General features: G+C 36.3%; 3 protein-coding genes, 1 long non-coding RNA gene and 1 pseudogene across 6 annotated transcripts; 3 read left to right on the forward strand and 2 right to left on the reverse strand.

The window, feature by feature from the left end:
* The first annotated feature begins 16,973 nt into the window (after positions 1-16,973).
* Positions 16,974-21,166, forward strand: LOC126604183 (probable protein phosphatase 2C 10). The gene is made up of 7 exons (XM_050271332.1): positions 16,974-17,198; positions 17,292-17,382; positions 17,503-17,694; positions 18,346-18,582; positions 18,681-18,957; positions 20,327-20,481; positions 20,641-21,166. Exons 3-7 carry the CDS (start codon positions 17,656-17,658, stop codon positions 20,779-20,781), a joined length of 849 nt encoding a protein of 282 aa, XP_050127289.1. The 5' UTR covers positions 16,974-17,198; positions 17,292-17,382; positions 17,503-17,655; the 3' UTR covers positions 20,782-21,166.
* A 4,756-nt stretch (positions 21,167-25,922) lies between these two features.
* Positions 25,923-26,412, forward strand: LOC126604947 (40S ribosomal protein S17-3-like; annotated as a pseudogene).
* An 11,896-nt stretch (positions 26,413-38,308) lies between these two features.
* LOC126602069 (uncharacterized) lies at positions 38,309-41,250 on the forward strand. Its single transcript, XM_050268885.1, has 4 exons — positions 38,309-39,113; positions 40,262-40,354; positions 40,523-40,590; positions 40,835-41,250. Exons 1-4 carry the CDS (start codon positions 38,484-38,486, stop codon positions 40,944-40,946), a joined length of 903 nt encoding a protein of 300 aa, XP_050124842.1. The 5' UTR covers positions 38,309-38,483; the 3' UTR covers positions 40,947-41,250.
* LOC126602070 (14-3-3 protein 7-like) lies at positions 41,240-44,946 on the reverse strand. Of its 3 annotated transcripts, XR_007615968.1 has the most exons (8): positions 44,548-44,946; positions 43,506-43,812; positions 43,170-43,257; positions 42,460-42,569; positions 42,212-42,357; positions 41,767-41,810; positions 41,487-41,620; positions 41,240-41,387 (listed from the first exon to the last, which is right to left on the reverse strand). XR_007615968.1 is itself a non-coding variant. In XM_050268887.1 (7 exons), exons 1-7 carry the CDS (start codon positions 44,612-44,614, stop codon positions 41,615-41,617), a joined length of 759 nt encoding a protein of 252 aa, XP_050124844.1. In that variant the 5' UTR covers positions 44,615-44,946; the 3' UTR covers positions 41,407-41,614. The 3 variants fall into 3 exon arrangements, 2 of the variants coding, with proteins under 2 accessions (XP_050124844.1, XP_050124843.1); XM_050268887.1 differs by lacking the exon at positions 41,240-41,387 and having other exon boundaries at positions 41,407-41,620; positions 41,776-41,810; XM_050268886.1 differs by lacking the exon at positions 41,240-41,387 and having other exon boundaries at positions 41,407-41,620.
* Positions 44,947-57,306: 12,360 nt separating this feature from the next.
* Positions 57,307-58,775, reverse strand: LOC126602072 (uncharacterized). Its single transcript, XR_007615969.1, has 2 exons — positions 58,375-58,775; positions 57,307-57,554 (listed from the first exon to the last, which is right to left on the reverse strand). It is a non-coding gene; the product is annotated as an uncharacterized LOC126602072 (long non-coding RNA).
* Between the last annotated feature and the right edge of the window lie 6,307 nt (positions 58,776-65,082).

Below are 65,082 nucleotides of genomic sequence, written 5' to 3' on the forward strand. Positions count from 1 at the left end.
GCTTACAGGATCCACTCCCCTGGGCGATGTGGGATGTAACAATCCACCCCCCTTAGGTGCCCGACGTCCTCGTCGACACACTTCTGGGCAGGGATTGGCTATGATACCAAATTGTCACATCCTGACCCGGGCCCCCACCACATCTCGGGCTCGACTCTGCCGTAGCACGATATTGTTCGCTTTAGGCCCTGACCACGCTCTCACAGTTTTATTTCTGGGAACTCACACAAGAACTTCCCAGTGGGTCACCTATCATGGGATTGCTCTCGGGCGAACTCGCTAAACTTCGGAGTTCCGACGGAACCCGAAGCCAGTGAGCTTCCAAAAGGCCTCGTGCTAGGTAAAGATAAGAATATACATATAAGACTTACAGGATCCGCTTCTCTGAGCGATGTGGGATGTAACAGACCACTTACATATTTATTGTTTTTGTTATTGGTATTTTATTTTACATGTGTAATGCTCATATTGGTTGTTAACTTGGTAAAAGGTGTTAAATTTGAAGTTTGGTGGAACTATGAAGCTAGTGACTTTGAGTTATAACTATATTTGTTTAGACCATCTCCAACCCTGGGTTAAAACTCAAAAATTTTAACTTAGAAAATTTAGGTTTTAACTCATAAACAGTTTTTCTCCGCCAACCCATATGGTTAAATTTTTAGTTAGGACAATTTTTTTTCTTAAAGTAACTTTTCTAAAAGAAAAAAATTATGTAGACTATTCTAATTTAATTTAATGAACATTTTAACCCAAAAATATTTAGATTCCAATAAATATTGAAAAATCACTAAACAACCATGAAACTCGTAAAACACTATGAAAGAATATGAAACACATAAAATAATTTTCTTTTTTTAATTACTTTAGTCGTTGGATTTAAATTTTGACTGTTAGATTTATTTTTTTTTACCATTAAATTTGATCACATTAGATCTTAGCTGTTGAATTCAATGAATTTATAAATCTAAAAGAAAAAAAGTACACATACATGGTGGGCCAACCCCATTAACTTGGGGGGAATCTTGGGCTAGATTTGCCACAGAAATGAGTTTTGGATTAAAATTCATATTTGCCCCAAGGGTTGGAGCAAGTTGGGAAAAGTTTAGAACTTAAAATTTTGAGTTTTACTCCAAGGGTTGGAGTAGGTCTTAGAATAAAGTCAATTTCATTGGAATTGTATTTCCATTTTAGTTGATTATGTAATTTCATTGATACAACTATGAATGTAAATGCACCTACATTACATAATCAACTAAAATCAACTGTTCTAAAAATCCTCGCCTAGCGCCGCCTAGGCGGTTGGCTACCACCCTGAGTAATCCTTAGATGCTTGAAAATTAAGAAAGGGCGCCTAAACCTATTTAGGCACCTGCCTAGATCTAGTTAGGCTCCTGCCTAGACCGCCCAGACTTGCATAGGCACCTATCTAGGTCCCAACTCTCACTTATATACAAAAATATATATCTTTCATTTTGCATTATATTTTTTTTTCAATAAATTGTAAGAGACTTGTGGAATACTTAGATGAACATACGTTATATGCTTGTTCCCTATGTTTTCATTATGTCTAATACTTTATAATCTATATGTCATTTTATTTTGCAGTTTATGTATCCCAATGAAAGTATGTGCTTTCTAAGTATAAACAGACACTTATACAATATATAATAAATTTACTTAAATCCGCTTAGTCTGCCTAGGCGCTAGGCTTAGCCCAACGCCCAACTAGCGCCTAACGTCTTTTAGAACCTTGCTAAAATCCAAGTCCAACAGTTCAATTATGGTAAATGACCCTAAAATGAGGAAACTGTTGTAGGCCTATTTAATTGAGCGATCTAAGGTTTAGAGAGAGAGAGAGGGAGGACGGCCACTTTAGAGAGAAGAGAGATTGATTTAATTGTGATGTGTGTTTGATTCACCCCATTGTGCTTTTATTTATAGTAGTTGAAAGGGTAAATATCTTTCCCTTTATGATTACAACATTTAATAGGTAATCTAATCCTAATAGAAATATATAATACTTTCCCATATTCTCTAGGATTTACACAATTACATTTCCATTCTAAATAGAACTGCAACAGAAACGACTTATATAAGTGGGTTCACCGCCACTGTGATGCGGGCTGGCTTATAGAGTGTGCGAGGTGTGCGACCTCACAAGGCCACAATAAACCAAGGGTCTCCAGCTGTTGAAAATTGCAGAGAAAAGTGGGAGGCTAAAGAAGATGTATAGCTCGGTCACACTTTGTGCTTATTTTTATTTAAATATTAGTTTTGTATAAAAAAATAAAAAAAAATATATATAAAAAAACCCCTTTATAATTAGTATGAAAAAAGGATCTCTATGACTATAACCTAGACCGACCTTGCTGTGACATCCCGTTTCATGTATATTGCTCTCCTAAAATTTGAATTAAAAATTAAAGTGTTAAACAATACTAGTAAAAGGCACTAGCATGGGAGAGGATCCTCTCCAGACGCAAACCCTCTAGATCCTCCTTCTTTTTTTTCTTTCTTTGCATATTTGGTTATGCTTCTTGTTCTTCTTCAATTCTTCTTCTTCAATTATGCTTCTCCTTCTTCACTTCTTTTGTTTGTTTATCAGAAAACTTCTACAAGCCCAGTTTTTTAGAACCACGATCATCGACGTTTATTATGATGTTGTTGATAATCAGCTCCAAGGAGGCCACGACTCCGACTCCGGGGAAGCACGATGCCGACTTCAGGAAAGCCCACGACGCCGCCTTGGCCTTTAAAGAAGAAAGATATGGATGATCTTGAGGGTTTGGGTCCGGAGAGGATCCTCTCCCCACTAGCACTACGTTCAACAACTTAATTATGGTTGGACTATTATGTGGCTTAACTGAAATCTCTTCTCTCCCACTCCAAATATTGTTGTATCAAATTAAAAAAAATGGAAATCTGGTTTAGGTAGTCAATAAATAAATTACATATTTCGTTATAGGTCAATAAAAACTAATTTTTTTACCATAAGTCTATTAAAAATATTTTGATCTTGAACTAAGATCAAAACCACTGACCAAAGTTTTCTCTCCATTGGTCTCTTCCTAATATAAAAAATGAACGGAAATACTTGCATCTACCGCATCGGGTGCACCACTAACGTATTTTAGCATACAAATATCATAATTGATATTATTCATTTTCTTACTTTTTATCTAATCTCTATAAAATATCAATTAAATTGAATATTGTCTATTCATAATGGATATATATATATATGAATAAAAGATATCTAGCTCGAAATGAATTTTTGTAGAGATGATAATTAATCATTTATTCATGATAAACATATAGATTACCAAATGATTTCTTATTTGAAATGAATTTTTGTAGTGATTAAAGGGGAATACATTGGGAAAAAGAAAAAAAGAAGAAGAAGGAATGCACTTATCGAAAAGAACTAAACAGACTTTTTGGTCCTGTAGGACACATTTATGTTTTAATAGGAATCTTCTGATGACTGATGATCCCAAGATTGTTATTTGTACTTACCTTCGTGAGAGGTTGATGGCTAATGCACGCAAGGCTGATGAACCATGTAGAATTGAAGCCTTGTTTCGTTGGCAAGCTTCTGCAACATGTTATATTAAGAGTTGAATTAAGTAAAACATCAAAAATATATATGACAATATTTAAAAATTTCTTGTATATTCATTAATCTTCAAAATGAAATATATAAGAGTTACAATTAGTATTAGGAAAACTAATGAAAATGACTTGAAAACTTTAAATGTTAACAAAAAACCATGCACTAACTTTATTTAATGGTTAAGACAAAGTCCAACACTAAACTAGTCCAATTAAAATGGCCCAAACAATGAATTTCCGATTTTTCCCCTAAAGGCAAGTCTTTTGTCCGTCTAATCTTCCGTATCTCTCTGCTATGTTGTCGCCCCCCTCTCTCTATGACAGAATGACGACGATCTCCTCCCGAAGAAGATGAGGAGAGGAGAGGAGAGGAGAGATCGTTGTGTTTTTACGAACATTCGGGTACAGCCGCCACTGCTACCTCAGACCCACCTAACCCAAAATTTCGACTGACAAAAAGCTTAGGTCAACTGACCTCAATTCAATCTTCCAATATTTGGGTTCACTGCTACCATAGAGTTGCATCAGTGTATACAACAACGGCACTGGAGTTCCTGTTGAGATTCACCAGTAGAAGAGGGTTTATGTCTCGGAGTTGATCTTTGGACACCTCCTGACCAGTAGCAATTAGGATTTGGTCTTCTATTTAGGGGTTGGTGCATATAAATTTTTGTTTATTTTGGTTTGCGCCTTGGACTTGCAAAACTCTTTGAAATTAGTTATAGCCCCTTTGAACACTCTTCCATTTGCTGATGAGCCCTTCACCCTCTTTCCAACATTGTGATGATGATCATGACCAAAGGGAGTGAGGAAGAAGCTGGATTTTGAAGCTGCATTGTTTGATCTAATACAAGCCAAAACCAAGAGCAACAAAATTGCAATCTTAGCCAGTCTCATTAAAATCGAGACAGACCCATAAGAGAACAAGGAGGACCGAAATATATACAGGAAAATCCCACAAAAACACATATAAAAGGACCTTTGAGAGGGGGAGATAGAGAGGAAAAAGGAATTTGGGGATTTGATATTTTGGAGAGCAAAAACAAATACAAGGACTAAGAGCTGGATTTATATGGGGGTGCATTTTAGCAACAACTTGAAATGGAGAATTGGCCACGTCTCAGAGATAGAAAAACAAATATTTCATTTTCTAGTTTATATTGAGACATACCATTGCATATTGTTAAGAGTTTTATATATATACATACATACATACATACATACATATATATATATCACTGTAAAGTTGAGAAAAATTTGTATACATTCAGTTGTTGATTACATCCAATGCATATATTTGTATACACCTCTTGAGCTTGAAAGTGTACTTATGTAAGAGCATGCATGTGATGGAAACCTATTCTCTAGCAACAATGAAAATATTTTTAGTCTACCAATCCTTTAGCTCATAAAATATTTTAATCTGCCAATGCTTTAGCTCATAAATTTATTGGTTTAGTTTCATAAATAATGTGTACTTATTGGTTCAGTTTCATAAATAGTGTATAGGAATTAATACATTTTCATAAATAGTGCCTAGTTCTTGATCTAATTTCATAAACAGTGTACATTAATTGGTAGAGTTTCATAAATAGTATCTCTTTATTGGTCCAGTTCCATAAATATAGTATTCACCTATTTGTTCGGTTTTAGAAATAGTGCCTAATTTTTTGTTTGGTTTAATAAATAGTGTATACTTGTTGATCTAGTTTCATAAATAGTGTTTACCTATCGGTCCAGTTTCATAAATATTGCCTAATTCTTGGTTCAGTTTCATAAGTAATGCTTAGTTCTTGGTTCAGTTTCATAAATAGTGTTTCTTTCTTAGTCTAGTTTCATAAATAGTTTCCACCTATTGGTTTTGTTTTAGAAATAGTGTCCCATTTTTTTTTATGTGGTTTCATAAATATTGTCTACTTATTGGTCTAGTTTCATAATTAGTGTCTCCTTATTGGTCTAGTTTCATAAATAGTACCTAGTTCTTGGTCCACTTTCACAAATAGTGGCTTAATTCTTAGTCCAGTTTCATAAATAATGCCTAGTTCTTGGTCCACTTCATAAATAGTGGCTTAGTGCTTGGTCCAATTTCATAAATAGTGTATAGCAATTGGTATAGTTTCATAGATAATGTCTCTTTCTTGGTCTAGTTTCATAAGTAGTATCTCTTTCTTGGTCTAGTTTTATAAATAGTTTCCACTTATTGGTTTAGTTTTAGAAATAGTGTCATTCTTGATTTGGTTTCATAAATAGTTTCCACCTATTGGTTTAGTTTTAGAAATAGTGTCTCATTCTTGATTTGGTTTCATAAATAGTGTCTACTTATTGGTCTAGTTTCATAAATAGTGTCTTTTTATTTTAAGGAGGATTAGAATGACATACTCTGATAAAAACAATATACGATCAATAATAGTACCATTTGACAACTTGACAACATAAGCGACATCCTACTAGTATACATATTGCCCAGATTTTACTTAATTCATTCTTTTAAATATGGCTAAAATAACAAAGACTTGTAACTCAGTTGATTAAAAGCATTCACATTTACTCTCGGAATCTCGAGTTCGTCCCTCAATATCTATAGTAAAAAGATAAGGTAAAAGTTATAATTCATACATGATTGTGTTTACTATTTGCTATAATTATACAAGAGATTTATGTCTTTGTGATTGTAAGGTGCTGTCAGCTCTGGCTCTCAGGAGATTTTCCAAGGCAACAGATTCTTTAGATGACAGAAAACTTGAAGAGGTAACATGGACTCCATCCATGTTAATTTTCACAAACAGACCCTTTCTGTTGGTTTCGTTTACCATTAGGAGCTTTGTTTTGGACAACATTTTCAGAAGAGCTTTTGTTGCTTGCGAGATTCTTCCTAAATGATTGAATTTGAGGCCAACCCACATCTGGAGCAGGAGCACTTCTGTTTTTTTTTTTTTTTGGAATATCAAAAAGAGAAACAATTAGCACAAATTAAATTTTTCACAAATTAATTCATACATAATCATATACATAAATTCATACAAAACATGAGGAGAAAATATTGTAAATGTTTGCAAGGCACAAATAAGAATTAAATCATTACAAAAATATGAAAGAACTTGTAAATTTGTATATAACGAATTTTATAATTGCAATAAAAGACATCAAGAACTAAAGAATAATGTAATACTGTAAGAGATATATAATATCTATGCATTGTTGAAGTAGATTTGGTAATTAAGAAACAATGACAAAGAAACCAAAATCATGCATGAAAATGGAAGAACATATGGTATGCTTGGACAGACCAAATAAATCAAGGTATCATCAAATCTTGGCAGATTATATTCAATCTTTCCACTAGCCTCTACTGAAATTACGAATCAAACGTTGCCTACTGTCTTCCAAATCACAATGCATACAAAAAATACGAAATCATTAATCCAAAAGCCAACAATTAAAGATTTCAAATTTCAATCAATACTCATCTCAGAAAACAAAATACCCAATTCTCATAATTCAAAATTTCACTGATATATTCAATCAAATAAGCTTATAAACAACAAAAGAATTTTTTAAGAAAAAAATGGCACCTTTGTAAAAGGGGGCTTAGAGGAAACCATAGAACGGGTTAGGTTGTTTCTTATTGCAAAAGAATAATCTGATTAGGAATCACCTGAAACTTTTGTTCTCAGCTGCGTATTTGTTCAGAGACAACAATCTGATGATATCTCTCCACCTGTCCCTATTCCATGATGTCCCATACAGAGATGGTATCTGTATTCGGTGGTTTTGCGCGGGGCGATGAGAATGCTATCTACTCGGCAATGCCTCACTTGTTCTTGCAGAGTTTTGCACGTGGCTAGGTTTTCTTTCTGTTAGGGACATTTTTGGAAACTTATTTTTGTTCATGTTGGGCTTTGTAACCTAGCCTGTGTAGAATTTGGGAGCCTTATGGTTAATTTTGAGGTGCTTTTTGGTTAAAGAAAACTATAGGCTGGTTTTTGGTTAAAATACTCTTGGTCCAAGTCCTTTTCATTAAAACTCCCATTGGTATTACATATGCACTTCGTCAATGTGGGACAATAGACTATTATTTACACTTTAACTAATATGTAAATATATAACTTGCAACACTCCCCTTCAAGTTGAAGCAAAGATGTCGCACATGCCTAACTTGTCAATGGAGTTGGAAAACACACTATTAGACACAACCTTAGTAAGCACATCAGCAAGTTGATCTTAAGATCCCAAATAGGGAAAATTAATAATTCCAGCATCCAATTTTTCCTTTATGAAATGTCGATCAATCTCTACATGTTTTGTTCGATCATGTTGCACTGGATTATGAGTATTCTCAATAGCAGCCTTGTTATCACAATGGAGTTTCATAACACAATTGGGTTTAAATCTAAGATCCCTCAACAATTTTTTCAACCACAACAACTCACATACACCATGAGACATACCACGAAACTCAGCTTCAGCACTTGATCTAGCCACCACTTTTTGTTTCTTACTTCTCTAAGTAACTAGATTACCACCCACAAAAGTAAAGTATCCAGATGTAGATCGCTGGTCAGTGATAGAACCTGCCCACTCTGCATCTGTATACTCTTCTACATTCAAATGACCATTCTTGGAAAAAACCAAACATCTGCCAGGAGCCATCTTCATGTACCTCAAAATACAGATTATTGCATCCATATAAGCTTCACCAGGTGAGTGCCAAAAACCCAGGTGAGTGCCAAAAACAAACTTACCACACTAACTGCATAAGCAATGTTAGGGCGAGTGTGAGACAAATAAATTAATCTCCCCACAAGCCTTCGATAATGTTCCTTATGAGTAGGAACTTGATCTGGAAATAAGCTCAAACGATGATTCTGCTCAATTGGAGTATCAACAAGTTTGCAATCTAACATGCATGTTTCAGCTAATAAATTAAGAACATACTTTCGTTGAGACGTAAAAATAACATGCTTGGATCGTGCAACCTCGCTTCCAAGAAAATACTTCAATTCACCCAACTCTTTCATCTCAAATTCAGTAGCTGGGTACTTTTGAAGGCGTTGAACCTTCTCCTGATCATCACCGGTCACTATCATGTCATCAACATAAATAATCAGTGCAATTAGCTTACCATTTCGTCGCTTTAGAAACAAAGTATGATCTGAATAACTCTGAAAATACCCAAACTTCTTCATTGAACTTGTAAACCTCTCAAACCACACTCTAGGAGATTGTTTCAAACCATACAAAGCCTTTTGCAATCTACACAAAATACCTTTTTCAGGAAATATACTGATACCAGGTGGGAGATCCATATAAACTTTCTCCTTAAGATCACCATGAAGGAAAACATTCTTAACATCAAACTGTAATAGGGGCCAATCCTGGTTTGCTGCTAAGCACAGAAGAACACACACAATGTTAAGTTTGGCAACAAGAGCAAAAGTCTCCTGATAGTCCACACCATAAGTTTGAGTATAAACCTTAGCAACTAATCTTGCTTTGTACCGGTCAATAAAATCATATGCTTTATGCTTAATAGTGAACACTTATCTACATCCAACAGCTTTCTTCCCGTTTGACAATGGAACCAAATCCCAAGTGGAATTCTTTTCCAAAGTTTCCATTTCAACAATCATGGCATTAACCCACTTAGGGTCAAACAAAGCATCCTATAATTTTGTAGGAACCAATATTCTAGATAGCTGACATATGTAAGATGCATATAGTTTGGACAAATGATGAGTAGACACATAATTGTTGATAGAGTACTTGGTTTTGGCATGCATATCAGGCTCATATTGTATTTTAGATTTTCCACGATTAACTTGTGCAGGCAACTGATAAGTAGAATAATCATCAGAATTTACCTTATGTGTGTCACTATCTTGTACCAAACCATTAGAAGAATCATCACTGGATGAACCATCAACATGCAACTCATGGGGCACATCCAACGGGTCATCAATAAAAATAATCTCGGGAATGACAGTTGTCCGATAGCCATTTATAGTTGATTGGTCAGTATCACGCAACATAAACTTTTCCTATAACACATCATCCATACCATATTTTCGAATCTGCACTTCACTTCCTCTCTCCCTTTAATGTGGGGAGTCGGAAGAGGGTTCACAAAATACGGAATTTCCTCGTGGAAGGTGACATCCATGGTAATATAAGCTTTCTGAGTCAGAGGATGATAACGCTTATAGCTTTTCTGATTGTTAGCATATCCAATAAATACACATCAGCGAGCACATGCATCAAGTTTACTCCGATAATAAGAGTAGACATGAACATACGCCACACACCCAAACACATTTTGAGGAAGTTTGGATACAAAAATAGGAGAAACATGTTTTTGTAGCACATCAAATGGTGTTTGAAAATCAATAACCCTTCTTGGAACACGATTTATCAAGTACACAACAACCAATATAACATGACCCTACAAATGATTAGGAACATATTTATCCAACATCAAGGAGCGAGCAACCTCCATTATTGGATGATTTTTCCATTAGAACACACCATTTTGTTGGGGTGTAAACAGAGTAGTCATCTGGTGAATAATACCATACCACGAAAAAAGCATGCCAAAGTGTGATTCATATATTCTCCTCCGTTATCAGACTTGAAGACCTTAACTTTGGTTTGAAACTGAGTAGACACCATTGCACAAAATTCTTGAAGAAGTAAAGGGACATCACTCTTATTCTTTATCAAGAACACCAAAGTTAATCGAGTACAGTCATCAATAAAAGTAATAAACCAACGAAATCCATTAGAAGTAACCTTCACCAAACCCCACACATCAGAATGTATCAAATCAAATGGCAAAGTAGTTTTAGAGTCACTTATGGGAAAGGAAGCACGATGACTCTTTGCCATGACACATGTTTCACTCTTGAACTTTGAATCACTACAAGTGCGAAACAAAGAAGGAAGTAGATGCTTCGTATAGCTGAATAATGGATGTCCCAAACGTTGATGCTACAACCAAATTTGATGTTCGTCATCCACTTCAGCACTTAGAACTTGATGATTATTTGAATCTAAAACAACATTATCCTTCATAGTCAAGATGTACAAATCCCCAGTTCTTTTACCACGACCAATTATCTTCTGAGTTTGAATGTCTTGAAAATAACAATACGTGGGGTAGAAATGAGTGAAATAAGGTATCTAGTAGTTTTCCTACCAACAAAAGATTGCACTTAACTTCAGGAACAAGTAAAGCATGTACTAGTGATAAGGTCGGAGTGAGAGAGATAGTGCCTTCACCATTCACAGGGAAAGATGCTCCATTTGCACTAGTAATATATGGATCATGAACATAGTCACGTAACTCATCAAACACTCTAAGGTCACTAGTCACATGATTAGTGGCCCCAGTATCAATTATCCATATATTTGTTTCACCGAGATGCATAACAATGTTATGATTATATTGAGCCATTTAACTAAAATACGAACACAAAAGACACAAAAGATATGCAGCGGAATTAAGACAATTTACCATAACACTTTAGCAGAAACATTGTTCTGGCATTGCAGCAATGCACTGTTCACGACACTGTAACGATGTACTGTAGCACATCACTGTTCAGTTTTGTTTTGTTTTTTTTTTTTTGCACGGTACTAAGAAAAGTGTGCACAAAATTAAAGCATAGAGGTCACCAAGAGCGAACTGCTATGATGCCAAGTTGAATTAAACATGGTAAAATACGAAAAATATATATGACAATATTTGAGAATTTCTTGTATATTCATTAATATCCAAGGTGGAGTATATATAAGAGTTACAATTGGTATTACATATACACTTTATCAATGTGGGACAACAAATTACTATTTACACTTTAACTAATATATAAATATATAACTTGCAACATTAAGTTCAACGTTAATGGCTACAAAAAGAAAAATATCAAGGCTACTGGTGGTCTTTTAATAAATTTGATGGAAAATGAATTTTCTGGTTTTTGTGCCAATCTATGAAGCATAAATACATAGCGGACATGGTGATACATGACACAACGATACAAAATAAATTTAAAAAACTAAGATACTATACGTCATAAATATGATAGCTAAAAATACATAGTAATATATAATTTTGAACAGCTCACGTTCGTTTACGTTGCGCATTCTCGCTGAACTGGAAAAATGCCGGATAGCCTTACGAATGTCAAATGCAGACTTTGCACCTCATTAAGATTATATTGGCATACTTCCCAAAAAAATATATATAATTATGAAACATATTTAAATAACATAAGAATTCAAATTCATCATCCAAATTCAAGTTCATTTGATTTGTTGGACTAGAAAAGTTGGAAATCTATGGCCGGTTCGTTAACATTTTGCAAAACATTTTTCGTTTTGTTGATACAAAAATGGTCGAAAATGTGTTTGGCAAAACTGCTTTGTGAAAATAACCTTAGAAAATAAAAAATATTGAAAACAATATTTAACGTAAGTTTTGTAGAATATCAAATTGATGTTTCCTCTATTTTTCAAGAACACTTTTCAAAATAATAGAAATAAAAGATACATTATACAACATAGTTAGATGAGTAAATTGTAGCAATAGTTTCTCAACTTTAATCAAATTCGAGCAATGATTATTCAACTAAAAATTCATTACCATTGGTCCCTCAACTCATCGAAATGTGTAGCTATGGTACTTTTTGTCAACTTCGTTAGAATTTTGTTAAAATAAGTTATGTTGGAAGCACCATTGCTACAATTGGGATCCCTCAACTCATCAAAATATATAGATATGGTCATTTTCGTCAACTTTGTCAAAATTTAGTCAAAATAAGTTATGTTGAAAGGATCATTGCTATAACTGGGTTAAAGTTGAGGGACCATTGCTCTAATTGGGTTAAAGTTGATGGACCATTTCTCCAGTTTGATTAAAGTTGAGGGACCAATGGTAATGAATTTTTAGTTGAGGGACCATAGCTACACGTTTTGATGAGTTGATGGACCCATGGTAATAAATTTTTAGTTCAGGGACCATTGCAGCAATTGAGTTAAAGTTAAGAGACCATTGCTACAATTTACTCTAGTTAGAGTTTTACTTAAAAATAAAATTATGTATGACATCAATACGGTTACCATCGTTGCCACCACCTCCACAACATTCTCCACAGTCTCATCATCATTCATCACCACCGCCACCATCATTGACACCAACACCTCTCACCACCATTATCATTACCACCATATCCTCCACCACCATCACCCTCGCCACCATGACTACCACCACCTCCACCATCTTACCATTTTTACCATGACACCACTGCCACTGTCCCACCATGACCATCACCATCACCCTACCAACATGGCCATCACCATCTCCACCGTATGACTGTTATGGCCACCATGCACTACCGCTACCACCACCTCCCACCACCACTATCACCATATTATCCACCTCATTACCCTCACCATCGCCACCACCTCCACCATCTCCAGCCCCTTACCCTCACTACTACCACCACTCCAACCACCACTGCTACCAACATCACTCTCGTCTCAACCACCATCTCTACCACCACCGCCACCATTATTACCAAACATGAATTTGTGTATATATATATACACTTTTTGACATTTTAGTTATTGGTACTAGACTCATTTTTATTGTTTTCATTCTAAAAAATCATCCTCAAATTAATCTACCAGACACATTCTTAAATCTTAAAAATGAAAAATCCTATTTATCATTTTTGTTTTACAAAACAGTTCTTCAAAAATTATTTTGCAAATACGTTACCAGTTGGACCCTAATTCTCTTGATATATAGAAGAAAAGTGTGAGTCATATTTGTAGTTTCAATTAGAGACAAGCTCTTCATACTCATCAGATTTCAATTAAATTTTTATCTCCGATTAATTTTTTTCCCTTCAATTTCTTACCTCAAAGTGTAAAAGTATCTTAACAGTCAGATACAGTATCATAAATGTTGGATACACGTATCCATCAAGTCAAAGTCATATCTGTTGACCATGATATATATCTGACAGGTATCCAACAAGTATAAAAAAAAATACGCGATCAAAATGAAATTTTCATGCTTTATAGGTGCTAATGTTGAAAATTATTCATTGGGCTCACTTGTCGAGAGTTGTTTTCAAGATCATGGCAAGCGAGTTTCGACATATTTATAGAAATGTCTATACCTAATTTTATTGTTCCTTAATTCGTTTTCCTAGTCTCTAACAAATAGAGTACCTTCTTTAACTGCAGAAGCTCAACTGTGTGAATGGATGAAAGGTATATTATTTGGATGAATGTAATGCAAAACCTTTAACCGTTGACCTGCGTAGTTTGGTGGAATAGCTTTGTCTCTCAAACAAAAGTCTGTTGGAGAATATATTGGTCAAAAGGTCCTTTCTTCTGCCAAAAAGCATAACACTTTTGCATTCAATGTTAAAGAATATTTTTTGAATAAGAATATTAAGCAATATTTGCCCTAATTGGAGTATAACCATTAACCAATTCTCTCTATGCTCACCTAACATACCCATGCCACACCCTTTTGTTTGTTTGGTGAACATGCAATAACAATGGTTCACTTAAGAAGAAAAACGGTATTCGTCGATTTACTCTATGAACTTATAAAAAAATTGTTAATTTCTCTTTATATTCTTTTTAGCTAATTATCCCTACAGAACTTTTATAATTAGTTAAATCCTTTGCCGTTTGAACTTTTCATCCGACATTCCATCCATCCTTGTCACTTGTTATTCCTTTGAGAGACCTTTGAGAGTAAAAAAGTTATTTTGTCCATCACCAACACCCAACACTACATCGTTTGTTACTGGTGGTCTATGATTTCAAATTTTGTAGCCTTTGTTTATGCTCATGACATTTCGTTGTCTTTATTATCGTTTTCATTGATTGATTTGTCTTTGAGAGTCTTGGCATAGTCCCTCCGCTGGTATTTTTTTCGTTTACTTTCATTATTATCAATAAATTTGGTGGAGAGAGGATGGGGGAGGGGTTTCTGGGTGTAATGGTCCTCTTCCATTTAGGAGAAAGTAAGTGTCTTGCCCGCTACCATTTTCAAAAAGCTAATCTCGCTTAATCTTTTTCCATTTGAAAAAAAAAAAAAAAAACCCAACACCCATACCCGAACCAATTCTACTAATCTTTCCAACCGTCCGTTTAGAATTAATTATAAGTGAGACAAAATGAATTGTTTGCCCTCATAAGTTCCTCACGTGGACAACACTTGAAAAAATGGACGAAATGTTAGGTGAAAATTTTGAAAATCTAATGGTAGGATGAATTTGGCTAATTATAAAATTTTATGGGGAAATGAGCTAAATAGAGAAGGCTTCATGTCACATCGCGGTCCGGGCGGGACCACTTCCTAGGCTCAGCTCTACCGTAGCACGATATTGTCCGTTTTGGGCCCTGACCACACCCTCACGGTTTTGTTTCTGGGAACTCACACAAGAACTTCCTAGTGGATCACCCATCCTAGGATTGCCCTCGTGCGAACTCGCTTAACTTCGGAGTTCCGATGGAACTCAAAGCCAATGAGCTCCCAAATGGCCTCATGCTAGGTAGAGATGGGAATATACATATAAGGCTTAGAGGATCCATTCCCCTGGGCGATGTGGAATGTTACAATCCACCCCTCTTAAGGGCCTGACGTCCTTGTCGGCACACTTCCCACCAGGGATTGGCGCTCTAATACCAAATTGTCACATCCCGGCCCGGGCGGGACCACTTCCCTGGCTCGGCTCTACTGTAGCATGATATTGTCCGCTTTGGGCCCCGACCACACCCTCACGGTTTTGTTTTTGGGAACTCACACGAGAACTTCCCAGTGGGTCACCCATCCTGGGATTGCCCTCGTGCGAACTAGTTTAACTTCAGAATTTCGATGGAACCCGAAGTTAGTGAGCTCCCAAAAGATCTTATGCTAGGTAGAGATGAGAATATACATATAAGGCTTAGATGATCCACTCCCCTGGACAATGTGGGATGTTACACTTCAAGTACGTGTAAGTTCAATTTTAAGTCTCAATGATATCATTAAGAAGTGGGTGGAGCTATAAATTACAACGATGAGATCATCAAATACAAGCTTCCAAAAATTAATCATACTTTTTACTTATATTTTCCAATATATAATTTTTTCCTGTAAAAAATTCATACAAATTCAATGAATCAATACAAAACCCCCTAAAAATCAAATAAACACAAGATGAGAAAAATGCTGATATGATTGGGATTTCAACCAAGTGCGATGAATGGTGCCAGACCGAACTTGAGCATCAGAGAAGTTTTGAATTGTGAGACATGAAGTCTGGGTGGAGAAGGCGTTTTTGTGTTGATAAGTCTTCAATTTGTTTATGAATTAGCATGCTAAACTTCTTTTTAAGTGAAAAGAACACAAACGATTGGTTTCAATTTGAAGAATATTGATAAAAGGTCTGCTTATTCCATTTGTTTTAAGCTAGTATTGGGGTCAAACGAAATTTTAAGAGGGCATTTTATATGTTATTGGGTTCAGCAGCAACCAATGCTACCACATCGGCTCCGCCACCGTCATTAAGGGCATAAACTTCATCTTACAATCCTTTATAAGGGCTTGAAACCCATTGTGGTCTTCCACACTGACCTAAATTTAATTAATAAATAAACCCCATTGACCTAAACCAAAATCAAAACGGAATTTTGATAATTATTAATAAATGAAACGGATCTTCGATTTAGTACTATGGTAGTATTATTTCTTTTCATTTCTAAAAACTTAAATTCATATGATATTTTTATTTGTCTCTACGTCCATATTTGATCTAATGTAATTGTTGCTTAGGCTTCCACCCTCCACCTATATATAACATATTATTTTGGTCAAAATTTCCTATCTTGTAAGGCCTATTTAACTAGAGTTTTATTATAGAGGAATGGAGAGGTGCAACAACCATAGGGAAACATAGAATTGAGTGAATTGTGTGTTTTTTTTCACCATGCCTTATTTATATTATCCAATAAGATTATAACTCTAATATACGATAATATTTAAAGATAAAATAAGATTTATACAATCACATTCCTAAATCGTTAGAACTGCAATATTATTTAATATTTCATGCAGAAATATTTGGTACCAAAATACGAAATACAAAAGCGCGTGTCCTTACTAGAGAAAGAAGAAAGCGTGTCCTTACTAGAGAAAGAAGAAAACAAAAAGGAAAGTAGAAAACCGCGTGTGTAAAAAAGAGGAGGTAGAAACAGAAACAGAGTAGAGTGAAAGAAAGAGTATAAGGAAGCAGGCAAGGCAGGGAGCAAAAGTCAACAGGCAACAAGTCCTTTGTGGCAGCCTTTTCCCAGCTTCCTTTAACACCTTCCACAATATTTAATTAATTATATTAAAATACAAACACACAATTTAATTTGTTTTAATATCAATTCCCAGACTCCCACGACACGGCGGTTATAAATCATGAATCAAACACAAATCCTAAGCTCCCACAAAACTTCCCAAAGAAAAAAAAAAAAAGAAGAAGATGAAGAAATTGTATTTTTTTTAATTTAATTTATTTATTTATTTGGAAGAAAAGGTTGAAATGTTCTCTCTTTTATTTATTTTTTCTTTATAACTCGTCATCATCACCATTCTGTTTTAATTACTCAATTGCTTGTGTGTGCGGAAGTCATAGCGAAGAAAGAAGAAGGAGAAGAAGAAAAACAGCCGCGACCGCCAAATAAGAGACTGCCAAGCAATTTCGAGCTTGGATTCGATGGGTATGGCCAAAATCTCGGACACCCACTTCCCCGATTTTACTCGTTTTTTAGATTTTTTTTAATGGGTTTTAGGGATATTTATTTATTTGAAAAGGGTTTTTGGTTCCTTTTTGTATACAGATTGAATTCGAGGTCTGATCCTGCAGTTAAAGAATCTGGGAAATTTTTGTTTGTGATTTTGGAGGTGGGTTTGGTTTGGAATTTGGATTGGAGGTGATTACAAGTGGTGGATGCTGAAGATATAGCTCCAGTTTACTTCCTTTTTTGTGTTTTATGGATAGGTTATGCTGTTTTAGTTCTTCCCACTCCCAGGTAATCATTTTTCTGCACTTTTTATTTCTCTTTTTTGGTGTTTATTTGCTCAATCATAAGTCTTGTGAATCATGGGGTTCAATTATTTTCTGTGACTAGTTGTTGAATCCAGTTGACTTACTTTGTTTCATGTATTTTATTTTGTAGAATTGAAATTTTTGTTATGATGATTGATAGACTCCTTTGGGAATTTACAGGGACCATGATCCTTCATGCATATTTTTTTATTTGTTTGATTTCTCATGTTTTTGATCGGATGTTGTGTGATTTTTTTTTTTTGAGCTGCACTTATGAATTGCTATGGAATATTTGGTAAATTGAAGTGCTGTTCGGTATTCTAGTTGACTGGGATAATTTTTGTAGCTGCAGCTGAAGTTCTGAATAACTAAAACTTTAGGGCCAAAAAGACCGAAGCAACTTGTATTTGGTTGTTTGTTGGTTTGATGCAGTTAGTATAAGTGTGTTGTTAAAAGAAGCTTACGAAGAGAAAAGAAATTGTGAAAAAATAGATTCAAGCTCAATTTTCTTCTAAATGGATTGGGAACTGAAAGTGTTTCAGTTTTCTGAGTGAAAGAGTTGAAAATTCCTTTTGAACATTGCCATCTTTAATACAAAAGATTGAGGTTTCATTATGTTAATTTTTCTGTGCAGTATGGGGGCCGTTCATCATGTGGCTCTGGTAAGGGAAGAAACAATGATGGGTTAATAAAGTATGGCTTCAGCCTGGTAAAAGGAAAAGCAAATCATCCAATGGAGGATTATCATGTTGCTAAGTTTGTTCGGACCCAGGGACATGAGTTAGGATTGTTTGCTATTTATGATGGTCATTTGGGCGATAATGTGCCTGCATACCTACAGAAGCATTTATTTTCAAATATCCTTAAGGAGGTATTGCTACTAATTTCAGATAATTTCATCTACTGGTCTTGTCTAGGTGCATTTAAGTGGAATGATCCAATCTTACACTTCTCATGTAACTATTCTAGGAAGAGTTTTGGGTTGATCCTAACAGGTCTATCTCAAAAGCCTATGAGAGGACAGACCAAGCAATTCTCTCTCACAGTTCTGACTTGGGGCGTGGAGGGTCTACTGCTGTAACTGCAATATTGATAAACGGTCAGCGATTATGGGTGGCAAATGTTGGAGATTCACGGGCAGTTCTTTCAAGGGGGGGTCAGGCAGTACAGGTGTCTACAGACCATGAGCCCAATACTGAAAGAGGCAGCATTGAAAACAAGGGTGGCTTTGTCTCTAACATGCCAGGTATTTACAGCACTGATGTCTAGAAATTTCAGTCAATGTGTAAATACTTATGTAGATGTAAAAACTTGAATGGACATGACTGTTTTCATGAAGAAATGAGTTGTCAATCTTCGCTACTTTCATTTTAAATTGTTCTTTGTCTTTTAATATATTGTATGCATTCTAGTTTTATGCTGCAAGGTTCTTCCCTTAGTTGTAAACTCCAAGACTCTTGTCGCCCCCTTTTGCATAACAATTATAATTGTTGATGAGTACTTCTTCCACTAAATAGATAGAAGCAATATGATGGACTATTTTCTTTGGGAGAAAATATCGTCATTCAGATAGAAAAGAACTAGGTTCAGCTTACAGTTTCTTAGAATGTCACTTTGCTGATCCCCATGGATTAATTTTATTCTGCAGTTTGGTAGTTTGGTTTAAATTAGTGTTGTGCTTACTTTTGGAGAATTGCATTATTACTTGGTTTGTCATGTTTCCAACTAAAGGTTGGATGACACCATGCACAAGATAAAAATGAAGTCTCATAAAAAATAGGACCTCTCATTCTCAAAAGAGACACATGTCTACCTTCTGCTAACATCTTTGTAAATGTAGATACTTTGTTTCCCTTTGAATTGGTCTCAGCAATATGCATGCACATCTTGCTTGTCCGATGTTATTGTGCATCTGAGCTTTGAAGTAGCTAAAATGACTTTTCATATGCACCAACTCTTCCTATATATGGATAAATAAACTCTTCAACTAGCAAAAATCGGGATTTCTCTTTTCAATTTTAACTATCGAAACACAACCAGTGAAAGACATCTTGTACTGTTGATTGTTCAACTGTGATGTTTCGACATCTAGAAAAATTGTGATTGTGTCCTTTCAGTGTTTTATATGTTATAATCATCTCCTGCATTATTTTCTATCTTTATGGCACTTAGAGTTGCCTTACATGTTTTAATCATTTCCTGCAATATTTCTTTCTTTTCAATTGTAGTCTAATGCAATCCTTGCTTTCATTTTAGGTTAGAGAGTTAAAAAAAAAAAAATTGTTTGTTTTTTTTGTGTATAGACACTGTTATTAAGGTAATAGAACACTCGTAAGCCAGAAAGTTGCGACAACTCACAGGTCCCAATTAACCAAAAGAAAATAAAAGTTTTCTGACTTGATTCCATTGACCTTAATATTAGTTTACCATCTATACTAAAGAGATTAAGTCTTGAAATACTTGTCTGATGCAGTTAAGTTGCATCAGCCAGTTCTGGGCCTTTTATGTTAATGAATATTGAGCACATTGGCATTTATTGTTGTAACACGACGTTGCAATTGACTTATGTTAAGTCTCTCGTTGAACTGACATTTATTGAACCCTTTCCATTGCAGGAGATGTTCCTAGAGTCAATGGGCAGCTGGCAGTTTCTCGTGCTTTTGGAGACAAAAGCCTCAAGTCACATTTGCGATCGGATCCGGACATACAAGATATCTACGTAGACAATAGTACTGATGTTCTAGTCATTGCCAGTGATGGTCTTTGGAAGGTGAATCGTTTTACCTGATCCTTCTTCTCCTTGGTGCATTGTGCACTCTAGAAAAAGCAGGAAAAAATCACCTAACTGGTGCATGCCTTAGTGTCAAAGCAAAGTTTAAATTGAAAAGTCTCTTAGAAATTACTTTTCTTTTATGTTCTGATAATCCAGGTCATGGAAAATCAAGAGGCAGTTGATATGGCAAGAAAGACTAAAGACCCTCTGAAGGCGGCAAAGCAATTAACCGCAGAAGCGCTGAAAAGAGACAGTAAAGATGATATTTCCTGCGTTGTTGTTAGACTAAGGGGATGATACCAGTAAAAAACAGTATTGCTTTGCAGGTGCAGTATATAGAAATAATTGAAGTTTCTTCATATGCAAGGGTGATTTATGAATGGATTACACAACAACGAATATATACCTGCTACGGGGTGGGGTTACCGTAAAGCGAATTTCTGCAGAGCAGGGAAGTGGCCAAAGACAGAGGAAGAGGGAAATAGCCGAATGCTTCCCAGTGTAAATTTATGCTCCTTATTTTTATGTTCGGGTGTTTTGATATTATTTGAATTCTTTGAGAAGGTGAATTAGTCTGATGTGTATATGGCCTTCTACTTTACACAAATGACCAAAAGCGGCTGTGTGATGACGTGGACGTGCTTCTATTTGTGATTGGAGGAATGCATTTTGTTTTGGACCAGGTTTTCCCTTTTACCCTATGGAATTGATTGAAATTTACTTGCCATTGGACACACATCTTAGCTGGAAATGGAATACTAGGATTCTTTCTCTTTCCCCTTTCATGGTAATTTGCTTTTATACAACGACATTGGGGTGAGAGTTGGTTTTCGTGTAACTGTTATCTTAACGGATCGTGTCGTGTCACACCCGTTATCTTAACGGATCCTTAACAGGTCGGGTCATTTTACCCCGTTATGACCCGTTAAGAAATTTTTTATTTTTTATTTCTTAAATTTGCACATACCACATATTGCCACATAAATATTACTTCAAAACATTAAAACACATTTGTCGTTTAAGTACTATATCTACACTCGAAAATAAGAGCTTAATAAAAAAGCATCCATACACTACTAGTCTATTACAAAATATTAAATGTGCAAGGATATGCAAAATGAAATAGTTTTTGTTTCCAATGTTGTGAAGTCTTTCTCAAAAGTTTAAATCTTGTCAATGGAACTCAAAGCTTGCATGTTATTCTTTTTACAAAATCATCAATTTTCATCAATCATTATAAGGAAATTGTATTGAAACATTGACTTGGTCTATTGCCTTCAAGAGTTATGTTGATGATGTTTTCAGTAAGGTTTTCCATGTTAGAACTTTCTTCCGCATAAACTAAGTATAGAAAAACCAAACATTAAAAACCATTCAAATTATGAGAAGTTTACCAAAATAATTATGAAAAGAAATAAAACAATAGTACTATACCATATAAAAATATATTAGCCTCCAACCTAATGCACAATGGACGGTTGAGATTAAATCTCAGCCGATCCAATGATCACCAATTTTTTAAAGTTAATTTAATATATATATATATATATATATATATATATAATTATTATAGTTTATAGGGGTATAAGATTGTTAAATTAATATATATATATATATATATATATAATTATTATAGTATATTTTTAGAAAATTATTAAATTAATATTTTGCTTATCATGTATTGTGTTACCTACGTGTATACCCGAACCAACCAGTTATCTTAATAGGTGCTTATCGGGTTATCCGATAATGACCCGATTTGTTATCGTTTTGACCTGAACACCTGTTAATTTTGTGTTGCGTCGAGTTATTAGGTCGTGTCAAGAATTGCCAAGCCTAAATGAGCCAATAATAATTTGGTATCAAAACCGTCAGGAGATGAACTTCTGACTTCTAATTACAAGTAGAGATGGATACTTTGCGAAGTTTAAGTTTTTATTTATTTATTTTACTTTTGGCGACAAAAAGAAAAACGTACAAAGATGCTCCCCTCTGAAACTTTTCTTGTCCACTATAACACAAGTGGTACACCACTTGTTATTATATAAGTGGTAGGAAAATTTTACTTTTTATGTTGTTATTATATAAGTGGTAGGAAAATTTTATGTTGTTAATATTGTATCATCCTGTGTTCTGATCACATTAAAATGAGCTATATTGACCTATTAATGTACAATAATTCTTACTACACCTTGGGAAATTTACAAAATCAAATACAAAGATTAGCTAGAGTAAGTCCATAGTTTGCATGAGCATAAGCAGCAAAGTTTGTTTTTTAATAAATATGATGAATTTCTTAAACATCGAAAGGTCTCAAAAAGGGTGCAAACATTTGTCATGTGGAAATTCTTCACAAAGGATGATGACAACTTTCATACCCGTAATTTTAAATCGGGGGTTCCATCCCCACCCCCAATGGGAAATGGATTTGCCACCCCGTCTCTTTACAACTCAGACTCTTTACAACAAATTAAAAGGAAAATTCAACTAAAAATTAATATTTCAAGTCACAAATATAGGAAATGTAATATATTCCAACCCAAGAGGCCATCACAATTTCACCATTATATGGTCCTAAAATATTGAAGAGGACATGAATCAATATCACGATGATATAAAAAAGAATAATTACTCCAAAATCCAAATGGGGCAGATTCGGGTCACAGGTCAAATACCATTTTCTATCCTTCAAACCCGACCCAATAGGGGCGAAGCCTTGCTGCAAATGGCCAACTCGTAGAGAAAATTGTCATCCTCATCAACATGGGCCCGCGTGGAACTTACGAAGTCCCTATTTTGCGTGCGTCTTCGGCGGACAAGTAATGGGACACATACAACAGTATCTATAATCTTATGTATGTCCCTGCTTGGTTAAATAAGACATTTGAGGTCTTGTTTAGCAGCTCGGACTGTACTGATTATTTCAATCGGATATGATAAATAATCTTTAGATAGTATTGACTATATTAGTCGGACGTATAATGCAATATCGGGTTAACGATCATATTATTTATCGTGTATTTGATATTCTACCTGATAAGAGACTTCAAACTAGTTTTTATCCAATCGATTATATCCAAGTTCTCAAAATATGCGAATGCATAAGATAGCACACATCCAATTGAACATCAAATTTAGATAGCAGATCCAAAAGATATCCCAAACCTACGAACACACCATCAATCAAAATTGAAGCTTCAAGTGATCAAAACCTAGTAGCAGTTAAAGGTAGCAAAATGGAATTCGAGATCGAAAAATGGCAAAAACCCAAGAGCAATCAAATCATGCAAATCGAAAAAAATAGTCTGTTTCCTATTTGAAATTCTCTCAGTGAGGGGTCTGTTCCCCTGAACAAAAGAAACCCAGCAAAACCCAACTTCCAAATTCTCATCCTTTTTTTCCCCAATCCTTCTCTTTTTTTCAGCTACAAAATCAGCCTAGCAAAAGTAGAAGGGTTATGAAGGATATGACCCAAAGGAGGCAAATGGGTTCTTTAGCAATTGCAAAATTAGAGAGAAAAAGAATAACTAGATTCAATCAATTGAAAGAAAGTTGGAAGAAAAATAGGAGGAGGAGGGCATAACAGAGAGAGAAGAAGAAGAAAAAGAGCAAGAAAAATAGGAGGAGGGCGGAACAGAGAGAGAAAAAGAAGAAAAGAAGAAGAACAGGAGGAAGTAGAACCTCAGATTCAGAGGAGAGAACAAGCGCTTAGCGTGCGACGAGAGGGACGGAGAGAGTAAGAGACTACCGACTAATAATGAGGTTTTTTTTTTGGGTTAAACGATAGATTTTGTCAGATTAAATGTTAGATTAGCCATTAGCAGGGTTTGAACCCACACCGTTATGCAATAGCTCAACATCTTTCCACCATTGTGGTAAAAGGCCACTTGCATAATACAGAGGTTTTTGGTTGGATAATTTAGTAGGTCTACACGGTATAAAACGGGTGGGGGGCTAGTACAAATAAAACGGGTGGGGGGCTAGTACAATGAGTTTGGATACTATTTAGTACAAAAACTGCACCAAACACTTGGAACCGTATTAATTATCCTATCCGGCCTATTATACGGGCTGCCAAACAAGGCCTTGCAGGTTTTGAAAGATGAGCGCCACTTAAGTCTAGTTTGTCATTGCTTTGTTTTTTATTTTTTATTTTTTTAAACAAACTGTTATTACTATGCTTTAAGAATAATCAATTATAAAATAAAGTAGTTGAGTATTTGATAGACTGTATTTAAAAGTATTGTGAGTATACAAAGTAGTGTACAAGCGTTTGGTAAATTTCAATGTAAGTGATATAATTGAATATAATGACAAAAAATGACATGATAGTAAGGGTGGTGGCGACCAATGTATAAAATATCGATGATATCAGAAATATCGGTAGTCCAAAAACAAGGGAATATCGATAGAAATATCGGGATATTATCGATATCGATAAAAATAATATTGAAACCACGGAAATTGTAAGAAAAACTTGGAAATTTTTATTGAAACTTTGCATGATGTTTATTTAGTCAATTATCTATTAGTTTATCACAAAAAATTGGAAGGAAATGCATTGCATGATGGATTTAACTGATTTAAGTTGATTATATAGCGAGCTGGCAAACATTGTGAGTGTAGAAAATATGTAGTAATTAATGAAAGAAGTTTAAACACACCATAATCATTTATATATAATGACTTAGTACAATATTTTACACTTTATACATTGCATGGTAAGATACATGAGTTACACAAACAACGGGAAATTAATGAGAAAGCCTTTCCCAAAACGTCAGCACCCGCTTTTTTGACCACACTAATCCAACGGCTCAATACCATTGATAGCCTTAAAAAGAAAAAGAATTGTTTGGTCTTAAAAAGAAAAAGAAAAGAAAATATTATATTAAAAGAATATAATATAGTATTGTTTTAAAAGATAGATTGTTTAAGGGGTAAAAATAGAATGACAGTTTAATCTTTTGCTGGAAAAGACGTCGTGATCTAGTTGAGTAATCCAAATAGGAAGAGGATACAAGTCAGATCTAGAAATGTCAGTCACAATTACTTCATTTATTTACCAAAAAACCAAAAAAAAAAATTGTTTTAAAACAGAACAAATAATATAATGTTATCTTAATCATTTATATAATATATTTATTGGACCAAAGCAATAACAATAGGAAGAAGGATTCACAAGATCTTGTTCCTGCCTCTCTTTGTCCAACTTTGATAGTGGGTAATTATTTTTTGTTTTTTTTAATTATGTGGGTGGTAGACTTTCACACAAAACTAGGCCTTTTTTTCCACTTTCCCGATTTCCCTGCTACCTAATTTCTATCAATCATCTCAACTTCTCTGTTTAACCCTCTATCTTCTTCTTTTCTGATCCCTCCTTCTAACCCTCCATGTCTACTCCGCACATCTTCCTCTATCACTCCCTCTAAGCCACCATGGTAATTCTCCATTTTCAAGCACAACACATCTCACGAACACACACACTCACCCGCCGTTCGTCTCTTCCTAGCTCCGTCGCACAATTCCACCACCACCATGGGTCGCGTCCGCACAAAGACAGTGAAGAAATCCTCCCGCCAGGTGATCGAGCGCTACTACTCGCGCATAACCCTAGACTTCCACACCAACAAGAAGATCCTCGAGAAAGTCGCCATCATCCCCTCCAAGCGTCTCTGCAACAAGATTGCCGGATTCTCCACCTACCTCATGAAGCAGATCCAGAAGGGCTCGGTTCGTGGCATTTCCCTGAAGTTGCAGGAGGAGGAGCGCGAGCGCCGCATGGACTTTGTCCCCAAGGAGTCTGCCATCAAGATCGATGAGATCTCTGTCGACAAAGAGACCCTCGACATGCTCTCCGCTCTCGATATGGCTGACATGCCTGGTTCAAGCGGGTCGACCCGGAAGCTCAGACTCAAATTTGCATAATATCGCGATATTAGCGATATTATCGCGATATTATGACGATAATTAAAGGGATAAGTATAAAAATATTGCCATCTAAAAAAAAACGATATTATCGGCGAAATATCGCCGATAATATCGATATTTTGTTCCTTGGTGGCGACAATAATGATGGCAACGACAATGCTGGTGATGGAAGCAGCAGTGGTAAGGGTATGGTGGTAGTTCCAATGGTAGGTGTGGTGGTTAGAGTGTAGATTGTAGAGATAGCAGAGGTATCTGTGAAAATGGTGGCGATTGTGGTGGTGGCAATGGCGTTGTTGGCGGTGGTGGTGGCAACGATGATGGTGGTGATGTTAGTGACCATCGCAGGTGATGGCGATGACAGCGGTGACAATCGAGGTGGGGGTGGACACAGTAATTATGCAGGTAGGATGATGGTGCCAATAATTAGGTTTGGTGGTTAGGATACAGAGGTAATAATGGTAGTAAGGGTGACAGTGGTGATGGCAGTTATGGAAGTGGTGGCAGTTGTGGCTGTGGTGGTAGCAGTAGCAACAACAATGATAGTGGTGGAGGTTGTTGTGGCAGTTGTGGTGACAGAGGTGGTGTTTTGGTTGTGGTGACAGCAGTAATGTTTGTGGTTGTGGTGATAGTGGTGCCAATAGTGAGGTTTGGTGGTTGAGGTACAGAGGTAATAATGGTAGAAGAGGGAGGTGGTGGTGATGGCAGTTATGGAAATGGTGGCAGCTGTGGTTATGGTGGTGGCAGTCGCGACAACAATGACGGTGGTGGAGGTTGTTGTGGTGGTTATGGTGATAGCGGTGGCGTTTGTGGTTGTGGTGGTGCCAATAATAAGGTTTGGGGGTTTTGGTATAGAGGTAATAATGGTAGAAAGGGAGGTGGTGGTGATGACATTTATGGAAGTGGTGGCAGTTGTGGTTATGGTGGTGGCAGTAATGACAACAATGATGGTAGTTGAGGTGGTTGTGGTGACAGCGGTGTCGTTTGTGGTTGTGGTGGTGGTGGTGCCATTAGTGAGGTTTGGGGTTTTTGGCACAAAGGTTATAATGGTAGAAGGGGCGGCGATGGTGATGGCAGTTATAAAATAGGTGATAGTTGTGGTTGTGGTGCTGGCAGTAGTGACAACAATAACGGTGGTGGAGGTTGTTGTGGTGGTTGTGGTGACATCGATGGTGTTTGTGGTTGTGGTGACACCATGTTAAAGATATCTCTAATATGTGACAATGGAACTTCAGTACTCATGCCATGAAAAGAAAGCATCGTATTAAAGTGGATATTCTTCAATGCATAATTTCTTACAGCTGTAGGAAGAAATATGTTTAATGGTGATTCTAGAATGGTTGGACTATCAAGATCTCCCCTCGTTTCATTCTACACTAACGCCATCGTGTTCTCTTGTTGATTTTCTTTCTCACTGTCTTTCCTTTGTTCCTTGCAGATTTCACGAAGTCTTTTCCCGATTTCCAGTTCAAACTCAAGTAATACACAATCTGACGAACATGTACCATTCACCTTTAAGAAACAATGAAAAATAGTGAGAATGCACCAAGAAAAACTAAACAAAATTAAAAAACGAATATAAAAAAAAATAAAAAATCTCAAAGTAAATTCAATTAGATTCAATTCAAGGCAGCGGCACCAAAAACTTCTTGTTGTAATTGCAAGTGTACAATATCGCTCAAGTAATGTAGTGATAAGTAGATTGTCGTTCTAACAAGAATCAGATTAACAAAACTTGCTATTGTGATTAACTTCAAACTAATTTTAAATAAAACAAGACTTACATTGACAAATTAAAATATGCAAAGAAACGAAAGACAAATAAAAATAACAATTGATCAAACACGTAGTAAAAGAAAATGGAATAATTAATGCAAGAAAACACTAGGACATCAGGTTCCTCATTCTCAATCCCATTAAACCCCGTTATTCATATTAACATCAAATTATTTCCATGTTGCTAGCAATTATCCCTTGATTTGTCAATATTTCATGTCAGAATATACTAACTGTGTTCCTACATATCATCCACTATGTCTAGCCACAGATACAGATAATTGAAACCCTTTGCGCTCAATGGATAAATATACGATACTACACATATCATAACCAGTATGTCTACTCGATTATGAAATTCATGGTAATTGTTATGAGAAGCAATCTACTAAACTCCAGTTGTCAGTCACAATTTAGTTCTTTACACAAATAATGGTCAATTATTTGATAACAACAAAGCACAATAACAATCACTCAACATGGAAAATAATTGAGATTAATATAAAATAACGAGACTTATATGTACATGATAAGAGTACACCCTAGCCCTAGCGAAATGATTTAGTTCATGATGAACTAATGACATACATAGATGACTTCGATGACAAGGAAGAAACCCCAAAACTCACTAGGAAATCTCCAGCCTTCTCTCCTTGCGGTGCTGGGTAGTTAGCAAGATCTTTTCTCTGTGTCATTAGGGGTTGGCATAGGCCAGGCTGGGCCCAAATTTGGAATGCAACATTATTGGAAAATACTCAGTAGGATTGGGTGAGTAAACTAATGCAAGAACTTTTTTTGGTGCAAGATAGATAAGGTGGAATAGAGGAAGATGAATTTGGAATAGAGACCTTGTTTTATGATAGAGGAAAATGAGGGTTTTATACCAAATATAAACCCAGCATCACACCTAGCTTCTTTATATGACCAATCGTCTCAATCTTACCATTTTAGGCCACTAGCTCGAAAATTCCCCCACCAATCACCAACAGTACAAAACGAAGTAGAACCAAGTACCAAAGGATACTAAATCATCTAAGGCTACCAATCAACTGGAATTATGAAAAAAAAATTTCACTTACTCTTGGTTCAATTGCCACCTAATTTCGAGGAGTCTATAGCCTACTGGAGAAAAGGGTTAGAGATAGACAAAATGATATATGTGATGTTATCAAGGAAACCTCAAATTTGGATGAACATGCTCGCTACCAAGCGATTGATTTGCTCGATGCTAAAACAAAAAAGTGCACATTGCTGAAGATGTCACTTGAAGAGCACTCAAATTGGATAACTTATAATTCAAAATGAGATGCGATTTGACTCATGATACATTAGTTTTTATTTGTTGTTTGTTTTGTTTTGGATTGACTTAGCCACACTATTAATTATTAGCATTTATATTTCTTTGTGTCTTCGGTATTATATATGGTTCTTCGTTTATTTGTTAACTTGCTAATGATTGGTATTATATATATATATATAACTTGTTTATGCTTTTATTTATTTGGTTGGTAGTTTATATAATGTCTAGTTGGATTCAAAATCACGCACATTCACAGAATGGAAGCGTAATTTAGTCAGAATTGCCTGCGAACTCTTGCAATGAGAGAATGGGGTTGATTAGAATTGGGGGTGTGATTGAATCTAGATCATATTGAATCTAGATCAGACTTCCTACATATCTCCTAAGGTGGAAAATCAAAGCATTGATCTAGTTCTTAAAAAGTTTTGAAATAGAGGAAAAACACTCTTATGAGATGCAAGATTCATTCGCACAGAAGAAATGCTAGCAACATTTTTGCTCATTGTCGGCCACAATAATAGATAGTCTACTAGGTAATACACTTGGCTGATTACATTTGACTATCAGTAGAAATTTTAACAAAATTTTGAAGGCCTTGAACACAATAGCAAAGAAGATGATGTCCAAACATGGATTAGCACTGCCATCTAAAATAAGGGAAAGTACGAGGTTTTACCTTACTTGAGCTACATATAGTGTGCTGTTCTTTTTATTTTTTATTTTATATAATTTTAATTTATTCCAAAAGATAAACTTAAGAACACTCTATTGTGGCACACCATCCCAGCATCAGTGTCAGAATACTATGTAAGCAATTATTGTATTCGTAAGGGATATCACAAAATGTATTAGCCGCTTGTAACTTTAATTTGAATTTTATCAACCCTTAGAAGATGGGAAGGATCAACTCATAATGCAAGAGTACTATATAATGCTTTTACAAGGAGGACTATACTTAAAGTGCCACAAGTATCAAATTATCTTTTTTTTATTTATTATTATTTTATTATAATAAATTTCTCATTAAGTCATTGAGTTGCATATTAAAATATATATTATTAGGTAAACTTTCAGAGTAGATTGTGGATTTTCAAATAGACGCAAGTTCTTAGCTCCTTATTGAGGAATCCGATATCATCTCCAAGAGTATGGTGGTTTGGGTCGTGAGCCTAGAAACGAAAAAGAGTTGTTCAATTTTCATTATGCTTCCTTAGGAAATGTCATCAAGAGGATATTTGGTATTTTTAAATCATGATTTCTAATTTTTAGGACTGCACTTCCATTTCCATATGCAGCAAAAGCTAAGTAATATTATGTAGGAGTACACAATTTTGTTCGCAAAGAGTGTAGATCAAACAAATTTCATGTTGAAACGAGATGATGAATCTTCTTTGTCATCAAACAAATTTCATTTTGAAACGAGATGATGAATCTTCTTTGTCTCTACCTTTGTTAGTTTTGGAAGGGGATCCTGAACAAGATGTACAAACACAAGAACAACCACAAAATATTTTAAATGAATCTAATATAGCTTTGAACATATGGAGAGATGCCCAAATGATAACAATGTGAATGAAAGATATGAGTCCTGAATAATGCTAGTGTTGTGGCTGTTAGGAGCCCTATTTGAAAGACCGAGGGAGCAAAATGAGGGTTATAATCTTGTTTTCATTGAAATCATATCTATCCTTTTCTTAAAATTTGATTTATGTGATTTTATGTACTTGTATTATCTTTGACTTTAAGATATATTGTTGAATGATACAAAGTAGCTCTTGCAATCAAATCGTTAGTGAGTCAATGATCCTTGTTTTGGTTAGTTAAATGAGAAAAGGAAAGACATATTTGATTGGTTTGTATTTTCATATATATATATATATATATATATATATATATATATATATATATATGTTTATGTTCTTCTCCGATTATGTATTGGGAAAGAAATTTATTTTATGTTGTAGGAGTCAACTAAATTTTAAGAAATTCATGAAAGAAGTCCATACAAATCTATAGAAATCTATAGTAGAAATCCATATAAATCAGTCAAATAGAATTGTAAAGTCTATTAAAAGTTCCTAAAATCTGTCACTTAAAAAAGTCGATTAAAATACTATGAAATTCAAATTGACTACACCCTCCTTATTTTCTGTTAGTTTCATCATTTGCTCCTAAAATCTTGAAAGACATGACATGTGAGGGTGCATGTGAAGAGCGTGAAGTCCACATAATTTAATGGATTCCAAAAGAAAGTTTCTTTTTTACAAACCCAAATTTATTTCTTATTCATCAACATGAATATATTCATGCATTCAATCTTGCACAAATTCATGTCCTCTCATCTCATGGATGCATTGCCCGTTCCGGCGATGGAGTTCCATCCCGCTTTGACTGTTAACTTACTTTTGAGCCTACAATGCAAATGACACAAACAATAGTGGAGCATAAAATTAGCATTTGATTAGACTAGCTAGAATTTGATCTTGGTCAAGATCTTCAATTCATCCTCTTTACACTTAAAAAAAACAAAAAAGCTTAATCCATCTTTTCATTCATTTGAAATCTATAAAAACTACTAGCTAGTATCGGCGGATCTAAGAAAAAATCTTGGGAGGTCAGTGTGAAAATAGAGGTGTTCGCGGTCTAAAATTTTTGGACGGAAATGAGTAAATTTTTTAGTGTGGCATTAGGTTGAATAGTTGGTGGGCTGTCGAGAGCCAACAGCTTCCGAACGAGTTTGTCAACATATGTCAATAACGCCGAGAAAGTTTGTTTATAAGATGTTGACAACAATGCACATAAAGGTGCTGCCCAGTCTCACTTAGAATTTGTCGAACACTTTATGTACCTGAATAGGTTGCTACCCAGACGACCAAGAGGGCATCAAGGGCTCTCCCCAACAACTTTCCTGGCTGCCACGAGTTCAACTGTCCACGTTGACTCCCTAGTGGATATGCCAGTAGCCTAGTGACATTCGGATTTAACATAATTACATATTGGACTAATATTACAACAAAAATACATGTTTCCTCTAGCTAAGAGAAAATTTCTCCCATACTTCCTTCTTGTTTCTGTTTCAAACAACTTGCCATAATTTGTGACAGAAATTAGGCTTCCATGTACCAACAATAATTTGTTTAAGGAATTTGGACTCTCGGAAAGCTGTAGATTCATGTATCCTCCCATGGCCTGTAGTTCCAATGACTTCGGTGACCCTCCGAGGATCCTCTATCACTGTTAATATTGACATACTACCGGTTTCATGTAAGACCATCTTAGATCATGTAGGATTTATCTAATATGACAAATACCATAAGGTGAAGAGTCCACCGACATGAAGATATTAACTTCCTAATTAATTATGTAGTAATTAGATGAATGTCTAAAGCCATTTCAGCTTGGAATGTGAATGCCATTAATTCATTGTATCATCCTCTTCCTAAAGCTATATGAGGATGCTTAGGGGAAGAGAGAAACTAGTGTGAGAGAAACACACAGCTTTTCATAAAGTTCACATATTCTAGTTAGGACCCTAGGCTATCACTATTTGCCCTAGGTCTTGGGAGGCGAAAACCAAGGGACAACACGACATACCGTAGCCAACCCGACGACCTTCAAGGTTCTAGACTTGCACAGAAGAACAAAGTACTTGTTCGTGTTTGTAGGAGCGTGTCGAGATTCAAGCTTCCGCACAAAGGTAGGTACGTTCTTCCAACATATCCAAATAGAATGCGGGTGCATCCAATCTCACGTTTTCTCTGACTGCTTTAAAAAAATGTCATGCTCCCCACTCTGCACAAGTATAAATTCTCTCTTTGATCTCAACCAAGGACGCATAATTATGGTGTAATAATCTCGCGTCCACTCTTTCTTATAAAAAATTTCAACATCCACGCCTCAATGTTGATGTTCTCACCATGAGATGAAGTATCAACGACGGTTCTTGGAGAGAGAATATGTGCCAGTGTTGTCCTGAGAAACACGAACAATTTTGTAAGTGGTGGTTGTATTATCGATCGAATCTCATTCCATCCCATTTATCCAGTATCTCAAGAGTAGAATCTCTACCATACAAGTGACTGTTTGGGTGCGACTAATTAAAACTTGTGCACTAAGATAAGGATTGATTAACAACGTCCATGATCCATTCTAATGTTTCAAGCAAAACAACATTGAGATAAACAAACTGTATCTCGTAAAATATGTTCGAACCCATAATCTTGTGTGGACAAGGTGTCCAAAAAACTACGAACATGCACGTTGGTCTTAACTGAAGGCGCTTTTGCCATCATCGTGTTCGATTACTTTCAACACCATGCTTTCTAGAGGTTCAACAACTCTTGATCGAGCAGAAAGCATAAGTTGAGGTCCAGCATGACGATCTGTTGTACCGTTGGCTCGTGAGAGTTGGAGACACTGTGATCGAACAGAGTAATTTTGGGGGGAGTCTGAGAAAGATGTTTGGCGAGGATACTTGGTAGGTCCATCAACTTTGTTCCTACGTACTAAAGGAATTTCTTATCTTTAAATCATCTTTGATCCTACGTACTAAATCACATTTATACTTAAAAAAAGGGTATTCTCAATGTTGTTATGCTATAGTTGGCGAACTCGAACCAAATTATTTCGCCCACGTCAGTTTCAGCTTCGAAGTGGGAGGTTTAGACATTTCAATCTTGTGCCGTGTCTCCCAAGGTAAAAAATAGAGCTTAAGATCTAAACACAGATTCCTAATATATTGTAAGTAACAAAAATAAACAGTGCCAAAGAACAGTGGAAGTAAGAACTAGGATGTTAGACCAAATCAAGTTGCAAATAGGAAGGGACATAGGATTTGGTAATTCTTTCCTAACTGAAATTCTAAAAGAAAATAAAGAATTATACACAATCCAAAACCTAATTGGACAAGAAATAGGTTTCCTGATCCTAGTCTGATTTTAACTAAACATACTGGTAGACGCCCCCTATATATACTCCTCAAGGGCTTGGCTCGATACAGTTAAGATTAATGTTTCTGCGGTCGAAAAAATAAATCGACATGCCGCCTTCAATAGAAGCTCTTGCAATGGCTGGTGCTGATTACCTCAAATGTGGCATTACTTTGAAGGAGCTGGACAGAAACGACTCAGAATCACCACCAAGTCATTTACTGGTCGATGCATACCAGAGCGATATGGATTTCCTTAATTCCTTAAGCCAGTCTCCATCAAATTCCCCCAGTCAGAAAGGGTGCAATGTTGAATACTATAACGAAGAACGCAAGGATGGCGGGAACCAGTTGAAGAGATTTGAAGAAGTTAAGTCAAGCCATGAAAAAAGGGACGTGGATACGAGGAAAATCTCAGTGGTGTGAAAACTGACATAGTTAACATACGTAGTTTAACATGTTCAAACTTGTATTGTGGCCAGTTCAAACTTCAAAGGTTCCTCGCTGAAACGATTTTCTGTTGTATTTGAATGAACTTCGTTATAAATTTTTTTTTTTATATTTATTTGCAGAATATTGGATAGCTAAAAAACTTTTAACCCAACCACAACGGGGCGATCTAGTGATTGAGAATGAATTCTAGGCTCGGATTTCACACGGCATGTTCAATTCTTGACACTAGTGAATCACACGATGATAGGTAAAAGAAACTGAAATGCGTCTTCTCACCTTCTAGAATAGCGGACTGGTGTGAAAAACCATCAATTGGTCCTCTACTTAAAAAAGAAAAAAAGAAAGAAAAAAAAACCTATTAACCCTACCCTGCAAAAGATTCTTGATTCGCTTGTGACACATATGATACCTTTTTCGTTATTTTTAATTGGATTTGATTTGATTTAATTTAATTTAATTTTATGATACAATACAAATTCCTCATCTAGCTTTCGCTACTGAAAGAGGAAAAAGAATAATTACAGGATTGATGACGGAACACATATGCAAGAAACAAATATTTTTGAGAGTTGATCTACAATGATCTAATTTGAAAATTGCTAGAAAATTAGTGGATATTTCGAATGCTGGTACAAAGGTATCAAGCCAAGTAAAACCAAACTCATTCCGAAAGAAGTTCCCAATTTGAATCTCTCACGTCCTATTCAAATAACATGGGGCTAATGAAAAAAGAAAATTGGTCTAATAAGTAGTTGATGAGTACTATTTTTCTTAAATACTAAGAGAATTTTGTGTTCCTTTTATGGGCAAATGAACTACCAAGATGCTTACATAAGTGCACGAGAGAATATGTGCCTTCTTTAAAATGAGGTATAGGGCAATCAGGGTGAGATTTTTCAATATGACCGTCACACGGGGTAGTACATCACGTGTCATTATATAAATAGTGGGATATATGTGTTAAAAAATTAATAACTTAAAAAATAAAATTTAACACTACTTACATAAAAACACGTAGTGTATCATCCATGTTTCTGTCACAATAAAAACTTTCTCCCAACAAGGAGATTATTTATCTCTCTTTTTTTTTTCTTAAAAGAAAATGATAATGTCATTAACTTAGAAAAAGATTACAATGAGTCTTGAAGGAGGGCATCCGAGACCTCACTCCAAACCATATTACAACCAATAGATAAAGCACACTTTGCTAAATGATGAACAACCTCATTACAAGGCGTGAAACGTAAGTAATCCGCTCATCTTGTAACTAGGAAGCCCACTCCTTTGCAACATCAATAAACAACTCAAGGACGTGAAACAGAAGTAATTCTGACGTCTCATATTCATGTATTCTTATACAAATTCACTGCTTTTACGATTTTAAGTAAGTAAATATGTCATTACTTTTCCGATGACGTTTGTACAGTTTGCATCTGCAAACTACAAACATGTCTACATGATCCTCCAAATACAACATAATTATGACCTAAAAGTCTTTTCATCAGCTTCATTGTGCAGTGTGGTCTATAGTCCAGCGATGGTGTGATGGTCACAAAATGCCGACCTATAAATTTCCATCATCTACCATCCACGGGAGCATTTATTCTCCATATTCGATTGATAATATGCAGACCAGCTAATGGAAGTTTTTTTTTCTTAATTATGCTAAATCCACTTTTTATCTGAAAAATAAATGGTTTGTAATAATTTGGATTAGGTCAATGAAAACAACAATGGATAATGTTAGGAAAATTAAAATTTTAAATCATATTTGCAAACTAAATGATGTATTACTAATAAGAAATAAACATGTTAATCAACACTTAAGTAATAATTCAATAACATCCACATCATTTGGTTTTAAAATAGAAGAAATTAGAATTCAGTCCCTAGTTACCTATACGCTATGATTAAAACCTTGTTGAATTTCAGCTTCTGATGAAGATCCATGTACTTTTTACACATCAACATTTTCACATATTTCCATGTTAGCTTTTTCTTCTATTTATTAAAAATTTATAAATTATCCCTCATATCATTCATTAGCAGTCTCAAAATAATTAAAGAGCATTGTAATTGAAACTCCTAGATTTCAGTTGCCCAATTCAGGCTATTCCGTTTTTGGTTTTTACATTTGCATTCAAATTTCGCCAAAATTTGAGCCGTACTCATATGTTCTCCACAAGCATTCACAAACATAGATTTTTGCAGAACATTTAAAAATATTGCGTCCGTTTTTTCTTACATCGGAGAGACTTTGTTAAGATTTTTAAATGAGTAATCTTTGTACCATAGTTCTACCCAGTCGGAGGTATTTCAAGCGGGGAAGAACTACATTGCATTTGCATAGTAACTTGGAGATCCTCCGACCAGTTCAAGGGGTTTTTTTTTTTTTTTTTTTACAAGGTTTTTTTGTATCTTCAATTAACGACTTGTAAATATGTGAGCATTTCATTTTAGCTTGTATTTTTGTTTATGCAAATTTCTAGTATGCACAACAAGTGTTTGTAAAAATGTTTGAATAAGTTTTTTTTTTCTTTTCCTCTATGAGCCATAAAAGGCCAGGCGTGGGTACAATCTTATTGCATTGGGTACATTTTCTGTTAAGCATATATGGTGACTGCAAAATCAGTTTTTTAATCTAGGTACAAACTAGCTAATCAGGTAAACATAAATACAGTCAGAAGGCCATATGCGTGGGGTTACAATCTTATTGCATGGGGTACATTTTTTTGTCGGAGGTGGATTGTCTGCTCTTCCATTTTCATACTCTTCTCATCTTCCTATCTTTTTCTATTTGTATGGTCATGATTAAGACACGTCAGCATTTTATATTAATTTTTTTATAAAATAATAAAACAAAAAGTAATAAGAATATAAAATGTTGACGTAGCTTAACCGTGTACACAAAACAGGAAAGGATGAGAAAAATATGGAAATTGAAGGATAGACAATCCACCTCCTTTTCTGTTAGCATATATGGAGATTTCACATCAGCTTTTCAATGACAGACTTCATGAATAGCTTCAATTAGGGGACTTAAATTTGGGAATTTCAGTTACAATGCTCTCCCATTGTTTTGCCCTGATAATGAGTGATATGAAGTATAATTTATAAATTAAAAATTTTAATAAATAAAATAAAAAGTTGACATGGAAGTATGTGAATAATAAAATGCTGATGTGTACAAAGCCTAGGGATCTTGATTAAAAACTGAAATCAAATAATTATAAGGAAAACTAATAAAAAAAGCTTGAAAACTTTGAGTTTTAATGATAAGGACAAAATAAGAGGTAAAATGAATAGTACCAGGTTTAATTTTTTAGTGTAAAAATATGATTTTTCATTAAAATAAACAGTACCGGAACTTTTCGTTAAAACTCCCATAATTATATCAGCTATGAACTAGATACAAAGTGTCCCTTAAAAATATCTACTTTACGTATTTTTGCCCCTTGATGTTAGTTCCGTAGCATCTTTAGTTCGTGACGGAAATTCTTCAATTCGTGAATTTGATTTTCTTGCAACCCTATCCAACCCACCAATCGCCATCACCCGCCTCAAACCGACCCAAAATATATCACACAATCTCACCCGCCTCTAAACTAAACCAAAATGCCATGCTTCAGCATCACCCAGTCCAAAAATTCATGCCACCGGTTCACCTTCGCCCGAGCCGGCCTCCGGTCTGCAATCACCGACCTCAAAGACGGCGCCACCACCATGCACTGCTGGGTCCCGCAATCTCCGAACCCTTCCAAGCCCAACCTCCTCCTCATCCACGGCTTCGGCGTCAACGCAATGTGGCAGTTCGTTGACCTCCTCCGCCATGTCACCCCTCACTACAACGTCTACGTGCCGGATCTCGTCTTCTTCGGCGACTCCTACACGACCCGGCCCGACCGGTCCGAGTGGTTCCAGGCCGAGTGCGTGATGCAGGCGATGGAGGCGCACTCGGTGCGGAGGCTGAGCCTGGTGGGGCTGAGCTACGGCGGGTTTGTGGGCTACAGCTTGGCCGCTATGTACAAGGAGGCGGTGGAGAGGGTTGTGATATGCGGCGCCGCCGTGTGCCTGGAGGAGAAGGACCTCTGGGAAGGTGCGTTTCGGATCTCGGATTTGGATGAGGCGGCCGGGATTTTGACGCCGCAGACGCCTGAGAAGCTGAAGGAGTTGGTCAGGTACACGTTTTTCAAGCCACCTCCAGTTGGGTTGCTGCCCTCTTGCTTGCTCATGGATTTCATTCGGGTAAATTCAACTTACTGATATCTTGATTTCAGTTTAATTGTTGTAAGCTCGTTTGGTATGGAGAATTAGATTAAAATTATGGATTAACATAAACAATATTTACTCAATCAAATCCCTCAAATGATAGTTTAAGAGGAAGAAATTAGTAGTCTAATCCTTTGAACATGAAAATCATAGTCTCCATTAATTGTCCGATAAATGTAGGAGCAAATAAGAAAGTTAACTACCGTGACTAATTTCGCTTGTATTTAAAAAGGTAACTATATTATATGTAATAGGAACACTTGTCTTGTGATTTTTCTTTAGTGGTTTTATGTTTTTTTTTTTTTAAAAGTATATTTTTAGGATTTGGATAGAATATAGTAGGGTGTTCCAAATGCTGCGAAGAGTTTTCACCGTTAATTAAACGGAAAGGACATAACTTATTTTCTAGAAGTATCTAATCAACAGCTGGTTGACACGTCAAAATTTAGTCTATTAAAAAATAAATCATATCTTACGTTCTTGTCGGGGAATGATTAGTAATAGAAGGATCAGATCCTCTCCTAAGCTAAGGATGAGGATCTTTTTTATCAAGGAATGTGAACCGTTAGATGAAAATTTAGCGGTTACAAACAGAGAGTTCTTAAGAATTATAATAATTAAAACCGTTGAATTTTTATCTAATAGTTCACACTTCTTGATCAAGAAGATCTTCATCCTTAACTCAGGAGACAATTGACAAATCAACAGTCAACATGGTTTGGTTTGGTATTAAAACAATTACAAATTATTCATGCAAGGAATTGTTGCGATTACGTTTATACGAAAGAGTAGTACTGCATTTATCATTTATATACATTTTTCATATCACATTTAGAGGTAGGGGTCATTAATACATATAAATCTCTTCTCTATTAAAAAGATGGTACACATGTAGTATGAAAAATGTGATAAGTAGCATTTTTGTATTTATATACCGACAGATAAAAGCAAAAATTCCATAATACTTTGGAGTACAAGATACTCCGAGCTTCTTAACAATTAAATTTTGGTTTTTGTATTTTGGGACAAAGATTTAATGATTAAAATACTCCAGAAAATTGTAGAAAATCCCTAGAAAAAGTTCTCAGCTTTAAGTAGGACTAAAATTTTTGTGAAATGAGCAGGCAATGTACTCCGAATTTGTGCAAGAGAAGAGAGAGTTGATCCAGGCCATCCCCAAAAACCGAAAACTTTCAGACCTCCCCAAGATTCCTCAGGTTCAATCTTCTTAATTAAGAAATGTACAAGTCAGTTCCTCAAACGCATCGGTGATTTTCAATTGTTAATGCATGCAACGCCAACGGTTGAAAATCTCCCAGGCGCGTGAGCATGATTATTTTTAGCGAATCCTTTATTAATAATACATTTCAAATTTCGTTTCGCAGCCAACCCTTATAGTTTGGGGAGAACATGATCAAGTATTTCCGGTTGAATTTGCTCACAAATTAAAAAGGTCAGTTTTCTGATGCTCGAGTACTGACCAAATGCATTTGTTTAAGCGCAGTTTTTAGTTTCTAGTTTTCAGTTTGGTTTGGTAACTACAACAAAAAACTGAAAATCAAATTTTGGAAGCTGAAAAAAAATAGTTTTTAGTTTTCGTTTTTCGTTGTTATTTTTTGAAAGGTGAAAACTGAAAACGAAATGATTATCAAACTCACCGACTCATTCGGAATTTTGAATTCTTTGAAAAAACATAGGCACTTGGGAGAAAATGCTCAGCTTGTAGTAATCAAGGATGCAGGGCATGCATTGAACGCAGAAAAGACCAAGGAGTACCACAAGCACATCAAGTCCTTCTTACTCCGATAAGTTCATCTGCTAAACATCAAAACCAGTCACTGACTAATTAATCATTGTAGAGAAAAGTCGCGCGGGTGGACGACTCTCAACTGTTGACTCTCTCATGCATCAGCAGCCTGGAGTTGCCCACTCACGCGTGGCTGATTGACGCAAGCACATTGCCGGCATGTGCTTCATCCAAGCACAAGCTTGTGTTCTACCGAAGATGGAAAAGGAGATTCATTTGACGGATGAATGTAACTTTCAGAGCCTAAGGGGCAAATAATATGCCTACCCTGTAAACTAATTTATTCAATGTCAGATTTGTATCAAATAGATAGATTACATGTTATACTTATCAAACAAGCCAAAGTAGCCAAGGGTTCGATTCCTTCCAATGCACGTATACAACAAGGAACATAATGGCCGAAAATCAATAGGCATGTCTCGTTCACGAAGAAAGAAACAAATCTGGTAGGGAGAGCATACGTAAGTGTTCAACATTTTGGCATACAAATTCCATCAGGATCACAAATTTAGAGTATGATTCTGTAAATAGACAATACATACACTGATACAAGCCAATAGCAGCACTCACTTTCCTTGCACTACAAACTTAGTAATCTGTTGAGTCACACGCCTTATGTTGCTCCGTCGCCGAAAGCCAGTCCCAAATATTTAGTCTCTCTAATCCCCATTTAGTTCTGCACATTGATTACTACTTAGGGATTGAAGGCAGCAAGGCAATGTAACAGACAAACCAGAAAACGTATGTCCGAAAATAAACGGCTGACGGTGGAAATGAACTTTTGCGAAAACAAAATGCAGTTTTTTTCTGTCATAGTATTACCTCCCTTACCTCTGGATGGGGTTCTTCAACTTTAAATTGCTCACCTGACAATTCAATGAAAAAAATCAGTAATTATGAATTAAGTGCGTAAACTCAGAACAACTTACTTGATTTACTTTTCATTAATTACACAAGCACCAACAACAAAAGATTATTAAGACGGAGAACATGATCAGACGGGGAAGTATTTCTTGACGCAAACAACGAAAAAGAACGTAAAAGCAAACATTTTCATTTAGCAAAAGATAACTAGCCACTACGCTATCGAAAGAATGAGAAAGAATAATGAATTTATGAAGATCTTGCCCTGTAACCCAACGACTCCAATTAAGAGGGATTATCAGGACTTGTAGAAATCATAGTGACATGACTTGAAGATAATTTAGAAAGTTGGACAAAAGATTCAAAACAATGCAGAAAGAAAAAAAATGACTCATAAAATTACCTCCCTCTGGCAGATCCGAGGTCCACAATGTGAGATTATCTTTGAGAAGCTGCATAATGAGGGAACTGTCTTTGTAGGATTCTTCGTCGAGGCTGTCAAGTTCGGCAATAGCCTCATCGAATGCCTTCTTAGCTACATGACACGCCCTGCATGGTGCAATTTGCAAATGGAACACAAAAGTAAACACTACGTAAAATAACCGGAAGGAGGCAGCCAAGGGGGAAGAGAGAAAGGAAGATTAGGGAAACCTCTCAGGGGAGTTTTGAATTTCGTAGTAGAAAACAGAAAAGTTTAGAGCCAGGCCAAGCCTGATTGGGTGTGTTGGGGGAAACTCAGAGGCAGCAGTATCAATGGCACTCTGCAGCACATATGTAAATTTCGTTAGGATCTAGTTATGGGTACGTGAATATAACAAGTCGGAGAACAGAAAGTGAAAACGTGACAGGGAAGAGGACATCCAGCAAGGAAGCAGATCAAAGCTTAACTCTTTGGTGGGGTTGAAGCGGTAACTCACGCTTGGTCTTGAGGTTGATTTTATTTATGGATTGAATGTGACTCGTCAATGGATGTTCACTTTTCTTTAATTTCATTGCGGCCATGGTGTCTTAGGGTTCGTTGGTTAGACTGTTTGGCTCTCTTAACTAAAATGCGTTCTCGTTTTTGTCCTATTTTAGAGGGCAATCAGGTTGCTAACTCCTTAGCTAATTATGGGGTTGATCACGTTGGCTCTCACTGGTGGGATCCTGTCCCTTCTTTTGCGATTGCAGCTTCTAGGGATTTTTTTCAGGATTCCCTAGCTATCGTTTTTCTTGACTTTGTTGGCATGGTTTCTTTTGCGGGGTTTGGTTCTTTGTCCCTCCCGTCTTTGTACCGACCTTTTTGCTTCTTTAATAGTTTAATAAGCGAAGGGGGCTGATCCCCTTTTTTTTAAAAAAAAAACAAAAGAATCAAAGCATACCACATAGGCTTTGAGCGACTGATCAGCAGCTTCTTTACGATCATCACCAGCTTTGAATTCAGCTAGATATCGATAGTAATCTCCTTTCCTGTCACACCAAACAACAAGGATCACAACTCAAATCTCTCTCTCTCTCTCTCTCTCTCTCTCTCTCTCTCTCTCTCTCTCTCTCTCACACACACACACACTTGCCAAAGAAAAGCGAAACATGAACTTGTATTGTGACAAAGTCTGTCATAAGGAATAGGCATTGGAGTGAAGATCCTTCGTAATCTAAATCTAATACGCACAAAAGGTCAACAAAATTAAGAAATTCAAAACCAAATTGTAGCTCACATCTTCTGGTAAAAAACAGTGGATTCCCCTGTGGACGCTGATGGGAGGAGGTGATTATCAACAACTGTCAGTATATCATGGCAAATTTTTGCAAGCTCGTCTTCAACCCTCTTCCTGTACTCCTTTATCCTCTTCGCATATTGTTCACTTCCCTTTGCCTCCTCCTTCTGTTCAATTGAAGACAGTATCCGCCATGACGACCGCCTTGCCCCAATCACATTCTTATACCCAACCGACACCAAATGTCTCTCCTCCACGCTCAGTTCCACATCCAACTCGGCAACTTTCTTCATTTCTTCAACCATCTCTGAATCAAGAAAAATGAAATGTAATTAATATGTAATATGCAAGTCTAGAAAATACCATCAACACAAAAATTATTTGCACTACTGCCACCACAGATGATTTCAAAACTCAAATCAGCAACGTTCGGGAAACACTGTTGCAAAAATGACAAGACTAATACCATATCAAAACTAACAAACAAAATTAAACAATTTCCATTAAATTTACATGCCACATACAAACCAAATAAATGGTCCCCAACTGAGTCGGAGAACGAACAGGTGATCGAGGATGGGGTATGACATGTTTCACAATCAAATAGTGTTTAACATAACCAGTTTTGCTTGTAAACAACTGGGAATTTTGTCTCTGCTTAGGAACACCTAATGTATAGGTATCACTTCTCTATTTGCTATCTTTTTGGGATCGAAAAACCAGGCTAAGCAATCAAGGATCAAGCCGAAAACTTTAGATAATCATTACTTTAGGATGAACATGCAGTAATTAACTTGGTCTAATTAACTTAAACTCAGACTAACTGGATGCTCGTTGAGTAAACTCATTTAGTATTCTTCCAAAGCCATCCCAAAAGTAAGAAAATGAAATGAAAAATAACATCACCACAATACACTGGCTCAAATTTAATTATATTATATCATCTACAAAATAGATGAGACTGAGTACCAAAAATACGTCTGAAATAAGGAAATAGTAAAAAAGAAAACGAAGCGTCCATGCAAGAAGAACATATATATACCATCGTATCTTTCGGCTTGCTCAGCAAGCTTTGCCTGGTAAGCATGCTTCTCTCTCTCTATCTCCATACCTCTCTCTCTCTCTAGAAACTCTGGTTCTGGCAACCTTGGAAAGCTACAACTATATAATATGCTCTACTTATATATCTCTTGTCGCAACCTTCCGTCTATCTCTTTTTATCACGTGACTAGTCAATAGTTCAACTGAGAGACGGTTGGAAATGGTTAGCAGACAGGTTGTAGGATCAATGGTCTGAGTGAGAAAGGTCTGGATTTTGTGAACCCTTCCCTTGGATCCTCGGACGGTGAGATAAGGGCGGGTGGATGGAATTGGATGCGAAACGAGGATCACATGGAGCGATATGGTTGGATGCGTTATTGATCGGGACAACCACTGATGGGTGTTTGATATTAGAAAGGGTGAGTGGTGCACTGCAAGTGGTCTCCATTTTGAGCGACATGTTATGTCAACTCCTTTTCGTTTTCACCGAGAGAGATGATAGGATTTTTACCATATCTATGCAAATAGGGGCAAAATTACATGAAATACTTGCAATAATACAAGGATGTTGTAGTATAGATGCTCATGCAAGGTCGTTCCTCTCAAGGACTATTTTAATAAAGGGAGACTTTGGATGCGGTCCCTAGTTATGAACAATCTTTGACTGAAACTTTGTTGGTTTTCAATTTTTGATCCAAGTCACTAAAATTAATTGATAATTTATTTCTATGTACGTTACTATATTTTTTAAATTAAAAATTAAAATTTATAGTTGTTTATAGTAATGAGATTTTAAATAAAAAACATAATTTGTGGGATTAAAAATATTAAAATATAAATATACTATTGTGTGTGTGTGTAAACATGGGTACATTCATAAAAAATAACCAAAAAATGATTGTATCAAAACATGGGTACATTCTTCAAAATGGGTACATTTAGCAAAAATAAAAATGGGTACAAATAAATAAAAAAAATATGGGTACAATACAAATAAAACTGTAAAAAATATGGGCACAAAAAGAAATTAATATATGGGTACAAATTAAAATTGAAAGGAAAATTGGTACAAATTAAAAAAGGGTTGCAAATTAAAAATGGGTACAAACTAAAAATAAAAATATATGATAAAAAATTTAGCCATAAATATAAATATACTAATTGTAACATTTTTAATATTAAATGAATATATTTAGAAATAAAAAATATTTTATTATTGAAATAATTAATGATATTATTAATACAAAGGACCTTGATCAAAAATTGAAAAGTAATAAGGTTTTAATCAATAGAGTAGTAAAAATAAGGATGAAAACCTAATTACTCCTTTAATAAATTATGTAAAAACAATTCTTAATCAACTACTTAGAATTAAAACTTGAGAAAAGAGATTTTGAAATTGGGTAATATTAAAAACGAATTTTAATTAAAAACTAATATGACAAAAGAAAAGAGTTTTAAATACCAATTATAATAGCACTAGGGTTCTATCATCACCTAGCAATCCTATGAATTCCTACCAATTACTCATGATTTACACATGTCACTTCGAAGGTTAGGTTTTCCTAATATATATTCTCCTCGTGATAACATGCAATCTGTCTGTGATATTCAGATCAAATATGAACGTGCAAGACTCACTAAGTTTGATGAAAACCTTTTGAAGAACCATGCAACCCCTAAGAGCGTGATATTCGCCTTAGATGAAATTACAATTATCAATCACAAGAATCAATACTCAATCCTCCGGTGATATTCTGACCGAATTGCATCCAATCACTTGTCTAAACATCCTAATGGTGGCCAACCATCAAGATAATTAGATAGTTTAAAACAGTGATCAATAATTTGAAGTGTGCATGCAATCAATTATAAGCAATTAAATTAAAATTACATATTCATGCTAAGGCTCAAGGCTTCGCCCTAGCAAAGGGACTTAGTTACGCATATTCATAGTTGAAATCATAGAAAATATTATTCAAAATAAAAGCAATGAAAGCACCTTAAAGTAGAAAATCCCCAAGAACCCTAGCCAAGTTCTTTGTCTTTGAAGTTGAATAATAATAAGTGTCCCCCAAAAACTATAGACGGCAAAGCAATATATTTGCTAAGCCCTCGCACAAACCCTAAGACATAGGTCTCTTATTCCAGCTAGGAAACTAAATAATAATAAAATAGCTTAGAAAATAAAGTCCTAATTAAACTAGGAGAATCTGCCAGTCAACTGTACAACCACGTTTTAGCCTCAGATATCCTCCAAATCTGGCCCAAGATAGTTTGTTTTAAAGATCAGGATGTTCCAAACACATCTCCAGAAGGCCACGAAACCATCTGAGGTCATCTTGGGCTCCAAGAACGTAATTTAAGCCCAAAAATGTCAATTTTCAGCACTGCGCATCACTCCTTTATTTTATCGCCAGAAAATAACCACTTAGTGAAAAAATCCCAAATTTTGATACGATCAAGATAAGTGACTCACGAACATCCTCCAACTAGAATTACTCTAAAATTCGTCCATTTGATCACATTTTGCTCCAGATGAAGTCGAAATTCCTATATTAGAAATACAATTCAAAGTATCAAAATTCTTCCAAAATATGAACCAAAATATACTAAGAATAGGGTTAAATATATAATATAAAATTCACTTATCAAGAGATCTTTGAGAGTGAGGCTGCCCTACAAAGAAAATGACTTATTTATATACTTATATGTGTTATATTATTGTGACCGTATCCTAAATTAATTATTATCATATAAAAAATAGGACATATTATATTACGTAAATAGTATGGGATTGCTCCAATTGCATAATGAAAGTAATCAAATTCTCTTATTTTAATGATAGCCACACACTATTTTTTTTTTTTCCATTTTAAACACTTCTAACTGAGTGTGACGAGAATTACAATCGAAGCTTTCAAGACAACATTACGAGGGCGAGTGCCAGCTTTTCGACCTCACAATATCGTGGTTTGGCCCCCCGTAGTGCTCAGCTGACATAGTGTACCAGCTGTTGCACCCATTCTGCTTCCCTTATAAGCACAGAGCTAATTGTAGATAGTGAGACTGATAAATAGATATTGAGTAACTCATCGTGCTCGGGTTTGGAGAGTATCAGCACTTGGCCAATGTGGACCTTTAGGTTTTCAAATGCTTGTTTGTACTCTGATGTCTATTCGATTATACGCGCAGCTCCTCAGAGTACTTTGAAGAAAGGTTGGCAGTGGTCTGTAGATCTAGAGACGAATCAAATCAGTGTTACCACCCTACCAATGAGGCCCTGGATATCCTTCTTTGTTCGAAGTGGTGCCATATCGACGAACGCCTGAATTTTGTCTGGATTAGCCTCTACTCCCTTTGACTTACCATAAAACCCAAGAACTTCCCCTGCATTGCCCGCAAAGGCACACTTTGCGAGATTCATCTTGTAGGATCGAGGACCTTGAACACCTTGGTATGCTTGGCGACGTGCTAATTTTCCTTCTTACTCTTTACAAGCATTGCATTCACAGACTTCTACCATCATACCTATGTGGTCGGTGAACATTTAATTAACCACTGGTATGTAACCCTCACGTTCTTGAGCTTGAACGATATCACTTTTCAACAGTATAACCTGCGGTTGAAGGCTATGTCATCCTAGTCCGCAAGTTGCATGCGGATTTGGTTATGCCTAGAATAAGCGTCAAGGAACCTCAAAAGTTTGTGGCCCGTCGTGGCATCCACAAGCCGGTTGATGCGGGGCAATGAAAAGCTATCCTTAAGGTAGGCCTTATTAAGTTCCATATAGTTGGTACACATGAGCCACTTGAGGCCTCATTAAATCTCAGTTTTCAACATGAGTTCCCGAACATTCTTTGCCAAATCTTCCATTTTCTAATGTTTCTTGCTTTGAATACATTCTATGATTTTTGTTTCTTTGGTATCTTGGAATACAACTGATTTATTTAGGGTGTGTAGTCAAATTAAGATTTGATAGGATTTTACGGCCTCGTTTGTTTGACCTCCTTAGCTATGACTGGACTATCTAAGACTAATAACCTATGTTTGGTATAGCAAAGGACTAAGTTAAATGGGATTAGCCTAGACTAGTGTGGACTTCGGACCTCATTAAGTCACCTAAATTAGTCCCACACGAAAGCAAGAAATTGCTAAGAACCTTACTATGCTGCGTTTTCTCACTATGCCTCATTCTCTCGACGCCTTTTTCGCATGAACTGATGAGAGCCTTATTGTGTTAGAGCACCAAATGGAACAAATAAAATGAAAGAAATAACTCTCAATTTATTAACTGGTTGAGATAACAACAAAGAGAATTTCACAAATTGGCTCACACAAATTATTTCTATGTGAGCTCTTTTTATTACAAAACAAATGGTTTTCCTTCTAATACGTAAAGCCATAAACAAGTTTGTGATGGAGAGAAAAACAAGGATAACTGATACAAAGTAATTGACCAAGATTTATATCGAGCCACATGTCAACAATCTCCACCTTGGAGAGATTCATAATCAGAAACATATTCAGGCACATAGTATATGAGCTATGTTCAAACAATGCTCAAACTTGGCAAGTCCAAGCACTTTGGTTAACATATCAAATGAGTTGTTCATAGTTGGAACTTTCTGAAGAATAATCTTTCTTTTGGACAAAATCTCATGAATAAAATGAAACTGAACATCGATATGCTTTGTCATCGAATGATAAACTTGGTATTTAGACAAGTGAATAACACTTTGACTATCACAATGTAGCTCCACCTGGTTTTGATAAATTCCTAGATTCTTTATCAATCCATGTATCCAAATGACCTCCTTTACAGCTTCTGCAATAGCCATATATTCGACCTTCGTTGTTGACAAAGCAATTGTGAACTGTAGTGTGGACCTCCAACTAACTAGCCATTTAGCCATGGTAAAAAAGTAGCCAGTAATCGATCTTCTTTTATCCAAATCTCCAACGTAGACAGAATCAACATATGCAACCACAAATTTCTCAAAACTACGATCACTTCGCTGAAAACATAAGTCGACATCTCTAGTCCCATGTAGGTAACTTAGAATCCACTTAGCTACTTGCCAATGTTCTTTTCCTGGATTATGCATATAGTGACTAACCAAACCAACGACATGAGCAATATTTGGTCGAGAACATACCATAGTATACATCAAGCCACCAACCACATTAGAATATGAAATATTCTTCATCTGCAATTTCTCTTCATTGTTTTTTGGAGATAACAAAGCACTCAACTTAAAGTGAAGAGCCATTGGAGTACTTACAGGTTTTGTGGCATCATTAATACCAAAACGTTGAAGCAATTTACACAAATATTGCTTTTGTGTAAGATACACCAAGCCTTTTTCTCGGTTACGAGTAATTTCCATACCGAGTATCTTTTTCGCTTCACCAAGATCTTTTATCTCAAACTTGTTCTTCATCTGTGCTTTCAACTTTTCAATCTCCTTAACATTATTCGATGCAATTAACATATCATCAACATACAATAATAAATAAATGAAAGGCCCATCTTGCAACTTTTTGAAATAAACGCAATGATCATATTGACTTCTTAAATAGTGTTGACCTCTCATGAATTCATCAAACTTCAAGTGCCACTGTCTTGGAGATTGCTTCAATCCATACAAAGACTTCTTCAATTTACAAACCCATTTCTTCTCCAGTTACCTGATACCCATCGGGTTGAGACATGTAAATTTCTTTATCAAGATCTCCATGTAAGAAAGTCGTCTTAACATCAAGTTGCACTAGTTCAAGATCAAATTATGTAACAAAGACTAACATAGTATGAATAAATGAATGCTTCATAACAGGAGAAAATACTTCATTATAATCAATACCTTCCTTTTGTGCATATCATTTTGCTACCACTCATGATTTGAATCTCGCATTGTCTTCTCTTAGACGACCTTCTTTTTTAGTATACACCTACTTGCAGCCAATAGCTCTCTTACTGGGAAGTAATTGAACTAACTCCCATGGAAATAAACGGGACAACCAAAAATATGAAGAAAATCATAATTAAAAGCTCGTTTTCTAGTCCACTTCTCAATAGGTGTTTTACCCTTAATTGCAGATGAAGGTAAATGATTAATAATGTGACAAGCATATGTAATTGCCTCTGCCCAAAATGCCTTACTTAAACCAAATTGAGTCAACATTTTCGAGTAATGTTCTGTTCAACCTTTCAGGAACTCCATTTTGTTGGGGAGTTTTATGAATAGTGAAATGCCTTATTATATCTTCATCTCTACAAACTCTGCAAAATGGATCATAGGTGTATTCACCACCATTATCTGACCTCAAAACTTTAATTTTCTTACCTGTTTGGTTTTCAACCATTTTCTTCTAATTTAAGAAAATATTTAACACCTCATTACTTCATTGTATAAACCCAAGCTCTTCTAGAGTAGTCATCAACAAAAATTACAAACCAATGCTTACCACTCAATGATGCAGTCTTGGTAGGACCCCAAACATCTGAATACACATAATTTAGGATTCCCTTAGTTTGATACACAGCAGTACCAAATTTAACTCTGGTTTGCTTACCCAAGACACAATGCTTGCATAAGTCAAGCTTGCAAGTTTTGGCTCTTTCAGTAGTCTCTGTTTCACAAAGGCTTGAAGAGTTTTTTCAGTAGCAAGTCCAAGTCTCATATGCCATAACTTGGTGTTTCAGTATCTATTTTTTCAGAAATTATGGTTGCACCACCTAAAATTGTTTTCCCTACAAGAAATATATATTCTGCTTTCGGATTCCCTTCATCGTAACCAAAGCACCTATTAAACCCATTACTTTCCAAGGCACCCAAAGAAATTAAATTTTTCTTCAAGGCAGGAACATACCACACATTAGAAACTCTCTAACGTTGACATCATGGTGTTTCAACTTAATTGTTCCTACTCCCATTTTATCACATGCATAATCATTACCCAATAAAATAGTTCCCGCCTTTACAACTTTTAGATTAGTAAACCAATCTCGATTTGGACACATATGATGAGAACAACTAGAATCCAAAATCCATACATCAGAATCACAAGCAGAAGTAACAGCCAAAGCATAATCAGATTCATCATCACTAAGTGCAACATTTGCATTGGTGTTTTTATTATTCTTTTGTAACTTAGGGCAATTCTTTATCCAATGTCCCCTTATATGACAAAATGCACATTCATCTTTGTCTAATATTTTTCTATTTTGTGATTTACCTCGTGGTCGAGACTAAGATCTTCTTCTGTTATTAAATCTTCGTCTTTCATTCATTATGCCTCTAACAAACAAAGCATCCGATGTTGTATTCTAGACTTGCTTATCTTTATGTCTAACTTCATGGTTCATCAATGCATTAGACACATCTTCAAAATATGGTGTCTTTACCATAAATTAAAGTAGTAGCTAAATAATCATACGCCTCAGGTAATGAATTTAAGAAAATCAAGGCTTTATCTTCATCTTTGACATCTTCATCTAAATTTAACAAATCAGCGATTAATTTGTTAAATGAATCGAGGTGTGTAATCATTTTTGTACCTTCTTTGTACTGGAATTAGTACAACTACTTTTTCAAATGGAGCCGAATTTCGATACTCTTTGTCTTATACTTGTCCTCCAATTTTTATCATAGCGACTTAGTTGATGTTTCTCGCATGACAAAATACTTTTGAGGTTTTGCAAGACATAAGTGAATCGTAGGCCATTCGATTTAACTTATTCCACTCAACTTCTTCCATATCCTCCAGCTTGTCTTCTAACGTTAGATCCAAACCTTGTTGAGCCAACACATCTTTAACCTCACATTGTCACATACCAAAGTTATTTGTTCCATCAAACTTTTCAACTTCAAACTTTGCATTTTGAACTGTCATTTTTGCCAAACTCGAAGCGTGTGATTCCGGCAAAAGATGCGCGCCTCCCAATTCCGATTGATTACCCATCTTTGTCAAGCAGGTTTCAAATACAAACTTTGATACGGATGAGCCTAGTGGCTCTGATACCAATTGTTGTGCTAGAGCACCAAATGGAACAAATAAAATGAAAGAAATAACTCTCAATTTATTAACTAATTAAGATAACATATGTACAAAGAGAATCTCACAAATTAGCTCACACAAATTATTTCTATGTGAACTCCTTTTATTACAAAACAAATGGTTTCCCTTCTAATACGTAAAGCCATAAACAAGTTTGTGATGGAGTGAGGAAAACTTCTCGTTTGGAGACTTGAAAAATCCAAGTCACTGAGTGATCGTGAGACTTCCGAGTATCAAGGTGCAGTAGCATATGGTAGGAGTCCCCCAAGTCTCCAGTCGAGGGAGTTGACGAATGAGGCATTTCCTTTTTAAGTGGTAGCCCAAAACTCCTTCATATATATTTGTTATGAAAGTTGTTAGGCCCAAAGAAGAGGAGGCCTAGGCAATTTTTTTTTTCGATTTTTCGAATTTTTGAATTTCTGAATTTTTGAATTTTCAAATTTCCGAATTTTTGAATTTTTGAATTTCCGAAATATATATATATATATATATATTTTAAAGCTTTGGTGTTGAAGCTTTGTAGGTGAAGCTTTGAGGTTGAAGCTTTGTTGGGCACCATGAATTGATTTTGCTTCACACTATCTTGATCAAGATAGTGTGAAACTTTTGTAGGTGAAGCTTTTGTGTTGAAGCTTTGTAGGTGAAGCTTTGTAGGTGAAGCTTTTGTGGGTGAAGCTTTTGTGGGTCAAGCTTTTGTGGGTCAAGCTTTTGTAGGTGAAACTTTTGTGGGTCAAGCTTTTTTGGGTCAAGCTTTTGTGGGTCTAGCTTTTGTAGGTCAAGCTTTTGTGGATCAAGCTTTTGTGGGTGAAGCTTTTGTAGATGAAGCTTTTATGGGTGAAGCTTTTGTGGGTCAAGCTTTTGTAGGTCAAGCTTTTGTGTTGAAGCTTTTGTGGGTGAAGCTTTTGTGTTGAAGCTTTTGTAGGTAAAGCTTTGAAGTTGAAGTTTTATAGGTGAAGCTTTGAAGTTGAAGCTTTTGTTGGGTACCATGAATTGATTTTGCTTCACACTATCTTGATCAAGATAGTGTGAAGCTTTTGAGAATTTGTAGTTGTCCTCCATTGATGAAGCTTTTGTTGGTAAAGCTTTGGAGTTGAAGTTTTGTAGGTGAAGCTTTGGAGTTGAAGCTTTGTAGGTGAAGCTTTAGAGTTGAAGCTTTTGTTGGGTACCATGAATTGATTTTGCTTCACACTATCTTGATAAAGATAGTGTGAAGCTTTTGAGAATTTGTAGTTGTGCTCTATTGATGAAGCTTTGTTGAATTTCCTTTTTTTTTTTTTTTTTGTTGGGAAATTAGAAATTTGAAAATGTGAGAGAGACAACATATACAAATTTTGCTAGTTGAAGCTTTGTAGTTGAAGCTTTTGTTGGGTACCATGAATTGATTTTGCTTCACACTATCTTGATAAAGATAGTGTGAAGCTTTTGAGAATTTGTAGTTGTGCTCTATTGATGAAGCTTTGTTGAATTTCCTTTTTTTTTTGTTGGGAAATTAGAAATTTGAAAATGTGAGAGAGACAACATATACAAATTTTGCTTCCACACTGTTGAGCAAGAGATTGTGATGCAAGCCACACCTTGTAGTAGTCGAAGGTTTGGATGAACCATATAAATTGAATTTGCTTCGAAGGTCTGAGAATTGTAGTTGCCCTCCATTGATGAAGCTTTTGTTGGCACCATAAATTGGTTTTGCTTCACACTGTCTTGATCAAGAATGTGTGAAGCTTTTGAAAATTGTGGTTGAACTCTTTTGGTGAAGCTTTTGTTGGCACCATAAATTGGTTTTGCTTCACATTGTCTTGATCAAGGTATTAAATATCTGTAATATCGGAAATATCGGTAGTCCGAAAACACGAAAATATCGATGGAAATATCGGGATAATATCGATATCGATAAAAATTACATGAAAACCACGGAAATTGTAATAAAAACTTGGAAATTTTTATTGAAACTTTGCAGGATGTTTATTTAGTCAATTATCTATTAGTTTATCACAAAAAAATTAGAAGGAAATGCATTGCCTGATGGATTTAACATTATCAAGTTGATTATATAGCGAGCTGACAAACATTGTGAGTGTAGAAAATATGTAGTCATTAATGAAAGAAGTCTAAACACACCATAATCATTTATATATAATGAATTAGTACAATATTTTATACTTTAGTACCACATAGAGTTCCTATGAGGGTTCAAATTTTTCACTATCTTCATCATCTCTATCTGTAGAGTGAGTGTATTGTGAAGAGTAGTTATCAAATGATAAATCCCCAAAATAGTTTTGCATGTAATTGTTAACATGCCATCCATATGGATCCGAGATTGGTTGAGGTTGTCCATAAGCAAAATCATTTGAAGATTGAGTCTGGGATTGTTTCCATGAGTCGCTCGATTCCATCCCAACAGGAATGGGATATGAAGGGTAGGGAAATGGTTGGTTATGAGTATAACCATAGTTACTACTTCCCACTCCAACAGAGTCCGAAGTTCTAGATAACGAGTCATCTTCTTGACTTGATAAAATCCCATTGCCTCTTTCTCTACGAGTATAGTCCTTCCCTATAGCACCAATTCCTGGTCCTGCCCGCCTATTGCCATGGTCATTATCCTGTGTTGCATGCGTGAAGTTTGCCTTACCAGTGAAGGGGGTCATAAATCCGGGAGGTGGTCCATAATAGTTTCCATATCCACCACCACTACCTCCAGCTCCACTGTATCCTTCATCATTCCCACCTTCGATGGTAGGTGAGTCTCCTGATCTTGTACTAGATCTATCATTAGTATCAGCACGATGTTGTGGTTGTGTAGGATTGGAAGAAGGTGGAATTCCAGTGTTTCTTGGTCTTGGGCACAAAAGTTCTTCCAAAGAGTCAGCGCTGCTAGATCCCACCTCCTCCTCTAATACTCTTTCTACATTTATCCCTTCATTACGTGCTTCTTCAACAACTATGGGAGCTGGGTTGCCTTCATCATCATCTAAATGAAGAGGTCTAATCCATTGATAAAATTGGTTACCCTCTGAATCATCATCTTCACCAACAATATCAAACACATCTAGTGGGTCACCACGGTCGACATGATCTATTTCTGCTTCCTTATCTCGAATTTGAAGCTTCATGTTGTAGTAGCAATAAACTAATTTTTCCAACCTACTATGAGCCAACCTATTTCTTTGCTTTGTGTGTATGAGTGCAAATGTGCTCCAATTTCTTTCACAAGCAGATGAGGAAGCTGTTTGTGATAATACTTTGATTGCTAACTTTCTCACAGTTGGTGCATCAGTCCCATACATGATCCACCATTCAGCTACAATGAAAAACAATGTTGATAAGCCTAATAACTCCAACAAATTCTATTATAAACTTATAGTGAAATATGTTTACACTCACTAGGAGACATTTTTGTTCGAGCAGCAACCGATGTTGGTTCTCCAAAAGTTCTTCTTGCATCTTTAAACCATGTTAGCTGAATTTAATAAATCATGTTAGTTTAATCCAACAATGTAATTATTATAATTTAAGTAATTGTGTACCTTATTTCCAAATTGGCCAACTTCTGGTGATGCAGGGTCCAATTTAATAAATCGTGTTAGTTTAATCCAACAATGTAATTATTATAATTTAAGTAATTGTGTACCTCATTTCCAAATTGGCCAACTTCTGGTGATGCAGGGTCCAATTTAGAGTATACATTATGTACATCACGTATAAGGGCACCATCATCTCCAACACCGGGTATGTATTGGTATCGAGGATTCAAATAATATGTTGTTCAAAGAAACACATACGCTAATAAGAGAAAAAATACTTATGCAACTATAGAAATGAATTGCAAATTATGACATAATTTATACCTGCTGCATGCAAATCGCGGTATAATGTTTTATACCATCGGTCATCAATTATCTTTATGACCCACCTTGCACCAGGTTTTCTTTCCAATTCCTCATTCACTACACGCATCAACTCATATATTGCCCCCATAGTATGATACACTTCTGTGTCAACAATCCGTAAAACTTTGTAAAGAGGTTCAAACACTTAGCACACATATTCTGATTGAGTCCAAAAAGCATGATCAAGCACTATACTTTCCACCATACGACCTGCATTTGAGCGGCTCAAATTGTGGTTGGCCCAATCTTCACTAGTGAATAATTGCTTCAACCCTGCTTTCTTCTTAAATAGGCTGTCTAATGCAATATAGTTGGTGGCAAATCGAGTGGTAGCTAGACGAATAATTTCTCCTTTGCAAAATTCACGCATCTTTGCCAACAACCAACCGTGGTTGTAAATATAATTTGTGATCGTTCTAGCTCTTTTTACAACATTAGCAATATTCTCTCTCTTCCCCATTGCCTCAAACATGAGATCAATACAATGTGCAGCACATGATGTCCAAAACACATTATGATAGGGCTGGGCACGGGCCGGGCCGAACCTAAGTTTGTAGGAACCTGACATTACCCGAAACGGGCCGGGGCGGGACGGGGATTGGATTTTCTTGTATAGGAACCGGACATTACCCGGCCCGGTTAAAACGGGCCGGTTCGGGCCGGGTCCACGGGTACCCTTTTTTTTTTTTTTTTAACTGCACTGCACAGTTTGCAAACTGCACAGATTGCAATTTGCAACTGCACAATCACAGTGACACTGCATTTATGCAGATTTTGCACAAATTCACCATTATTCACATCTAATCTAAATACAAAGTCTAATATCCAAGTTCATAAATTAAGTTTTAACAATACATCCAAAATAACAATATTACATCGTCCTCCAACATCTAAAAATGAAATCCACATACACAATATCCGAAAGTCCAAGACATCCAAATTCCAAAAATCAAATACTCCAAAACAACATAAACATGACATCCGCAATAAATTTCAAATTAAAACCACATCCAACGCCCAAGTTCCAACAACAATCCTCAATTCCTCATTGAATCTGTAAGCAAAAATAGAATATAAACATCATATTATCCTCATTGAACTTGAAAATTTATCATGTCATAACCATCTAAATTCAGTTTTTTCAAATTGTCTTCAGATACTCACTGTACAAAAGTGAACTTGACGCATAGTCATATTAGTCATGTCATTCGACTAGATACAAATGGAAACATGATCTATTAAATATAAATGCACAAAGATTTCATGACAAGTGAATTATGGTAGCAACCTCACATTCTTATTAACCACTATATATCACTGAAACAAAATCTGATCACAAGTGCTGCATTGCAATCTCAAGTCCATTACAAACATGATAGACAAACAAAACTATACTCAATCGAACCGCAGCTATGCGAGCAACTATGCACAAACTCCCATTAATTTCCCACAACTCTGACATTATTGATCAGTTGGACAGAATCCCAGCTACCCACATTACAACCGAAAAGTCTTAAATCCAAATTATTGATTCGAACAGAATGACATAAACATAAATCACCACAAAATTTCATCACTGAAATCCAAAAAAGTCATGAACATCACACAAAGTACAGATTTTCAACCTGAAAAACCACCTACTCAGAAACATTTCATCTCAAATAAATCAAACCCATCTCAAATTTTCCACCTATCAGTTAGATGAATCCCAAGAGCCATGCAAACACAGCAAGCACAAAAATCCCAGAAAAAAAAATACCCACAAACAGATGCACTGCAATCGCATCCAAACATCAAAAGAAAAAGGAAATTTACGGGCATACTAAAATGGCAATATACAAGAAAGTGAGGAACTTTATAGAACAAACACGTACCCTTTGATAAAAAAGCATATAATTTGAGAACCCATTTGGATTCATCAACCCATCAATGGCGGCGGAGGGCTTCGATTTCTCGTAACGCCGACTGATAGCCGCGGACCTCACGGTAAGGTTGACGGAGATTCGGAGGGCTATGTACACGTCGGAGTAGGATCCGGACCCGAAGCTCTTCTCAGGCCCACCTCCCGGTACCCTAGCTCATCGACGGCGAAGCCTTAGTGTAAACCCTAGATCGAGGTCTGATGATGATGGTGGCGGCGATAAAGGAGATTCAAGGAGATTTTGCATGTTGGAAGGTTGAAGGAGATTCAAGGAGGAGAGATCGAGAGAATGGAAAGTTGAGGAAGTGAGTCTGAGAATGAGAGTCTTGGGAGTCTCGGACAAGAATAAGAGAGAGAGAGAGAGAGAGAGGGTGAAATCAATGGTAGGAAATCAAGGTAGGAATCAACGGTCCGGGCTGGGGGCCCGTATTTTCCCATTTCTGTACCCGCCCCGCCCCGTTATTTACCTATACCCGGCCCGCCCCGCCCCCTTTTGAATTTACAATATCTGTACCCGCCCCGTACCCGCCCCTTACCCGCATTACCCGCCCCTACCCGCGGGTCCAGGACCCGTTTGCCCAGCCCTACATTATGATGCTTCATTAACTTTTTCCCAGCTTTGACAAATGCAGAACCGTTGTCAGTCACGACTTGGACAACATTATGCTCTCCCACCTCCATGATTACATCCCTCAATAACTTGTAAATATACTTGTAGTTCTTTATATGGTCTGAAGCATCGACGGACTTCAAAAAAATTGTCTTTCCCTTGGAGTATACCATGAAGTTTATGATAGACAATCTGGTTGGGCCAGTCCATCCGTCACACATGATTGTGCAACCATTAGTTTCCCACTTTGACCTCAACTTGTTAACATACTCACCAATGTCTTTATGCTCCATTTCCAAATATTTGTTTCTTACCTCATAGGGAGTGGGAGGTTGTACTCCAACACCGGCCTGTTAACATCCCAATACCATATTTTTGAAATGATGTGATGATGCCTTCTCAGCAGGGACATTTTCATAGATAAAGAACTTGCTAATTAGACGCCCCATTCCCTCCTTCACATTACCTCCCTTGAAGTAACTCCAAACACTCTTTTGACGTGCTTTGGATGAGTTATATAAACTTGGGGCTATTGGTGGTGTTGGTTGTGATTCTCTAAGACTGCCTCCCCGTCTCATTTATGCACCACCACTTGTCCCTGAACCTTGTCCTCTATTAGGAATTTTATGAAGGTGTTTTCTTTCCCATGCTGACTGTTTGGAGGCACGTAATGCTTGTTTGAAACTACGTCGTTCTTCAGGTCCCATGTCATCATCACATTCGTCCTCATCGTCATCATCATCACTGTCAACCGCTTGGCCAATGCCTTCTCCTCGTAGCCCAGCTCGAATATTTTCCATTCCATATGTTTTCTTTTCCTTCTGGTGTTTTTTATTTTTTAATAATGTGGTGATGAATGCCTTCACTTCTGGGGGGACACTATCGCATCGTTGGACATTATGTCCTGGATCTAATCCACTAAGATGGTGCTTAAGTCGTGTCACTCCGCCACTCTTCATTACATGACCACAATATTTGCAAATTGTGCCATGTTTGTTTCCATCTATTGGGTCTCCATGTTCCCAAGCTGGATCACGTTTAGACATCTTAAACGTACCTGTATTTATTTTGCATGGAAATTAGGCAATTATTTTTTGGCCAAAAAATATAGTAGTGATGGTTATATAAGAGAACCTAAATAATAAAGTTATTCTACAAAAGAATAAATAGGAAGTAAACAAAATGATTGTAAGGTGTAGAAATTATAAAAATAATATGGAATAATAAAACCTATTATTAATGAATAATAACCAGTTTGATAATAAAATAATAAATAACATTAAACATATTAAAATTATCCTAGGGAATAATTATACAACATTACTTAATTACTTCAAAAAATTAACATATTATTTGGTTCTTAGATCACATGCACGGGTCCACACAAATTTTTTTGTATAATTAACCTCCTTATATATGTACATTATCTATATATCCAACTTAACTAGTTTTTGTATTATATATTATTACAAATTGTTAAGAATTAATCAAGTGTTCTAGACAAACTTCTTTCTTTTTTGAGTAAACTGCCGATTTGCCCCCTGAACTATCACCCAACTTTCGATTTGCCCCCTGAACTTTTTAATTAGAAAATTAAGGACTTAAACTAATTTTTTTGGCCGATTTCCCCCCTACCGTTAGTTTTTCATAAATTTCATCCAAATTAACATTAACTCTCATCATGTGCAAACTACGTAACTCTCATTTGTGGACAAAAGCGTCATTTCACTAGACCTTCAGATAGAAAAGCTATAGAATCACACATATTTGCATAGGTTTATATTTTAGAAATCTAAGGTTTTCAATTATTTTAAATAATGAAGTGACCGAACTACCCACACATGTTGTGCATATGCTTCCATTTAACAGAAATTTGGATGGAATGAATGAAAAATTAATAGCAGGGGGCAAATTGGCCAAAAAAATTAGTTTAAGTCCTTAATTTTCCAATTAAAAAGTTCAGGGGGCAAATCGAAAGTTGGGTGATAGTTCAGGGGGCAAATCGGCAGTTTACTCTTCTTTTTTAGTGTTTTAAAACCTTTTTTTTTTTTTTTTTGTTTTTTGAGAAAAGTGTTTTAAAACTTTTTAAAATTGTTTATTCTTTCCTTTTCTTTTCCTTGCCGTTTCTTTTATATTCTTTGAAAATGGAGACTAAAAGGATTGATTATGGACCCTTTTCGTGGGAGGTATGTAGAAATTGTTTAATCAAAATGGATAATCAGGAGCAAACGAGCTCGAACAAAGCCATAAAGCAAAGTTAGTAAATGTTTTGCCCCTCTTTTGGTGTTGGAAAGTTCATTTACGATAGTGTGAGGATGTGAAAATTAAAGAATTTCATGCATGGGTCTACACAAATTTTTTTGTTGTTGTATAAATTACAATAATATAAATGTAAGTTTGTAAACTTACCTTAAATGTAACAAATCTGGAACTTTCGATGTCGTACGTAGCAGCAGCAAAACCTCGACGATCCTCTGCAGCTTGCCGTCTGTGAATAAATGAGAGAGAAAAGGTTTTGGAAAGGATCTGAAAGTGCTAAGGGAAGAAGAAGAAACGGAAATGTGTAATAGAGGTTTTTCAATTTTCGAAGGGTCAAAAAATGTGTGATGATCTGATACTCTACCTCTGGGACGCACACGGTTTTGAACTTTTGGCAGTGTTTTTTTTACACACACACATGGGTTTGACAGTGAGAAACCACTCCACCATACATTTTTGTCTTGTCACTGTTTTTTTCACACGGATATATCTTTTTGTCTTGTCAAGATTTTTTTCACGAAAAATGATTCTCTCCTGAGAGAATCCTTTTCCTTTATTCACATTTCACATGTGATTTGAAGGTGTGTAAGGCTACATGCCTATATGGCAGTATGGGCATATGACAGTTTGGTTCAGTTTCAGTGGGTTTTCTTTGGATTTATTTGCAAAATTATTGGCACACACACACTCACACAAACCTAACATCTCACAGTCACAGGCACATTATTTTCACATCTTTTCACCTCTGGGTGCAAAATTATTTTCACCTATTTTCACCTCTGCAACACACACACACACACACACGATGCAACACGCACACACGCACACGCAACACGCACACACGCACACACAACAAGCACACACGCACACACGCATACCTTTCTGGATCCTTCTCGCTCTCCCTCGGTCTCTCTGTCTCCTTCTCTCCCTCGGTCTCTTCGTCTCCTTCACACGCACACGCAACAAGCAGAGAACACAGAGCCTTCCGTCTCCGTCTCTCCCTCGATCTCTCCGTCTCCTTCTCTCCCTCGGTCCGGTCTCTCTGTAGTCTGTTGCTGGGTCACCTCATCACCTCAGTCTCTCTCGAATCTCGATCTCGATCTGGATCATTCCCTCGGTCTCTCGAACTCGATCATTTTCCGGTTCTTCCCCCAATCTCTTCTCTGCAACTCCGCCGAACACCATCACCACCTCCCCCCCATCTCTTCTCTGCAACTCCATCGAGTTGCTTGGGGCCTTTTTACGGTCTCTCTACACCCTAGGGGACGTGATTTTGCTGTTGTTCAGCTCGTACCCACCACCTGTGGTTTCCTCTCCTTTTCTCACCTCCCAACGGCGGCGACGACGACGAATATCGCGATATTAGCGATATTATTGTGATATTTTAAAGATATTTTAATTTTACTCAAAAAAATATCGGCCGGTCAAAAAAACGATATTATCGGCGAAATATCGCCGATAATATCGATTTTTAAGACATTGGTCTTGATCAAGAGTGTGTGAAGCTTTTGAGAATTGTGGTTGCCCTCCATTAATGAAGCTCTTGTTGGCACCATAAATTGGTTTTGCTTCACATTGTCTTGATCAATAGTGTGTGAAGCTTTTGAGAATTATGGTTGAACTCCTTTGATGAAGCTCTTGTTGGCACCATAAATTGGTTTTGCTTCACACTGTCTTGATCAAGAGTATGTGAAGCTTTTGAGAATTGTGGTTGAACTCCTTTGATGAAGCTCTTGTTGGCACCATAAATTGGTTTTGCTTCACACTGTCTTGATCAAGAGTGTGTGAAGCTTTTGAGAATTGTGGTTGCCCTTCATTGATGAAGCTCTTGTTGGCACCATTAATTGGTTTTGCTTCACACTGTCTTGATAAAAAGTGTGTGAAGCTTTTGAGAATTGTGGTTGAACTCCTTTGATGAAACTCTTGTTGGCACCATAAATTAGTTTTGCTTCACACTGTCTTGATCAAGAGTGTGTGAAGCTTTTGAGAATTATGGTTGCCCTCCATTGATGAAGGTCTTGTTGGCACCATAAATTGGTTTTGCTTCACACTGTCTTGATCAAGAGTGTGTGAAGCTTTGTACGAGTTGTAGTGTCTGCATTGTTACAGAGGGGAAATGTTTGAAGCAGATGCAAGAGGGCTGAGTAGCTTGATCTTCGTATGCCATGCACTGAAGTTGTTGTTGGCTTACAATAAGACTTTGTTAGTGACTATAACTCTTGTTGTGCATAACTGCTCCCCTAGTTGAGTTGTCAAGCTTGAGGGTTTTTTATTATTTGTGAATGCTAGGAGTTCACATGTACAAGTTGTACCACTCGTCTTCTGGTAGGTGGAATGAATGGTGAGTTGCTTTCATCACTTGGTTGGTGGTACGAAGGTGAGTTCCTTCTTCCCCTGGTTGGTGGCATGAATGGCAAGTTGCTAAATGATATTAGAGTACGGTTGTACATTTCATCACCTGGTTGGTGGCATGAAGGAGAGTACAGGTTGTACATTTCATCACCTGGTTGGTCGCATGAAGATGAGTTCCTTCTTCACCTGGTTGGTGGCATGAGTTGCAAGTTGCCAAATGATATTAGAGTACGGGTTGTACATTTCATCACCTGGTTTGTGGCATGAATGGCAAGTTGCCAAATGATATTAGAGTACGGGTTGTACATTTCATCACCTGGTTGGTGGCATGAAGATGAGTTCCTTCTTCACCTGGTTGGTGGCATGAGTGGCACGTTGCCAAATGATATTAAAGTACGGGTTGTACATTTCATCACCTGGTTGGTGGCATGAAGGAGAGTCCGGGTTGTACATTTCATCACCTGGTTGGTGGCATGAATGGAAAGTTACTAAATGATATTAGAGTACGGGTTGTACATTTCATCACCTGGTTGGTGGCATGAAGGAGAGTATAGGTTGTACATTTCATTACCTGGTTGGTGGGATGAAGATGAGTTCCTTCTTCATATTTCATCACCTGGTTGGTGAGAATGAGGGCAAGGTGTCTAAGCACATTGTAGCAAGTGTCGAATGACACAAAATATGTTGAACCCTTTCAAAGCATAGTTGGCTTATGTATGAATTTGTTGGAATTTATGATTGAACGAATATACTGTGAAGCTATTCGTTTATTTATATAGTCTTGTTGACATATACTTAGACTTTGTTTCATGTTGGAAGCATTCATGTTGAAGCTTTGAACCTGAGTGTTTCATTGCTAGGAATGTAAGAGGATTAGGATCGAGTTGTCTAAATCACCTCTTTATTGAATTCATGCCAAATAGTCTTCATTACATAGGATGCCGAACGGCTAAAGCTTAACACTTGTACAATGTGAGTTTACTTGTAATAGTACTGCAAGTGATCAGCGTTCCATGGATGGCCAAGGGTCTTGCCATCAAAGCTTCTAAGCTTGTAGGAGCCAAGGCGACTGATGCCAACAACTTCAAACGGTCCATCCCAGTTGGGACTAAGTGTTCCTTCACTCGGCACTCTGTCGCAGAGTAATCTTTTCTTCAATACCCAGTCCCCCACTTTGAAAGAACAAGGTTTGACCCTTAAGTCATAGTAGTTGGAGATACGCTGCTTGTAGGTGACATTCCTCAAGTGAGCCTAATTTCTGTGTTCCTCGACTAGATCTAAGTTGAGGGTAAGTTGTTTGTCATTTTTGCTTTGCACGTAGTTCTGGACTCGAAACGTTGCTTGCTCAAGCTCAACTGGGACAACTGCCTCTATACCAAAGGCAAGTGAGAATGAGGTTTCTCATGTTGATGTCCGATACGAAGTGCGGTATGACCAAAG

This window comes from Malus sylvestris, chromosome 15 (genome assembly GCF_916048215.2).
Source record: "Malus sylvestris chromosome 15, drMalSylv7.2, whole genome shotgun sequence".
Taxonomy (NCBI): domain Eukaryota; kingdom Viridiplantae; phylum Streptophyta; class Magnoliopsida; order Rosales; family Rosaceae; genus Malus; species Malus sylvestris.

Excerpts from the sequence above, each read along its gene's own strand:
- LOC126604183 (XM_050271332.1), top strand. The coding sequence starts at position 17,656 with ATGGATAGGTTATGCTGTTTTAGTTCTTCCCACTCCCAG. Across the intron at positions 17,695-18,345 it reads TTAGTTCTTCCCACTCCCAG|TATGGGGGCCGTTCATCATG; the intron begins GTAATCATTTTT and ends TTTTCTGTGCAG. Across the intron at positions 20,482-20,640 it reads CCAGTGATGGTCTTTGGAAG|GTCATGGAAAATCAAGAGGC; the intron begins GTGAATCGTTTT and ends CTGATAATCCAG.
- LOC126602069 (XM_050268885.1), top strand. The coding sequence starts at position 38,484 with ATGCCATGCTTCAGCATCACCCAGTCCAAAAATTCATGCCACCGGTTC. Across the intron at positions 39,114-40,261 it reads TGCTCATGGATTTCATTCGG|GCAATGTACTCCGAATTTGT; the intron begins GTAAATTCAACT and ends TGAAATGAGCAG. Across the intron at positions 40,355-40,522 it reads ACCTCCCCAAGATTCCTCAG|CCAACCCTTATAGTTTGGGG; the intron begins GTTCAATCTTCT and ends TTCGTTTCGCAG.
- LOC126602070 (XM_050268886.1), bottom strand. The coding sequence starts at position 44,614 with ATGGAGATAGAGAGAGAGAAGCATGCTTACCAGGCAAAGCTTGCTGAG. Across the intron at positions 42,570-43,169 it reads AGTCGCTCAAAGCCTATGTG|AGTGCCATTGATACTGCTGC; the intron begins GTATGCTTTGAT and ends TATGTGCTGCAG. Across the intron at positions 42,358-42,459 it reads ATTCAAAACTCCCCTGAGAG|GGCGTGTCATGTAGCTAAGA; the intron begins GTTTCCCTAATC and ends TGCACCATGCAG.